Raw genomic sequence first — 72,089 nt, 5'->3', positions numbered from 1 at the left:
GGTTGGCTACACTGTATTTGGGAAAGGGAAAAGGGAATATAAAATAGAGAGAGGGAAAAATGCAGTGATTCTGTGCACGTGTGCCGACAGCACTACGCATTCAAAGCTTTCGCACATGCCAGTAGTTTTCAGAACGCAGAAAAAATGCCTTCACTAACTTCTGGGAAGTACCGTGTGCATAGTGATGAAGGATTTACATCTAGTGAATCAAGAATGCGAGCCCCACTTCTCACTTCTCTCAATATGTTGGAGGCTTATAATCTAAGCCGTGTGCCTGTCTTTATTCGATTCATCAGTCAAGCTTGTTCTAAGCCCGTTACAAAGCTCAATGCTTCGAAGTGCAAGCGTCTGTAACTAGAGGCGGCGAAACACACTTCTGCTTACTGTTCGATTTTATCGGGCGAGGATGTCTGAACATGCTTTAGTAGTCGCTCTATTCCAGCTCTACTGCTGCATTCTATTGAGTGAGACGCATTTCTTTTTACTTGCTTGCCTAAACAGCGCATTTCATGAAAAATTAAGATGACGTGGCCCATAAGTTATTCAGTGGCAAGATTCAAACCCAAGAAGGGCATTGCGCGTAAGTTCTCTCCTTGTGAAACACAGGCCGTGAGTTTTCAGGGGTTTGAATGTTTAATGACGATTCTTTCGTATGTATTTTTCTGCGATGCATGTGCAATCGTTCCTACCGATTTTACATGCACGCGACATTTTCCCGTGGCACGGAAAATATTGCACAAGCGATATAGTGCAGCTGAAAACTTGGAAGCCTCACACGCGAGGGAACTAAAGCTTTTGCTTGCATATGCGCGATGATTTAACGCCAGCAACGCGGTAATGTTTGGGGACAAAACGGGAAATACCGACTACAAGCGTCGGCACTGCTTGCATCAACCTCTTCTGTAGTCGCAGATTTGAACAAAAAGTACGCGTAAGTTAGTCTTACTAACCTTCGCAATTGGAAACTTACGAATTTCGTGCTTGCTCCCCCCCCCCCCCCAATCCTCTTCTCCTTTTTAGGTCTCTGTTCATATTTAGTGCCTCAATCATGAAGATGAGGTGCATTTCATTTCGCTCTGCATTTCGTTATGTAATTGCCGCCAAGCAGAATATTTCGCATTGCGCACCTATGCATATGAAAAGTGCTGAGCAAGTTCAACTCGAAGTTGGGCTGTGTGTTTTTCGCACTGAATTGATTAAAAAAAATTGGATGTAGTAAAGCCATCTTACAAAGCGCCTTCACTATGTCCCGTCCTATGCGCTGTTCGATTTCCTTGTAAACATGCGCCAACTAGCCCAGTTCAGCACACTCTTCCATCGACATCGTACGTTTTTTATGTGTTTTCTAAAATTCACTGTCCGCACTGACGCTACGCAGATATGTGCACGTGCAACAAAATCATGTCAAGGAGGGAAGAATTTTAGCCTAACATGTTTAGTATCAAGTAGTCAAAAGTAGCTTATAATTGCGATAGCTCCTGCAGATAACATGCGTGTAACCCTTGGTCACTGTACAACTTCACATCACAAAAAAAAGTGAATAAAAGAGAGAAGACTCTCTAATGTCTGGGGATAAAGATTTTCCTCGGTAATTGTTGAATCCCTGAAAGAACGTTCGGGATAAAAGCGCATGATTCCCATTATAAGGAATGGTGCTTGCTGCACTCAACAATAGGTTCACTGATGTCTTGATCGCAAACAAAGCAAAACGCGCCTCCCGGCTTTTTTAGGCAAATTTAGGTTATTATTTAACTTATTAGTAGAGGCCGAATCTTAGGCATTAAAAAAGCGCGTTTTAGGCGCCAAAAATAGGCAGGCAAAACAACGTTTTAGGCCTCCAACGTCGTAAATATAGGCACAATAAGTTTTTACATAAATGCATACGAAGACGTGCGCGACCTGTATCTACCACAGGAAAACAAGAAATGTTATTGTTTATGATGGCACAAATGCGCCAACAGTTGAACATAGCCGTGCAATTGTCCCATAAAACTGTGGTACTAATGACGATCAATTGGCTCAATTCAACAAGCACACTGCTCATATTCATGTTCAATGGCCACTGTACTCGAGTGTCTCATATAATGAAACAGGCATGAAAAAGAATACTTGAAAGCTGGGACTACTGGTTAAAAAGAAAGCGCTACTTTAGGTCTGCCTTATGCAATTAAAATAGGATACAGCTAAAACAGACAAATAATAAATGCAATAGAGACTACGGTTTATTAAGAAATTAACATGTTCTTACATTATTACTCTTAGGTACAACTCTGGCAATTTTCTCATATACAATGACATTATCCGAATTGTACAAGCAACACGTCCCAACACTGCCAAATACAATTGCGCCCATTTGAAGTGCACACGTTTGAAGAAATCTGTTTGGAGAGCACGTGGAATGTAGTCACTGTGAATATTGTGGAAACAATAACAAACTATACCACCATCTCCAGATTTTTGGATTCAAAATTGTGCCTCTTGTCACTTGGCCTCTTGTACGCTGAGAAGGAACGCTCGATGGCAGTGAACACCTTACAAAGTAAATTCCAAACAAAACAAAAGCCGCGTGCATATCAGATTTTTCTTTCTTCGTTTGCTCTTCACTCTCCTTTCCCCTGACGGCCCTCCGAGGTTTCGCATTCGCCAACCGCTCGCGCCATGCCAGCGTGGCGGCGTATACTGGCCGGCGCGTGCCATTTCACTGCTGCTAGCGGTTGTTTTCCGGGAGTTGGTTGAACTAGAGGACTAGGTTGAACCCCATAGAGTTCCCAACAATGTTGCCCGGCAATATGAATAACGATCTCTAACTGCACTCGAAGCCGAAACTTGAGGCTAAATCATGTTCATATAGGCACCGATAATTAAAATAGGCATTTATAGGCGTTTAGGCACAAACGCCAAAATAGGCATTTATAGGCACTATAAAAGCACTACAAAGGCCCTCCTTAACCTCTAATTCATGCTCATATATCAAAGTGGGGTGATAGGAGTGCAAGGAACAAAAAAGGCATTTGCCTAAAATTCGGTCTCTACTTATTAGGTTAACGCATTTAGGTTATTATTTAAGATTGGTGCATATTACCAGCCTTCTTTAGCTATCTATGACATTAGTTATATGCTTAGATACTGCTGAGGGTTCCGAGTGTGCACCCTACACTAATTTACTGAACATGGGAAAGTATGCCGATTTTCACCTTCCCAGTAGTACGCTCATTGCTCTAAAGAGCAGCAAAAACTGTAGGAGTAACGCACTGAGTGTTGTCAAACTAACGACAAATCTGAAAATAAACAAAACACCTAGACAACGCCAAATGAGCAGACAAATCAGGTCCCATAAGCATGTTTTTTGCCTCGGTCGGTCGCTCTCGAAACTGGCGGTACAACCAACCACGCCATCACAACGCCGAAAAAATTCTAGTGCTGTGATTGTGAATGTTTTACAAGGGTACGTTTGCTCTGTGCGCCGCATTGCGCGCTACCGACTTAATCACGTGCATATGGACAAAATGTTCAGTGAACTCGAAGGCACGGAGTAAAAGGCACACTAGTATATGCTCATTGTGCTATAAAAAAAGCTATTTTTTTTCTCTCTTTTCAATGAATAAACAGTTAAAAGCCCGAGACTCTGTTGTCCGTGTCCTAGCGTCCGTCGGGTGCACTTCCTGCAGTACTGCCGTCTTGACGCCGCAGCGGTCGTGTGGTATTGTTGTCCTCGTCACGGCACCTCATTATCCCCAGCTTCACCATTACCATAGACATGGTAAATAAAAAAGTGCAGTTGTGATGTAGCGGTAAATGCGCGGGAAAACCGCCAGCATGCACTGAGTCGCACCTCTTTGAGATCATGAATCTATTACTGCATATATATATATATATATATATATATATATATATATATATACTTTTTACCACTTTATGGGACCAAACACCTTATAGTAATGAATTACAACAGAACTGCGCCCACCATGGCCAATGCGGATGTAACACGTACACCTGCAGGAATGTGCAGTCTCGAGCTTCACGCGATAGCCATTGCGCTGTTGCACGACATTTGCGCATGGTAATATGTGCGGTGTGATGTGAGCCACGAAGACTCTGATGGCATAGATTTGTGAATTTATTTCAAAGGGTACAGCAACACCAGAGCGGATGAAGACGGCGGGAAAAAAGAGAAGCTGTTCCTGAAAAGAAAATGATGGATTTTCTGAGGTCCTGCTCCTGTCCCAGCAAACAATTTCAGCGTCAAAAAAAAATTGCTCAAGTCTGCAGATGTTTCGGTATTGCATTCGTGCACACAACTAATTCGCGATGACGCGCATTCAAGATCATTCTCACACGCCGGTTCAGACAGACTCACGAAAATAGAAAGGAGGGCATCACAGCAGAGAGAAGTCACATAGGAATGACATCCCTGAAAAAAAAAGTTGCGATTCACAGGAGTTCGATTTGGACTGTGTGTCACTTGAAGGAAAAGCGAGAGTTGCGAGAAAACAAAGTTTGCGAACAATGGTGCGACATCGACTTTGTTTTGTCACGATCCAGCATTGCAAGCGGGTCATACATGAATGCGCCTCTGTTTGGAATACAAAAGAAATTGCGTTTTCTCCCCTGCGAAAAAAACGGAATCGTCCTCCCACCTCCAAAATGCCTACCACACCCCCCTCACTCCTGCCACCCGAGCAACACGACCGTTGCTCCTATAACTGCACACACGACGCCCTGTTCTCGTAGATGCCTTCCTATCCATTCTATTTCCACTGCGACGCTCCGAAATTGGTCTCGGAGGCAGTCGGAAATCTAATTGTAAACCGAGTTGAATTCCAAGTACTTCTGATAAGATTCCGGGAGTTGCAGCTCGCTAGTGTGTTCATATAGGAAAGCGACGGCGATCGATATATCTGGCCGTATCTTTTGTCCATTTATGCTATCGCTGCTTTTCTTTAGTAGTTATTTTTGACCTGGCCTGAATTCCTTCCACTCTCGAAACCATCCCGCAGCATGGAGCTAGAAGAACATTTCCGCATAGCATTGGCACAATTCTGCACGATGACATCCCGTCATTCGCAAACAAAAGATGAAACAAGGTGCTTAGTAGGCGAGATCAGGTGGGCGTGACATACCAAAGAGTAGCGCTGATACCTTTCGGTAGGAGCTCAGATAACGATGACTGTACATTCATGTCTAGATGCCACCTGAGGCTTTCTTGGTTTCTTTGGTTTTTCTTTTACTGCGAAGTTATTCAGGAGAGTTGCGGAACGGTTGTTGTGTGGTGAAGGCCGGCGTGATTGATGCCAAATGTAAATTCGCTTTGAATTCGCAGAATTCACTTTGAACGTGATAATCAATGATCTCAATGTAAAATTAAAGAAAAAAAAATCGCAGAAGCTGCGTTCAAGAAAGGCCGTAAGCCAGCAAACAGACCCTTAGTACTTCCGTAGGGTGTGAGAACTTGATGATACAGTTTCGCTGTTTCTGGTGTATCAGCGCTAAGATTGGTTTATATCTGTGATGAATTGGTTGTTATTTGTTTCATCTAACAATGACATAGATACCGAATGCTGTGTGTCTTCCCTTCTGTTCTCGCAGAAGTAATTCTTCATTCCTGTCATTTAGCACATATAGCGTGAGTACACAAAAAAATTATAAAATGATGGGGAAATCATTATGTGTATTTATTTTACATGTGAATGCACCGGTTCAAGAATTCAATATTTGCTTTCGCCTGATGTAGAAGGAGTCCCGTAAACTGGCATTTTTTATGCAATCAGGGCAGGAATAAAGCAAAAAAAAAAGGAAAGGAAAGCTCTGAAAAGGGAAGCGGAAGTTGAAGCAGTATAGCCATCTTCGGCTATCCAACTACCTCGTTTTCTCGAACCGATATTCGTGAACCAGCAACCTATGAACTTATACTAGGAAGACGAGAATACCATTAGGGAAGATATAGGATGGGGAACTGAGCGGTCGCCATTACGACAGTACTTTCGATGACATGATTGAAACTGGTCGATTCCTAATGGAGCCCTGACAGATTCGCTGTTTCTGGTGTATCAGCGGTAATATTGGTATATATCTGTGAAATATTTGTTGTTATTTGTTTCATCTAACAATGACATAGATACCGGATGACATAGATACCGGTGCAATGCTCAAGTGAGGCGAGTATCTGAAATCGATGCTCCCTAGAAGCTGATCGACACCGATACAAACATAAGCAAAAAGAGAAGTGTATAGAAAATGGAAAATAAAGATAGAATTAGAGCGTGAAACAAGCAGTAATTGCCGCACGGTGGATGCGCTACGCACTACGAAAAACACTCGTCATCGTTTCCCGGCGGCACATCGGCTTCGGCGGTCGATGTAGTGCCAGTAGCAGAATTTGGCAGGAGAGAGCAATAAACGTTTTAGCTGAGAGTGAACGGGAGCACGAACAATATTTTCCTAGAAGAAGAAAAACGTCGAGTGTGTTTGAAGAACTGAGCCAGCTGGTCATGTAAAAGACCGCGGAAAGTGGCGTACACATAAAAAAATGAAGATTTGCTTCTTTTCTTCTTCTTAATAGAAATTTTGGCACTAGACGAAAAGCAAAACACGGGGAGATGAATTAAAACAACAACCGTTCCATTTCAGTGCCTTTAAGTGCCTATCATCGGGTTCCATTCAGCTGTCGCCGCCACAACGGTGGCTAAAGCGTCCCGTTGCCGACTGCAAGGGCTCTGGTTTGATCCACGGCCAGAGAAACAGCATTACGATGGGCGGTGGTATACAATGCCGCTCAAGTACTTTAATTTCGTGCATGGCAAAGCACCCACGGTTGTCGTAATTAATACGGAGACCTCTACTACACTAGTTCTCTTTGAGCCACTGCTTATCTTTGAGACCCATAACTTCATCAGTTATCATCTTCACCTTCTGTTCAATGGTCCAGTGTCCTTCTGTAGAAAAGACACAAAAGCATAAAGTATTGTTCCTTGGCATGCGTAGGTGTAGAATGATCACAATATGATCAACCTAATGTACACTAGATCAACATTTTTTCAACGTCGAGTGGCCTTGCGTTTTATTAGCGTATAAATTGTAATCGCAGGGGATTGCCTCAGAGGATGATGTGCTTTCACCTTTATAAATGCACAATCTATAACTAGCATTTCACATGCTAATATATGTATACTTTAGCTAGCGTTTAACACTTTCCTACAGTACAGATTTCATATAACGAATGAAATGAAATATGGGTCCATTCCAGAATTCTCGTGCGGCTGTGATTCTGAGGATGCGGGCAGTCCTATTTCCTAGTGCCCTAAGGCGAAAGCGCAGACGGAGACTGCGTTTTGAATAAAAGCTTAGACTTGCAGTTGATCAAAGTCTACCTTTCTCACTTTTCGCCTCCAAGGCGGTTATCAAACGCTCGGCATTAGAAAGAGGTGACGTGCTTGAACGGCTGTTCGGGAACAGTTCATTAACACGAGTTGCAACAGACAATCCAGGACTGTTACTTGCCTATACTGAGGGTTGCATTGACCGAACAACTTGCTTTTGTTGCATGCAAAAAAAATATTACTTCTGAGCGACGAAGCTAATTTTTTTTGCTCAATTTGCTTTGAGCTATGTGACTGATTGGTGGAACTACTGGCTAATGAAATTAAAAAGTGATAAATGGACACTTCTTCATGCCCCACAGCACGAGTAATATACCCTTCCTACTTGCCTTAAAATTCTTCCGGAACCTGTTAACTCATACAAGTTTTTAGCTGTACATGTTACTGAAGATCAAACCTGAACCCTTCCCGTTGAATACCTCATCAATAAAGCTAACAGCATTGTTCCTTACTCACGTCGCAGTGTTTCCAAAGCACCACCATCTTTAACTTTAGTACTGCATGAATCGTCAGAGCATCCCAAACTAGAATACGCTGCAGCCGTGTTAGACCCATAGCTTGAAAACCTTATTGTGTCGCTTGAGCTCCTTCAAAACAATATGGTATCATTTATATTTTTAAGCTCTAGCAGTACAGCTAGCTTAGCTTCAATGAAAGGTAATTTAGCCCTTTCCATCACATAGAACAATAGGCACGTTTGCCCCTGCTTCACAAATTTTAACACCATTATTCCTTTACCTCATTACAAATCGCATGTCCTCGACCATCACCATATAGTCGGAACTAAATCAAGCAATCCTAAGTCATTCTTTCTTCCCAGAACATCGCAGGAAGGGAAACACATTGCCGGAAACATTGCCACCATTATCGATAACAAGCTCTTCCGCAAGGCAGAGGCGTACATTTGCTTAACTAGGAATTAATAATATGTTATCCTGTTTACCTTATTTGTCGTATTTCATGTTCTGCTTTCCATATCCTCACTCCCCTCGTGCAGTTCCAGGAATGTTATACTTGAAGGCAATGGTTTTATTTGTCATTTTGTTTCACCTAGAAAAGTCCGCAATGGGACTGCCAAAAAAAAAGAACCTCATAAGAATAAAAATAAAAAATACTCTTCGAGTATTTCTTACTTCACTCTGTCTATATGCAATATCAGCGTAGGTTGTGTCGTGCCACCGGACAATAACGCCGAGGGAAGATTAGAATGTCATTAATTGTAAAATACCGTGAACAGCTGAATGGCAAAATTCAGCAAAAAGACTATCACACAAAAGCAATATGAAGGCTTTTGTGTGATAAATACATTGTGATAAATACTTTTAAAAACGGTTAATTACCAACCAACTAGACACTTACCAGCGTGTTGAGTCAGTCATGTTACTAATATTTGCATCGACGGCAAATATGGCGGAGGCACTCGGCTTTTCGTGCCGCTTGGACGCAAGCACCCCGGTCAGGCGCTGTAGCCGTCTGACGCCATTAGAATAAATATTAATGCCCGTGTATGCCATGGCATCGGAGTATCGAGAGGCTCGCAAGGCTGCGGGGACATGTAGCCTTGCGTCTTCCAACAACTCTGAGAGGAGTACTAGAAAGGCCGACCCTCGTCCCGACGCTGCTTAGCTTAAAGTACTGGCGTTCGTTGCAAAGAAGAAGGCGAGCTATCGCATCGTTCACCGCCTCTGTTCAGCGTTGCAGACGCCATGCTGCTCGGGACGCTGATGTTCGTTGCCAATCAATGACGAAAACTCTGGCGCAGACGACGTAGATGCCATCGACACCATATATAGGCGTTCGCACCCGCATAAGTCAGCGTGCTCTATGAGGGCAACTTGGTCCGCTACCATAAATTGGGCATGCTAGAGATATTGGGCAAAAAGAAGAGAAGGTTTTACGTGAAAATTGGACACATTCCCTGCCCTAATTGGCGCTTGCCATGCATGCGTCGCTTTTTTTTTCCGACTTTGAACAAAGGCTCTTCAGCCGAACACTGGAGACAAATCGCCGTCTATATCCGAGGAATTCTTTGCCCGCCAACGTCGAAGCGAGAATTTATTACAGCGGCAGTGGGAACGGAACAATCTGAGCAGGACGCAATAAGCATCCACTTGAAATGAATTCCCAGTATGACATTTATACATGGGCGTTCCAGTTACTTTTGTACTTCAATGTATAATAAAAGCATTTTGGTAAAAAGTAAGTGGGACAACAGTGCATTTTTACGCCGAGTTTGATAACCCGTAAAGAACTGTGAAAACACACTCGAGAGGACCGCACAAGCTTGTCAGTGCATTTATTATACTCAGAAAAGCGGAGACGAAAATGCTAACGCAAGCTGAAGGTAAAAAAGGAACGTTGCTCTAAACAAGTTGCAGTGCTGGCAGACAAACAAAATGCATGCTAAAAATGAATGCAGGAAAGTCTGTGCCCTCCTCGGAAACAAAAAAGTAAATGATAAAAACCGCGTCCTCTCTTCCCAATGTTTCTTTTTTTAACAAAATGTACATTAAATTTTTTTCTTTGCGTACGGACCGCTACTCGTACGGAATTTGGTGGTTGCATCCATTCCGAAAAATGCTAGCCCCGAAGCTACCCTCTTGTTTTCGTATGCTACGTTTTCCACAATGTTCAACGTTCAGTCGCAGAAAAGAGACGGATGAAAATGTCTCGCCATCTCGAACGGCATTTCAGTGCAGGCCAGCCTACGACAACCATCGACGTTTCGCTCGCCGCATCTGTAACCATGCACCCCCAATTTCCGTGCAAGTGCCTCTACCGTTGTTCATCTCTACTGCGGCAACCGCCACCGCTCCTTCTTTTCTTTTTCTTCGTCCCTCCATACTCGAATTTTTCAGCGCTGCTGTTACCAGAGCGATTCGCTTTTTATCTCTGAAACGTTCTGTCACCAGCAGCGGACAGCGCTTCTTGGTTCAATATTTTTCCTACAAATATCCTCAAAACTGCGTTTTTTTTTTCTCTCGCTTTGTTCTTTGTTAGGTGTTTTTGCTGTCCTGTTTGCTACTTTTTCTGTTTCGTCTTTCGCATTTGTCGTGACAATACCGTGAGATCGTCCAAATGCAAAAGAAAACAGCGTGCAACAATTCAAAGAGACAAGCAGAAAATCGGCAGGAAGCGAGAGATACTTCAGTAATGGCGTTCTTTTGCTGCTCAAGAGGACGGCGCATAGTAACCCAAAATAAGCAAAGACGCATAGGAGGGAGCGACGTTCAAATGTAGTGCGATTCGCGCGGATAGCGATTCTTCGCTCATGGCGACCGATCTGAAGAGAGGCTCCAAAGAACCATCTTCAGATGCATCTGGCCTGATATCTAAAATCACCTGCTTTTTCTTATAGTTTTGCTGCACCACGTTTTCTGTGCCCCTCTAGGTCGTTGTATGTGCGCTTCGCTCACGTCATGTGTGCGCTTCGCTTTTCTTCTGAAACAGCGCGCTCTGGGGCGGCTTCGTGGCAACATGGTTAGCTTTTTTTCACAATAAGAGAAAGTACATTTTCGCACATAAGTATCTCCTTGATAGCAAGCGTGAAATGAGGTGTGTGCTTCTCATGTTTTTTTTTTTTTTTTTTTAATGCTCTCTGTGTTGGGTTTTTATAAAGTGTAGAGCTTGATGGCATTTAGTCCGGTCTTGGATGTGATTTCGCACTAAGTCTATAGTGACGATCCTTGTATTCAGACCAGCTGTGCCATGTACAAAGCAACTTCAATGATAACTAGTGCTGCACACACATCACGTTATGTCAAACAGGTCCTTCCCCCCCTCCCCCTCCCCTCTAAATAAGAGAGAAAGACTAATGGCTACAATAACAAGAGGCGGATGACAATGGTACCCTCATGCCTCCGATTTTAACAGCGGAGCTGTTTAAGTGGGCAGTTAGTCCGTTAGTCGTCCACAAAAAATATGAGCCGATCCAGGCGGTAGTGCAGAAAGGGTCCAAGCGCAATGACACATACACCTGTGAACTACCGAAACTGAGCCTGCTAAGTCTAGCAAGCATGATCGGGACTACCTAAGCATAGTCAGTCATCAATAGCCAATCGATAGCCATTCAAAAACTAATCGATAATCAATCAATTTTCAATAAATTCCAGAACATTCTGGGGATGACTTGGTAGTGCCTAGCCTAGCCCAAATATATGGCCAATATCTTGCGATAGTCAATTGATAGCCAATCAATAGCTAATCAATAATCTATCAATAATCAATAAATTCCACAAAATGCTGGGGATGACTTGGTAGGGCTTCGCTTAACCAAAATACGTGGCCAATACCTTGCGATAGCCAATCAATAGCCAATCAAGAGCTAATCAATAATCGATTGATAATCAATAAATTCGGGAAAATGCTGGGGATGACTTGGTAGTGCTTAGCCTATAGCCTAAAAGCCAGGACTAGCTATGTGCCTATCAAGTCCGCTGTCTCTTAATAATTGCGCCTCCAGTACAAGCTATGCAAATTTATCACATCATTTTAGAGCTCTTTTGCGTGTCAGTCTTAGTTCCCTTTATTTTAAGACATGTGTTGTACTTTCTTCTAAAATCAAAGTTAGGAACGGCGATAGGAAGGCCGACAGTGTATGGCCATCGCCACAGTGCTTTTTCTTGGACTGGTGTTACTATTTCTTTTATTTTACATTCTTTAGTAGCTTGACCTGCAGGGACGGGCCCTACTGTATGTTTTACTTTATTCTTTGAGATTTGTCATCTCGCTCTTCCTTTCCTCCCCTCCTTCCTATCTTTCCTTCTATGTTTCTCTCGTCCTTTCCGTAGAGTAGGCAGGCGTTGTGCCCCTTCTGGTGGCAGTTGCCAGCCTTGCTTCTCGCTTTCTCTTTCCTGTGTATATGTTTACAAATCAAATAAATAAATAATTACCGAGCAAGCAGTCTTGCTTTATTGTGCTTGCCCCACAAAGCCCGCGTGGATTTCACTGATTGAAAAGTAGAAATACTTGACTTGGGAATAAAAAACAAAAAGGTTGGCGGAATATGTGCCAGAAAGAAAAGAGAGGGCATGCCTCTCTTAAACAAGTACATCAAAAATTAGTTTAATTGTAAAAGTGTGTGCGTTTTTTATAAGGACAATATCTTGCAATCATCAGTTGACATGCAAATTAGTTTCGCTATAGTACAACACGGGAAGAAGTTTGTCTCTTTTTTTTTCCTATATTTGTGTAGGCGCTCAATAGCCACAAAAAATTTAGAGTCTCTCTAGTTGCTTTGTTAACTCATGTTATCTATATCACATTCTTAAGGAACACATATGAGGCTTAGCTACAGCTTGTTTCTTTCCGTGTAATGTTTTCCTCCTAAAAAACAAAAAACCTAATTTATTTTAATAATGTTCCAGCCATCTGGGCTGGGCAGTGCGTCAAAAAGCGTAAAAAGTGCAGTTTATGATGATGAAGTTCGTCAGTGCTGTTTCTATAGGACGTGCTGTATGGTGAAGCTTGTTTGTTTTCCGGTGAGAAAACTAGGTGGGGTTCATTCTACGATTCAAGTTTATTCTTCTGCTTACCACTTCCAATTTCTTACTCGAGTGCTTCCCCTCGCAACGCTCCGGTGGTTTCTGCCGGAGCGGAAGATAAGAGTCGGTTGTGTCCACGACGTTCCGACAGCTATGCCACTCGACTTTCGGATACTCCGTCCCACATCACCGCAGCCGGTTTCTATCCATCTTTTTTTTTCCCGCTTTATGGCGATGAACGATGCATCCGACACAGGCGACGCCACCGATGTGCGCTGCCTTTTCTCTCTTGTGTAAACCTGCCATTGTCGGCCCCTCGACGTGCTGCCAACTAATGGTGCTGATAACGGTCCAGAATGTTGTGTTTACCCGCAAGCAAAGGGACATTGCGACGAAATAATGTGTCGTAGTTAGCCGTGGCAATTTTTTTTAGCTCCGCTCGCTGCAGTGCCAGCTGTTTTCTGGTACTATGCTATCAACGTTGGATAAAAAAAGAAAGACGTGTGGCTTCGAAAGTGCCTTGAATCTTTCCCAATAGGCAGCTCCAGATCGTAGCAGAAAAACGGGTATTGTAAAGCGCTGTCTGGAAATCCCTAAAACTGTGATGAGCGACACATGCCAGTGCACATATTATCGCTACTTATTGAGCTTCAGGTAACAGAGCTTTAGTTGTACTTCGGTGGAACATTTCTTGAAATTATTAGTGCGTCAACTCCTAGTGCTTACAGGAAGAAGGGCTGAGCTAGTGATGGGCCTCCTGACGTGAGCGCGACTGTTTTTTTTTAGGCACATCGGCATTCTCACCAGCTATCCTGACTCTTCAGTGACCTCCCGGAAACACCGTGTTGTTCAAATGATCATATGGGGAGCTTCGACGCTGGAGTGCTTCAACCAAATATTTGCACTCTGTAACGAGCCCAGCATATTCAACAAATAGTGTTTGTACTGTCCTGTACGTACTGTCCTGTAATAGCCTGTACGTTCACAGAGCGTTAATAAACACAAATTTTCGGGATGCAGTGTTAACGTGTAAGCTTATATCAGGTACTAGAAGCATGCCTACAAACCTCATCGCGTTCTTAAAATCTAGATGTGGCCGATTTCGGCAGCCTATTGTCACATAGCACGCGCCCTCGTGGAGTAAATTACGTTTCTTTGGATAAGCTACTTCCTTACGTTCAAGCGTACGTATTTAATAACTTGATCATTAGGAAGTGTAGGATTGCCAGTGAAATCATGAAACAATTGCACATAATGACCCGCAATTTATTTTTGATGTGCTTCAGCCCCCACTCTGCATAACTGCAATGAATCCATTTATAGACATCAGATGAAGTCGTTCGTGGTCCTGTGACCGGTTCTGCGCATAGGGTCATTCTTTCAGGTTACGTCAATCAGTTGTCAACGCCGGAATAATATTACTTTTGGCTGGCCTAGAAAATCGCCATGCCACTCGGCTTCTTGCATGTAGCTTGCGGAAAAGAGATACTTCGCAGTTCTGCGTCTTTTGCGGCCAAGCTGTATACTGCAGGGTTACGTGTAGTTTTTGTGTCTGTGCGCCAACAGTAAATAAAGTGAGCGTGGGTCAACCCCGGAGATAGTGAAATACGAGGCCGACCCGCGGCGCAGGTGAAGCAGGCTTCGAGCGTCCATCCCTAATCATGATAATAAATAATATAATAATAATAATGTAATTAATAAATCAATATGCATTGTTTCAAGCTGATGGGTATATTGGAATCGTTTGTGAACAGTACTTGTACTCACGAGCAGGAGGAGTTGCAACATACGCAAAGGACAAAACGTATGTACAACCATATACGCTTGACTCTCAACAGGATAATGTTACCGACTGTGGGGATGTCTGTGCTGTAACGGAAGACGGAATTATGATGTCCACTGTATATACAGAGTGTTCCAGTGAACACTTACAAAAATATTGAAGGATTACCTGTGGCAGATAGCACAATTCTAGTTTATGAGCTACTCGAAGAGGCGGACATTACTTGTACAAAAAATTGAAATGCATAATCAACTAATTAACAAGAAATAGAAATATACTAATTAAGTTTTAAACTAATTACCTTATTGCCCATATTGCAATTTACAAATGCTAGCCATTTAATTCCTTAAAAACGGCGTTTTATGCACTGAAGCACAAAAGTAATTGGAACGCCAATGTATTTCTCCCCAAGGTTCAGGAATTATCTCGAAACTGGTGTCAGCCTGAAAATTTGTTCCAAATGAATCCGCCTTGTGAACTCCATTGCTATAATTTGTAAACTGCTATGTGGGCCACAAGGTAATTACTTAAAAACCTAAATATTATTTTTGGTAATTAGCTGATTACGCATTTCAATTTTTTGTACAAGTAATGTCCTCATCTTTGTGTAGACCAGCTCAGGAACTAGGATTTTGCTATCTGCCAAAGGTGACCTATGAAAATTTTTGAAAATTTTCGCTGAAACACCCGGTATGTATCCAGGCACACTTAAGCGTGATATCGTGAAGTTAATGGCCATGCACTTTGCAAGGGTTAGCCGTGATGACACTACCCCTGTGATCATCGTAGGAGACCTTACTGTGGACATATCGAAACCAGACAAGAAATGGTTCACTCAGTTCATGATAGAAGAGTTTGGTTTTATGTGCCCCACCAATGCAAGTAACTCAACAACGGTCGTGTATAAATTTAACTTTGGCCAACATTTCGTACAAGATTGTAACCGAACCAATCAGTGCATATTACAGTAATCACAAAGCTATCGTCACTACCATTACCAAATTATGAAAATAAATACAAGTACCCTTGTCTATCCCTGTCTCCAACCCCATTGCCTAACAGCATTCCACTCTGTGAAAGTGGATGACAAGCTTCGCTGGTCATGCACCTTCACAGAGTGGAATTGCTCCTCCATTTTTGAGCTTATATTTCGCTGAACGTGTAAGCACAAAGAGAAGTTCGAAGAAATTCTGCTTTATTTTGCGTCACACAAAACGGTGAGAACTATTTTCGATACTGCCAGTATATTTATCTTTTTTTTTTTTTTTTCAAAGAAAGGCTTTGTTCGCGCCAAGCTAGAGACCTGGCCTGCGTTGCTCAAATTGTATCAAAGCAAGTCGCAAGCGGTAATTTTCATTCTTCTTACCTTTCCTAATCTTTTGATCGTTCCGCAATGAAAGGAAGAACTGGCACAATCAGGAAGAAGACAGTGGCTGAGATGGAAGCCTTTGTGACGACTACAATGAGGACTTAAAATAGGATGTTCCTCGCGAACAGAGGACATTGAAGCTGGAATCGCTGCAGTAAAGAACGAAATACGCAAAAGAGAAACAGTAACTACACTCAGGAATAAGAAGTAATCCCAAGTGGTGGCCACTTACTGCGTGCTCTCCTATGCCGACTCTTAAAGCGGGGAACATTAAAGAAATATGGCAGCCGCTACATCTGACCACTTTTTACCTTCACAACTTCGTTGTGTCTCCATTCATTGTCAATCCAGGGAGTGGAATTTTCCTTCCGCGGTGTAGCTATTTGTTTTTTTTTTGTTTTTTTAATATCGTTTGGTATTTTGCCCTTGTCTTCACTTTCCGGTACTCAAATGTACGCATTCCCCAGAAAAAGCCTCTCGCTCTACCAATATATCCGAGTTCGCCTTCGTGTTAAAAACAAAGAAAATTATAATAGAAAAGGAGATGAAAGGGCATGCAGAAACACTCTTTTTGTCATGATGGTTAACAGCTGGTGTTGATATTGCGTGTTGTTAGGAACACCGTAATGGAATGTCAGGCACGCCCGTTCATTGGATTTGTTGCTCGCTCATCCTACTGAATAATTGTTTCGAGTGACTTTCATTTTGCGCATGTTTCCATGCGTGTGTGGAATTCCGGTGCTTTGGACAGTACGACAGTAATAATTGTGTAATTACAGCCACCTTCTGTCCGTTAGACTGGGCCAACCATATTTACGACCTACGACTTGCAGGCACACGAAGTCTCGTCTCGTGATTGCGGGGCTAGCAATCCAGATATAGTCACCGATAAATGAAATTAAATAAGTAAGTTTTAGGCTACGTTACAACTCATTACACATATAAGTGGCTGGGGGAAGCGTAGAGGAAACATAATTATTCCCATGTCTTCAAAACGCCTCCCTCTACACCTTGTGCACCGCACAAGCGAATGAAAGTTACCGTGCCGCTTACAATATTGATTACTTCATAGGTAGGCAAAAATATGTCAATCACAGAATTTCCAAGCTGGTGTTGATGCGTTGCTATCTAAATACTGCAACTGATCGTACAGTAAGCGTCAAATGTTTACGGACCATGGGATATGAGAAAACTTGTTTCCGAAAATATGTTACCGTAGCCAGCAAGAGGGATACAGGGCTAAATTGCCCACATGCCATAGTACAAGCAATACAGGTTTGCGAAATTATTGACCTCTTTTTAGATACCGTGGTCTGCAAACGTTTAACTCCAACTGTACGCTTATTGAGGAAAATGGGCATGCAAGTGCAGTGCAATGGTATGCATAAATGCGCATTCGTAAAGTGGCGCAATTGCAATATGTCTAATTTATTTCGTGAACGACATAGATGCGTCCCATTCGCACACTTATCCGTCACGTTACTTCATCGTCGTGCGTGTCGTAACGTTTATATCTTTCACTCTGCAATAATAATGCTCTGCGCTAGGGAAAGGCAGCCATTCCTGGTGTGTTTCAAATAAACCGAAATAAAACAGAACATTACCGACAAGGAGCTATTAAAACTTGAAGTGCAGCACGTCGGCACACGCCGCCAATACTGTCGATGCAAACCACTCCTTAATCAAATGACAATTATACTCGGTCCACAGATGGTACGTCAACAGAAGCCGTCTTTGGGAAGAAAACTGTGAACCAGTTTGTCAGTCAAGCATATCCAGTGTTTCTATGCATCAAAATCGCACTTTTGGAACGCCAGTGAGAGGTATTGCGCGTGAAGAAATCTTGTGAAGTGGTCCGGTGCACCTGGCCTCTGCTTATAAATTTACTGTTTCCTAAAAGCATTTGCGATTGATCCTCATTGCTCTCTTTGTCGCTTTACTGCGATGAGTCATTATGCTAACTGAAGGGCCAATGGTTTATGTGCTTTCCTTCGTTGCTCATACCAGGGTCTTTCAATACTTTCTTAAAGTATTGAAGGACCCTGCTCATACTATAGTTCAGCCACGGCACTTCGCAACGTCACACCGCCCGACTGGAGCTGTGTACACTCGTTCCTTGTCTTCGCTTTTCTTGCACAATGTGCTGTGGCTTTGTGTTCAGAGCTTTCACGTTTATACCTCGTCAGCAAGACTGCCCAGCCGGTTCAGCTCATTCGCAAGTGCCGCTCGGTAGCTGGTTAAAGCGCTGCCTCCAACAAGGGGTGGCCTGTCTCTACTGTGCTTCGAAATCATGGATGCGTCTCGGTGATCGTACTATAGAAATGATCATATGAAGCCCGATCTTTACTGTTGCTGAACAGGTATGCGGAAATTCAATCTCGTGCCACGGTGGCCACAGTTCCATGTGAAAGGAATGTAAAACGCTGGTGTATTTAGACAGGTCACTGAAATAATAAATGACACCAGGTGCATGGTTAGTATTAAGCCTGATGGCACCTCCACTGTCTGACAGCCTAGATGTTGCTTTTGGGACTCACTCACTCACTGCCCCATAATCTGATCGTGGTTTTGATGGGTAAAACACCACAATTTAATTGGTTTTTGTTTTTAAATCAATCAATCAATCGATCGATCGATCAGTCAATCAATCAATCAATTTATCCATAAATAAATTTTAAAAATATTGGTATCAGCACCAGTGTAGTTGCTGTGCTTTGAGGAGCTACCGATGAAGTCGTGTACAGCGTTTGAGTGTGAATAGAATCGATTGATTACTGTTGGATGTGTGTAAACGCATTCTGAATTTCATGTCGCTTCCTGCGGAAGCTCCCCTCTTGTTTTGTGACAGGCATGCAGTGGCACCCGAGATCATAAAACAGTTTCGAAACAGTTTGGTCAAAGCACGCTCCCACCGGAAGTACTCGAAAAGCAGCACAATAACTGCTCGGTAGGCTATGAGTGTGGTAGGTTGTTATCAGCTCGGGTGCGCTGCAGAAGGCACGCTAGGTGAACAACTCTAATGGAAACACCACCACTGTGCCCAACAGCCATGCTGAGCTAGCGACATGAACTCCTTCGCATGCGCGCACCCACTTAGTTGTAAGTGCGGCCTAGTGCGCTCGTAACACGAAGGCGTGATCCGCTTTTTTTACAGCCCCGTAAAAACCAGCGCTGCGTGACCACCCGTTCCTGTTTTCTGTGTCCGGGCAGCTGCTTTGGGAAGACTACTTGAGCTATTTGGCTCTGTACAGGGTGGTGCTTTCAGAGTGAAAGAACATAGATTTACTAACGCCTGCGTGACCTACTCCCTTGTTGTTGTATATAGCGCGGGAAGTAAATATATATAAAAAAGAACACGCTAAGTTTAAGGTTTCGCAACAGAGTGACGGCTTATGATAAGCAACAAGTCGCTAAAATTAGTCGAAGTGAATACAACAGGTCTATTGGCAATGTTCATTAGAGTCTACGAAATAATCTTTTAGCATGAAAGTGTTTCATGCCGGGTTCCACAGAAAATCTCTCTCACGCAATCATCATCGCGCAAGTCTGCGAGACGGTGATACTTTGCCGTTTAGTGCCTGCGTTCGTTACTTGTTCGTCAGGAACGTCGGCACAGAAAAGTTAGAAAGGTGTGCTTCATTAAAGAAATTGTGCTTTTGGTGACGTATGTATGTTGCAAGGAGGATATTTATGCATGATTTTCTTTATCACTGAGGAATATCGTAAGCAGCATGACCGGCAATGTAGGGCCCTATAAGGGTAGTAAATGTTGTAGTGCTTGGAAGTGTCTTGCGGTACAACTCAGTCGGTCTCTGTAGTGGCACTTTTTTTCCTTAATTTTTTTCCTTACACTTTTGCTAAGGTAATCCCCGACAACCGTCACCGTCAGGTGGCGGCATGCACCGTTGCTGATATGGATGATAAAGAAGTACATACCGGAGGAGCCACACAATGAGTGGAGATCATACAGGCGCTTAAAGGATAATATTTCAACGGGATAACTTTAAGGTCCCTGTGGCGCAGAAAATACAGGGTCGGCGCCGGCGTCGGCGGTGTTTCTGAGAGCGAAAATACGCGTATATATTTAGATATATGTATATGCCGCGCCTCGCTATAAGACACACGGTATATGCGGGTTCATTTTATTTTATGATTAATTTCTGGTTCAATTCTTTTTATTAAGAATAGTTTTGTAGCAGTATTATACTTGGGAAATGCGAATGCGGAGATACCATGTAGCCCATTCACATATAGGTGAATTTATGCACACTGATATGCCTATGTATAGTGTACACAGATCGGCGCTTCACTTCGCGCAGATCGATGGGTCAAATGGAAAACATAATACAGAACTCGCTACCACAGTATCGTCCTCTTTCATTGTGTGAAGTGATCAATATTTTGGGGTCACGGTAGAAGGCCTCAGACAGACGAAGGGAGTTTAATTTAGCGAAGAGTTGCTGCGAATGTAATGTGGATTTGGGCGACGAATTTCGCGTGATCAATGTAGAGCGCTTTCTATCGTCATGATGTGGCTGGTTAAAAGAAAGGAAAAGACAGAAATCCGGTAGGCAGAAAAGTAGTTGCAGTTATTATTTGGCTAATGTGCAATAAGAGAGTATTTACAAGTGATTCTCTTTGAAATTATTAGCCTATTAATAGCCTTGATTTTCTGTAAAGACCACTTTTATGACGTCGACGTTTAATTTACCTAATAGCCTCATATATGCACTCGTTCGCAAGAGAGCACGAGCCGAAGGTACTCATTATCCGCCATTTGCGATACTTCGATCAGCAGAATGAATTTGATAAGATATTGACAGACATAACTGCTACAGCTACTAAGATATTGGTCTCTTTCAGTGATGATAGGCAGGCCCTATCACGTATCCACGAAAGAAGATGTCATACACGGATATCTTAAACGACTGTGACAGAATGTTTTATTAATTTTTTATGATGTCGCAGGCTCTTGAATAGAGCTATACGGAAAATGCGTACTCTTCCAATGAGCCTGCTTAGACAATTTCGCTTCGTTAATCAAGAAAATGAACGTGATTGTGCCACTTGTTCTCGCTCAAGCATTTTTACCACAGTGAAACAGCAGTTCGACAACTGACCTGTCTATTTCAGTGAGCGTGCCGCCTATAACAATGACACTGGGCGGTGAAGATAAGTATGCATATGGGAAATAAATTACGGCAGAACTCATCTCACGATGACTGTCCACGCTAATGCTAATAGCAATAGAGCAATGCAGCGGTAGATGATATTCCTGAAGTCAGGTATATTTATCACGTGTAGTGGCAATTCTGAGCATTTCGTTGCTTCGACTACACGCCACATACACCGATATCCTCCCACTTTGCTGTGGAACTCGTTTGCCAATGTCGCCCATGAGCATGGAGTCATGACGACGACTGTATGACGCCGACGCAGTGACGATGGAATGAAGAAGGAATGGTATCGATGGAACAGCAAAGACGTGTAACGCCGGTCGCGTGACGACAGTGAGATGTCGATAAATTATGACGATGGTATAACGACCAGAACGTTGCAACAACGACATGAGAACAATGAGATGGCGACGACTGTACGACGACGACGGTATGACGACAACCGCATGAAGAAGCGGGAATGACAACGATGGCACATATCTTTTTCGAGTCTTCTTCACACGCCTCGTTTTGCGTCTTCCACTTCGCCTTCGTCGTTCGCATTCTCAAACCGACCAAGTAGGGGATTAGACTGAAACAAAAGCCGAGAAAGTACTCCGAAAAAGAAAGAGAAAACAGACGAGAAAAGCGGAGGGACGAAATATGGCGAAGTAACAAGAGTAAAAAATAGAAAAGGTGCTACATTCGTCGTGCGCTAGAGCAGTTTAGAAGTGGAATGGTTTGAGACGAAGCACCTTAAGTCCCAAGCGCAAGGAACAAGTATATGGCGGATTTTCACCGTCGGTGCTGGTCGGCGTCAGGCGGCGTCGGCCGGCGTCATCAAGACCAATACGACGCTGTGGGCGACGCTCGGTCGAGGCAAATCTGTGCATACCAAATCGCAGTGCCGACGGCCGAAGTGGCTAGCAAAGCATGAAAGCCGGATGACGTCGTCTGACAGTGGAAATTCGTCGGAATATTGTTTCTTCTGGTTGGGCCTTTAGTCCGGTGGCGCGATCTCTCTGCTATCTAACGGGCCCGGCCCCCAACCTTTCCAACCAAATGCCCGGCTCCCGCCGCACTGCGTGAATAATTGATCACATATTAGCAGCACTCTGGTGTTGCTTTCGATTGGCGATTATCTTCCTCCAATTCTACAACTTTCACATTTGCCTGCTTCATCAACTTTATCGAAGTTTATCATTTTTCTCTTTTACCTACGCTTCAGCAGCATGCAAGCCGTGTCATTACGAGCGGCTAGTTTTTTAGCATACTGCAAACGTGCTGCATCGCTGTTGCATAGACAAGGGTGTCGCACTGAGCGCATAAATTTTATAACCTTGTTCGTATACTTGTACCAAAGTTTCGTATAGTTGTTTCTACTGGCACACCTAAAGCTGGTCGCAATATTTTGCTCACGAGATGAGGTCACAGATCATTTGGCCAAGCTGCCTCCTGAAAACTAGTATGCTGACCTCCCTTTATGTAATTTAACCATCGAAAACAGTAAATTTCGTTACCAGATTTCAGATAAGCCCATACTTTATAAAAACATGAGCCACGAAAAAAATTGGGTGATTTTTACAGAACGCTTATCTGCTTTGACATGTCGTTAAAATATTGATGACAACCAACCACACGAACGGATAACCTATACTCAGTACTAAACATTCTAACTCAGGCTACTGAAAGAAAGGAAACTACTGATATTGCAGTGGATCATTGGACATACTGGCATAGCAGGCAATAAATTAATGGGCTCGTTTACAAAATCGGCTCAGAAAAGATGCAGAATTTCAACTCATGCCTGTATCACCAGTGGGTACGTGACCCATATTAAAAAATACTAGAGAAGTAATTGTGTGTGTCCAACTGGTTTAATGAAAATAAAAAGGAATCGATCCTTCACGAAGCGGACCCTAACTTGAATACCAGCTTGATTTGGAACTTTCGAAAAGTACGAAGAGATTAATTCATTGACTACGCCTTGGAACAGCATACCGAATGCATTTTCGATATCGCGTAAAACGGGCTTGATCCCCGGCTTTTTCCTGTGGCATTGACAATAAAGATGTTCGCCATCTGTGTTCGCATAGAACAAGAGCTACGTTCCATTGATCCTCACCGACCTTTCGTACTCGAAAAATTGTTGGGCCCTTGGCCATCACAAATAACACAGCCAAAAGCATTAGCGCACTTTAACATTTCCTCGAAGACACAGGCATCCTTAACGAGTATTGGATGCCGCACTGAATACTAACACAATGTAACAACTTGCTGCCATTATGTATATTTATGAGCGCATACATACGAAGTGTTAAACTCTTGTATTCTTTGCTGAAGCTCAGTTTTGACTGCCATATCTCTGTGTGTGCTATATTTATCTCACCGTCAGTATTCCTCATCTATTCATCTGTTTAACCTATTCGTCGCAGACTGCATCGCGGTCTCGTGTGTTTGTGAATGTTTACGAACCCAGTGCGGTGCGACTTGCCTTCGTCTTTTATGTCTAATATGTTCGTGTGTGTACAGGACGATGTGCTGTAGATTTTTGGCCCTAGAACGTTGTTTCTTTGCTTACTAAATATATAATTTCTTTTCTATTGTTGTTGTATCTGGTATGCGAAAAGAAGCAGCTATCACCATAATGGGGTGACTACATCTCTTTTTATTTTTATTTCAACAATTACAAAAGTACGCGAAAGACGGACGTCTTCGTCAAAAAAAGTCACAGGCCTGCGTGGCACACGCCGCACAGTCACAGCGTAAGCTGGTGACTGTGCTGCGTCACCAAGAGGCTCAAGAGTAGCTCCAATTTAGGCACCACGCACACCAGGGTCTTCGCGACAAACTCTCTTCGCCTCGTTTTAACGAGAACAATCTGAACGGTCCGGCCGGCGTCGACGGCGAGCTGCGGCTTGTAATGCTCTCTGCACAGCAGTGTGCTGAGCCCGATGATGCCTGGTTGCAGCCACGCACGTAGCTCTACGATTTGCTTCTTCAGCAGCGGTTCGTACCTTGCGAGGAGACACCATAACGTGTATCGAAGATGCACGGCCGCTGGAAGAGGTACCAAGAATACGTGGCGCACATCTCACATCGGAATCGCGTTGATTGCGCGCCTCGTCTGAATCACATCTCGTCGTCTGCGCCTGCGCACGCTGCGTTTGCAGGCACCTTAACTAGATGGCGCCACGATACTGGCGGAGGCTTGGGTCGTCCAACGGCGGCGGCGGCGGCCCATAACAGCTTACGCTGTAAAAGAAATGGGTGCCTGGTTGCCTTCAAGTATAAACATGAATATTGACATAAAACCTCTGGGGGTTGAAGACTTCTGACGGGTAACGTAATGCTCCAGTTTCATCAAGAGACGTGTGTCCTGGGCAGTTTGTTAGTTTTCCTTTGTTCTCTCTTCCAACTCTTCCTTTTTTTTTTGAACTACCCCAACGAAATCTGCGTGTTAAAATCTTTTCTTCCGGTGCGATGCATTACAACGTTTCTCAAAACAAAAAATGCTGTTGGAGGTGCAGAAATATTAAAGCAGCAATACTTTCATATCACGGAAACTTTGTAGACGTGTGGGCAGTCACACATTGTGATCTAGCCCCGATGCTCGTAAACTGTAAACGTAACCTATATCGCTGCCCACCACTCTACTTCGTCTTGACAGCGTGACTTCCTGTGCAGCCAGGACAACACGGTCGAGTTTTCAGCTCCTGAAAATTTGAGAAACCTTTCAGAAACTACATCCGCCGGAAGCATGTCGGAACCCCACACCCCAAGAGAATGATACAGTCGCGAAACTTACCCGAACGCATGCTCCAGCTTATCAGAAGAGCTTGCTTGTTCCTTTGTCTGTCATTTTTTTTTCATCATTTTCTTTTTCTTTAGATTTCCGCACCCAAGCAGCAAGCCTGGTTTCATCGCAAGTTATTTTGGGCTTGTTCCACTCGCGACACGCTTAACCGGAGGCTTCCGTTCGAGCTTCGGCCTCTTCGATGGCTCTATGAGGCTTTACTGCTTTCTAGAGCACCTTCGTTTCAATAAGGCGGTGCGGAAGTGGCTGGCGCCTACACCCTACTAGTTTCTTCTCCCCTTGGGTGTTGTAAATGAAGTTATTGAATATTTGGTGTCCTAACGGCTCTGCGCGATGTACTGCGCTTACATACAAATATGTTCGCTAGCTTCTGAGTGTACATAATAAATTGTGGTAATATAATACTAATATAATATTAATGCTGGAAGCCCTGGCACTTCGCCTCAAAGTGCGCACACCAGAGCTTTTGTTTGGAACCGAATGCTCGTATAGCACTTAAAGAACAACAGACGTGTGGGTGACAACTCGTAATGAATAAAACACTCACCGTCCTGTTCTCTTGTCGCAAGTGTTTCCTTCGTTAATTTTTCGAAGGCACTTGGTATGGGATGCAAAAGCACACTCACTTGCCCATCAACGTTTTAATTCTGGGGCATTTTGTCACACCACACTGCCCTGCCTCATTTAGTTGTTGCTGTCGTAGTTGTCTCTTCAGATCGTCTTATGTGTTTTCGTGCACAATCCGTACCATGTACTTCTTACACGTGAATGCGCCCTTCGTGAAGCACGTGTTTAGAATTTTTGTGGGTTCACTTCATTGGGTCTCTGACTTCATTGCAGTACCTCGTACTTCATGACAATCTGCATGCGGAGCTCCTCAAATTAAGAGGTACACTTTTCGAATTTGACTCCTAAATCTATCAGGTGTCAAACAAATGTTTCAGTGAGAGTTTTGTACAATGCAATGGTTACAAGCATACTATAAACATGTGTACTTTATACAAGCACATACTAATGCCTTGCGTAATGTAATCTGGACACAGTGTGCACAAACGCCAAAAGTTTAAAAAGCGAGAGTAATGTGATCGACAAGTAATCGTTCGCAGAAGCAGCGTTGCATATGTTCTAAGGGTACTCCAACCAACCACCTCGGTTCCGCACGGAGACATGTTGAATGGGGTGCTATGTAACGATGTAGAAGATGGAAAAAGAAAATTAACAGATTTAGTTTGGAAATTATGCTGATTAAACAAAGGGCCTCGTAGATAAAGGCCCTGAAAACAAGTAGCAACACTGAGTTTTCTTTTCGTTGGAAGTAAAGCAAGAATGTAAGAAAATATGGGAAGAAAGTACTGCGGGGTTGATTATATACACGGCATCATGCTTTTTTGGCTTCTTTAAATATGGCCACCACCGTAGTTCGAAAGTACCGTATAGAAAAAAAAGAAGACAAGATGGAGCAGTTATACAATAGCAGGAAGGACAGCCTGATGGAATAATGACAAGAAAAGCTTACAGTGGCGAGGTAGATGTATATATAAAAAAAATTGTCGCAGTTTCACCCGAAAGGCGAAGCATCAATTGCGATAGCAAATTAGTAGAGAGCTATACGGAGTAAGAATAGTAGTTTTATCAACTGTATAAACTTGGACATGCAGCAGCACCAGCAACGCGCAGAACTGTTGTCGACGCCGTCGGCGTTTTGCCCGCGTTCGCACCGAACGTGCGCGGCGTTGGTGACTGTTGCCGGTGCCTCTGGGAACGGCTCCGAGGTATTAGACGAGATCATAATGGGACCTCGTCGAGCTGCGTCGGAAATCTTAACCATCTTCTCGCCTCTTGACTTTTAGATGCGAAACAGCTTATGGTCGGGGCTATGTCACTCCCTCCCTCCGCGGTGCGGCGTCCACACCCCTACTGCGCATGCGCATCCTCCTCCCCCTCCTCTCCTCTCCTTGTCTCATCTCCTCTCCTCTCGGTTGGCGCTGAGCCGTGCTCCCTCAAGGGCTGCAGAAGATAGCGCCAACCTTTCCCTTTCCCTCAAGAACCACTTACCTCTCCTCTCGGCATTCCTCCTCTCCTCTACGACAATCCTCTCCTCTCCGGATTGCGCAACGAATGACAACACCTGCGGCTCCGCGCGCGATAATGCGAAGCAGCTTAGGTTAGAGGTGCGACGGTAGGCGCTTCAGTAGGGAGCCTACATGCAACGCAGTTTTAGGGTGGTGACAGCCTTTGTAAGGGTACTTGCCGCCACCAGCTAAATTGGCGGGTTTAATCTGGGGCACAAAATGGCCAAAGACCAGCCGACAGACCACATTTCCCGCAACCCTTGGGGACGTGAAATCAATTAATTTCTTTTAATAAACTTTGACCTCCGCAGCCAGAGACAAATAGCGCGTCTGAGTGCCGTAGCCGGCACGTCTACGTTTTAGTTAAACAGACTAGTAAGGACACTCTTTATTACAGCGCACTTCGAAAAGCACCCTTTATATATCATGTACAACTGGAAGGCAACGACAGTGCTTAATGCAGTTCACATTCTTGGCTTGAGATAATCCTACCACGAGCACGCCACCATGCCTTATAACTTGTTGCTTTACATGTGTCGCACGACATACAATAGAACAGCAAGTTTGATGTGTTAAAATAAAAGGAAAATGCAAGTACTATATTAAAGATGTATGCAGGTTTCTTGTGCGCATTGGCGCAAAACTAAAGAAATTTAGTAGATCGCGTGCCAACATGAGTACTATCAGAGCGTGACAAAAAACGCAGAAAAACTGGGGACCAAAACGGCTACCCTCCAAATTTGGCGGTAAATAGCGGTCAAAATGTTGGTGTTGTCACCACCATAAAACAGCGCTTGAATGTAGGCTCCCTACGCTCCAGAGGCACCGGCAACAGTCACCAACGCCGCGCGCATTCGGTGCGAACACGGGCAAAACGCCGACGGCGTCGACAACAGTTCTGCGCGTTGCTGGTGCTGCTGCATGTCCAAATTTATACAGCTGATAAAACTACCTTGAGTCGACCCCATGGCTGCTTCTCATACTACTCAGAGTTCCCCTACGGGAAGATGGTGCAATTTTTTTTATATAAATACGCATTTGGTGCCGAAGCTAAACGTCGCCTCTCCTCCCTCCCGTGCCCCCACGGCCTTTCGCGCGACAGAAAAAGTCGCGTTTGCTCTCTCTCTCTCTATATATATATATATATATATATGGTGATTGTAAAGCAAGAAAGAGACGCTTAATTCTGCAGCCCTTCAGGGAGCACGGCGCAGAACGCGCGTTTGCTCTACAACGTGCGTTCGCTCCCCGTGAAAGCGCGCGTCCCTCCCGCCCTTTCACTCGCACATACAGCGTCCGGAGCGCGGCGACGATTTCATCGCCGTTGACGTCATACGGAACCTCACGGCGACGACGGCGACGCCGACGGCAGAAATCCGCTTTGGAGTGTCCATATAATTGCTATCGCAATAAAATCACTCTGAAAATGCCGAGTCAACATATGGCGCTCTAACAGCGTTTAAAATAACGGTACTGCTGTGGTGGTTGCGCGTGCACACCGATAGAAAGAATAAGTGCTGAATTGTGATCCCGCTTAAATAGGCAATAGTGCCATCAAACTAAACTTTTAGAATTGCACTCGAATGCGCAACGCTTGAAACAGCGAAGGTGGATGATCATAGCCCAACATGTTCCGGAAATGCGCGCGAACTTTTCATCTTATTACTCATGATGATCATGAGTAATAAGACGAATAAGTAGTTCTGTTTGTGAATAAGGGCCTAGAGGTGCCAAGTGTGAAGAAACAGCGGAGCTGGGCGACGTTCATTAGCAACTAGTTGATGTAGGCTTAACGTGGCTTTTTCTAGGCAAGGTTGGGCTATCAGGGCAAGGCTGGGCGTTGACGCTTGGCTTGATTATCGCGTTCTCGGTATTCCGGATTGGCTCAGCAACGTCGCATATCGGCGCCTTTGTTGGCGAGGTAGGCAGGATCGGCACGAAGATGGTGATTCCTTTCCCGCGTGGCTTGTACGAGCTTCTCTCATCGGGCAGCCTCTTTCCGGCGTCAAGGTGCGCTTAGGTGGTAGTAGTAGTAGAAGTTGTGGTAAGGAAAAGATGCATGTTTCTGCAGCCCTTATCGGGAGCACGGCTCAGCATCTGAGGCGTGGGAATGATGGGAGAGAAAGTAGGAAGAGGGGTAGAAGGGGTGGGGGGTAGTCGTCCGCGTCTTTGTCGCAGGCAGGATACCTTTCCAGCCGGTTAAACCAGCATCGAGTCAGCAAGGTAGTTGAGCACTACCCTGAACAACCGGCTGGGACTGCGGAAAAAGGGAATCCTTCCTGGAGGCTGCGTGCAGGCCCATGCAGCCTAGTTGAGCCACCATGGTGGTGTGGTGTGGGTTGAGTGCGGGACAGCAACACAGGAGACGCTCTAGTGTTTCGTCTGCCCCGCACTGTGTGCTTCCGTTTTGCACAAACGGAAGCTCCTGGCGGCTGTCCAACAGTAGCCTATTCGTAGGCGTAGCAAATGGGATCGCTCCCTTCTTGTCAGCCCCCGGTCATGCAGCAAAGACGGGGGACTCCGCCTAGCCACGAGTGCATCGGGGTGGCAGCTCAGGAGCAGTCGCTGTAGGGTGCTCCTGGAGTAGTCGGAGGCGACGACTGCCAGGCTGAGTGACGTGTCCATGTTGTGTACCCCCTTTGCTAGGGCATCGGCCTCTTCATTACCCAGGATTCCGACGTGCGTGGGGATCCAGTGCAAAGAGACATCGGTGCGGCTTAGGTCGAGCCATATCTCGGTAGAGCCGAGGAATGCCCGGGCGCCGGCGCGCGCACGATTTCATTATCGCGGTCACATGACTCTGCTGAACAAGTGCTCGGTGCAGCTATGACGTCAATGTCAGGCTCCTCTCTCGTGAGCATAGCCCGCTTCGCACGCTATGCACGCGCAGTGCTTCTGCAGTGCTCCTGCTAATGAATACAATTACTCGCAACAATTGACGCAGGAGATTGCGGTGCGCGTGTGTCATTCCATGCTGTGTATGCATGACTACTGCAATGGCTATTACGAAGGCGTCATTACCGCCTGAAATTGAGCTGAAGCGGGCGATTTTCGAAATTCGGCAAGAAAGTTCCCAGAAATACAGTTAATTTGTTATTTATGGCTGTAAAGTTTGCTTTCTTGTAAATATGTATAGTTTTTCTGAGTTTACTTCCTTTAGGTGTAGAAACGTTAATTGAAAATGCAAGTAGGCAAACATTGCTTATACCAGGTAAGTGCGTAATCTCCGAAATTGTGTCGGGGTGGGATGTCATCATAACTATGTCGAGGGTATTTGCGGCGTTAGAAGATAGGCGTGTAGGTTGAGTTACTAGCTGTGAGAATGAAAAAAACTGAGCACAAGTCTAGAAATTCCTTAGCTTGTGCTGAAAATGGAGCGAGTGAAGACGATTGATCATTCCAGGTTATGTTTGGTGGAATAAAGTCACCCAGGAGTAGGATGGGAGATGAGGGAAAACGCGTGCGAACAAGATTAATACTATCGTGCAGTTCATGGAAAAATGTAGGTGGTGAAGACGGTGTGCGATAGCACATGCCTATGATGAATTTTTTGTGACCAAGAGCTACGGAAGTCCAGACAGCTTCTAGATCGTCACTCGTACAAACCACAGAAGACGGAATATCATTTGAAATTGCCAAAAGGACGCCACCTCTACTACGCACAGTACGGTCGCAGCGATAAACATGGTGTTGCACAGCACCGTGGAACACTTCCGTGTCGGTGACATGCGCAGGCAACCATGTTTCAGTAAGTGCAATGATTTTTGAAGAACATCTGTCGATTGCAGACGATAAAGAATCGTATTTATTGGACGCACTTCTGACGTTAGAATATAAAACGGAAATTTGAGGAAATGAAGAAAATGAACCACTGCCCCTCGCGCTTTCCTAGATCGGAGGACGGGATGGAACAGGGCATGTACGTTCTACATTATTACTGCATTGCTTAAGTTCTTTAATTTCATCAGAACTGGCGTACACGTAAATCGTTGTACACGTACGATTTTCCGTTCGGGATCAACTTATCATAGCGCAATTTGAAAGGTTCAGAAGAGGCTTGGCTCTTGCCGAATGCTATCAGCGTTCTTCGCGCGGTTCGTGTAGCAACTGAGAAATCCTCACTTATACTTATGTTTTTATGCTTTAATTGGCTGCGCAGAGACAGTAGTTTTTCTTTGGTTTTGAAGCTTGCAAACTTCACAATAACAGGACGGGATTTATTAGGCATAAACGAACCAAGGCGGTGCGCACGTTGGATTTCGTCTGCAGGAAATGTGTCGGTAATACTACTGATTACTGTGGTTATATTTGATTCTGTTTCTTGCCAAGTTTCAATATTATGAGGGAGACCATGGAAAATTAGATTGTCGCGGCGCGACCGATCTTACAATTCGTTTAAATGGGACTCAAAAAGGTTATTCCGAGCGCTAACTTCTCCAATTGTTTTTGTCATGCTAGAAACTTCCAAGGTGACATTATCAACGTTTTGCGACTTTTCCTCTAGTGCGTCTAGTCGTTTCACAATACCAGAAACTTTTGATGCAAGCGATTTTTGTCCACTTCTTATGGCCTTAACATCAGCAGTAATCTCCGTCTGGAACTTTTACGTTTGTAAAGAACGCGTATACACGTCTTTTATGAGCTTAAAGATTAGGTTCACCTGCTCAGAGGGGTCCCCTGGTAAGGACTCAATTTTCAAACAGAGATCCAGAGCGGGTGTTAGGGTCAGGGTTTGATTCAACGTCCCCGGAGCACAACAAAAGAAACACCATAGAAAAACTCTCACAAACTGTTTCACAGAACACCCTTGGGCACGGGAGCAGAAGCAAACATGGGTAATCGCTTTTCTTAGCGTACAAAGGAAAGGAAGCACAAACCTGCGAAGTGAAAAGATACTGATTGAGAGCCATGCCAACAGTACTGCTCTCGTGCCCACTGAAGGCGGACGGGACGGGCGGGCTTCTTATACAGTTGACAACAGGCGATGTCACCGACGAGCGTACGGGGGAGCCAGGGGTGACTTGCGCAGATCCATTCATGACGAAGAAGGGCGCAGCATCCAAGGTGCAGTCGCGTTGCACCAGCTGAAAACGCTGAACATCGGAGGCAATGTTGCCGTTCATTATGGTTGATAAGCAAGCAAGCCAGGAAACGAGTAGCGCCTGCGAAGTGAAAAGATAGTGGTTGAGAGCCATGCCAACGGTACTTCTGTCGTACCCACTCAACCTAATAAGATGAAAAGTTCGCGCGCACTTCCGGAAAATGCTGGGCTACGATCGCCCAGCTTCACTGTTTCTAGCGCTGCGCAAGGTTAAGCTTACGGTCTCAAAAGAAAAAAAAAACGTCCAGAAAGAATAGCGTAATTTAGCCAACTTCAATCACACAAACGTCGCCTAAATGAGCTCTTAATATTTTACTTCAGTCGTAAGACGCCTGGTCTAATAAAATTTGTTTGGAGCACCATGAAAAGTCTCTAATGGGGCTATCGTTGGAAGACTTGTCTAGTAAAAGGACAACGAACGAAAAAAAACTCCTAAATTTTGACAACGGTGAACAAAAATACAAGTGAAACGTAAGGTTGCGTAATCTGGTTCCCGTCTTGAAGTGTTTCGCGGTGCCTGTTGCCGAACTGACCCTCTCTAGTGCTTTTCGCTTTGTTGGATATCACAGTATTGCATGGGCTCGTCGGGCCCAGACAGTGCAACCGGTGCGCGTTGGCAACAAGTCAACCCGCCGCGGTGGCTCAGTTAGCTAAGGCGTTGCGCTGCTGAGCACGAGATCGCGGGACCGAATCCCGGCCGCGGCGGCCGCATTTCGATGGAGGCGAAATGCAAAAACGCCCGTGTGCTTGCGTTGCAGTGCACGTTAAAGAACCCCAGGTGGTCAAAATCAATCCGGAGCCCTCCACTACGGCGTGCCTCATAACCAAACTGCCAGAACTGGTTTTGGCACGTAAAACTCCAGAAAGAAGAAGAATGGCAACAAGTCAATAATTGTTCGTGAAAGACGCGTTGCTTGCTAAAGGTAGAGGGCGTACAGAAGAAATATTTGTGGCGTCTTTTTCAAGCGACGCTTGTACTGCCTCACAAGTGACGGTGCCGTCAGATGTTCTAGGTGTGACCGCCAAAACCCGTCTCGCGCAAGTGAAGGGAAAGGCTAAGAATATGCTGCTGGTGAAACACGTGAGGCGCGCGCCTGTAACACGTGACCTGAGCACCCAATCAGGAGCGGGCGCGCGCCGGGTGAAGGGTAAGGGAAGGAAAAGAGCCTCGTGCGCGTTGCGTTGGTTTTCCTTTTCAGTGCACGCTCGGGAAACGAATGGGAACGCTTACGCGTTGTTCGGTCGGCGGCGGAACAGGCCGCTTTCGATGAGAAACTCCGTCAATGTCGCCGGGAGAAGGCTCCCGCTCGCCGTGCGGATCCTGCGTTCAGGGCAGCCCAATCGCAGGCTCGGTTACGGCGGCAGGCAGCGGATCCCACGTTAAAAGCCCATCTTATGAAAGCCCAGCGTCAACGAAGGGCAGCGAAAACCAACGCCAGGGAACGGGACACCCAATTTTGAGGGTATAACAAGCTCCGCGTGCCCCCCTCTTGCCAGTAGAGGAAGGGCAGACGACCTTTTTTGCGCCGAAAAAAGCTGTAAACAAAACGCCAATGTTAATGCTGTATAGGCAATAGGAACCAGACGAAGTTAAATCTTTTCAGCCTCACAATCAAGCCAGATCATTTCACAACTGTCTGTACAAATTGCGACAAGAGGAACCAGTCGCTGTGAAGCAAAATGAAAACATCCCTTTTTGTTGTTTTTTTTCTATTTTTTTCGTTCTTTATGTTTCTTCAAGTTTTTATTAAGTGTTGTTAGCATTCACCGCTTTGGTGCGTATAAAAAACTGCGCCAATTTCGTTAGCGTGCTGTGGGCGGGATCGGCTGTGGAAGTGGAAAAAAGTGTCATTCCGAAAATTTGTTCGTGTGATTTGGTGGCGTTTTATAGTGCATGGTTGCACTTCGATATCTAGATGTGTAGTTATCTTAGAAGGCAGTATTATTACTGCACCCGCACCAACGACTGGGCAATTCAATAAGAACACTTATAACCAGTCGAAAATCGCCGTTTTCCACTTAGGTTTAATTCGGAGCCTGTTTCCTGGTGATAGTTCAGGTAGAAATAACGTATCTGGCAGCATCTCAACTATAGATGCAAAGGAAACAAGTGCGGCCAACGCCTCCTTCCTCTTTTCCCCATCTCGTCTATGCCTTGAGGCTATGCCTAGTGGAAGCCACAATGTGCATTTTTTTTATTGATAGCATGTAATAAGCAGAGACTACTGGATATTATGCTTAAACTATATGTTTATTCGGTTGCTCTGACGAACTCGGATTATCATCTTAGCCCGGCGAATATTACTTCAACGCTGGTGTCTCCGGATTATCCGCTGATTATTCTATAGGCTGGTTTTAAATACGTATGCATTTCTATACCTAACCAACGCACAACTGTCCGTCTGTCCCGTAAGACAAATCGCTATAAATAAATTGTATAAAAAGAACAGAATAAATTCGAAAGGAAAAGCGTTGGCGGGGGTTAGTTTCGAACCTACGACCATACGCTCAGAGCCGATAGTCTTACTGCTGGATTAACGCCCCCCCCCCCCTTTTTTTTTAATTGCGAACGCAATTATATGGACACTCCAGGCGCATTCTTGCCATCGGCGTCCTCGTCGCCGTTATGTTCCGTTTAAAGCCCCAGGGCGATAACACCACCGTCCTTGTGCGACCTCGCAAAAGTACAACCCCATCATTATCAAGGTTATCTTTTTTATTTGTAGCAGTTGCAATATGAGTTTGAGCTGCCTGTAATAAAGCCGCATACTTTAAAACGTTGACCATATATAACTCGCCCGTTTCAAACCTTGCCTGCCTAAAGTGTTTTTGAGCATCCACTAATAAATTTTTTACAAGGACAATAATAATTCCTCAGACATTTTGCTTCGCGAGAAAATTGACCACATTGTGTCTCCCATTTTCACTTAATTTTGATGGTGGCAATTACACTTCCCTCATGGAATTCTGCGAAACCCTGCGCCGTTCATGAAGCCCATATATAAGGCCCAGAGTGCATGTGTACGTAATTTGCTGCAAAACCCACAATAAACCCACAATACACCCACACACTTAGAACTTCGCTTGCATATCATCCATAACTTGCCGCTAGATTTAAGGAAATGTAAACAAGGTACCTTGCTCAATTAATCGAAAACATCGGGGAACCATACCACGAACCTCGTATATATATTTCATGAAAGTACTAGAACGAGGACATAGCAATTTTTCACAAATCTCCTCAATAAGCGATAAAGTTTCTCCTCGCATTCCACGTACGATACCGCCAATTCTTGCTTAATTGCCTACACGTGTGTTGTACTTGGTCGGTTGAACGAGGCGCGCGGGCGCCAACACTCGAGCAAAGAGGGGAAGAACGAACTGGGCTCGCGCTGTGAATCCAACCGGTCAGCGCTGCAACCGCTGCAGCTGCTGTAAATATAATCTGTAAATAATTTCTGGTTTAATTGACTCGTCCTTCGCGTAAAATTGTGGTGGAGATGGAGTGTTCCCCGTCCTCGCCACGGAGCTCCGAAGCGGCCATGGCTTCCGATGGAAACACCCCGTCGTCACCTACACCTGCGGCGCCAACTACAACGTACATTATGGTTCCCAGTCTCCGTGATCCTGGGAAATTCTCCACCAAAAATGGCGTTGACGTAGACGACTGGCTCAGCGTGTATGAGCGTGTTAGCCAAAGCCGCCACTGGGACCCTACCATCATGCTTGCCAATCTGATCTTTTATCTGGACGGCACACCGCGTGTCTGGTTTCACACTCATGAGGCCGAGCTCTCCAGCTGGGACATTTTCAAAGAGAGGCTTCGCTTCCTATTTGGCAACCCATCAGGTCGACAACAGGCTGGGCGAAAAGAGCTTGCCACCCGTGTACAGTCCTCGACCGAAACCTATGTCTCCTACATGCAGGAAGTGCTCGCGCTTTGCCGGAAAGTCGACGAGCACGTGTTGATAAGATGTGCCATATACTAAAAGGAATCGTGGACGACACCTTCAATTTGCTCGTCTATAACGACGTTTCTACTGTCGAATCCATAGTAAAAAAATGCCGCCGCTTCAAGGTAGCCAAAATCCGCCCCGTCATCCCAGTTTTCCCGGCTCCTAAACACACCTGCCATGTCCTCTTGCTCCGATCTTACCACCACACGACCGTTTCAAGAGAACGTTATGCGTATCGTTCGCCGAGAGCTTGAAGCGGTGAATCCGGCCCCACTTTACCCATGACCTCTTGACGCTACCTTTGATCAATCACCTCCATTCATTTCCGTTATTCAAGCAGTTGTGCGACAAGAAATTGCAAACCTTGGCATCCCTACCGCTTGCTCTGTCTGCCACCTTGATTCGGGACCCATTCCCATGGCCACAACCCGCAATGACCAGTATTTCGCTCCCAGACCGCGCAATCTTGCTCATTGGCAAAACCCCGACGACAAACCGATATGCTTCCGCTGCCACTGAGTTGGTCATGTACCGCACCCCCTGGATGTCGCCATACTACAGCTCATTCCAAGCTCCTTGCCCATACGCCGACGCTCGCCGTTATTCACCTCGCTGTCTGCACCCTACTTCTGATGCCCCTGACAGCCGCTCCTCCGTGCGATCGTCGTCGCCTCAACGCCGTCGCTCCCCGTCACCCCAACCACGCCACTTCTCCTCGCCAAGCACCGGACGAAAAATTAGGCCATGCAGCTGTTGGAAGTAGTGCTGCTACACGTTCGTCCTGTCCAAATCCTCCATTGACGCTTCTCACGAACACGAACTTAATTGAAGTAGACGTAGATGGTGCACCATTGACGGCATTGCTTGATACTGGAGCCCAAGTGTCCATAATGAGCGCTAACCTATGTCGTCGCCTCAAAAAAGTTCTCACACCTGCCACCACTGAAGCCGTACGCGTCGTCGATGGCGCCACTGTTGCCGTCAGTGGTATGTGCGCTGCTCGCATAGGAATTGCTGGCCGCCAAGTTCCAGTTATGTTCCCCGTGCTGTCCAGTTGCCCTAATGACCTAATCTTCGGGCTCGACTTTCTGAAGACGCCTTTTGCCCTCATCGACTGTTCCGCCGGTACGCTGTGCCTACGAGCTTCCTCTTGTTTCAGACATTCACCTCAAACAACAAACACCCTCTGCTAGAGCACTGCACGGGCCCATTTTTTCAGCCCGGGCTCAGCCCGGGCCCGTTCTAACTTTGGGCTGCCCGTCCGAGCCCGACCAAAAGTTTTATGGCGAGACCCGGGCCCGGCCCGGGCCCGAAAATAATCTACGTTACCCGCCCGGCCCGGCCCGCCACCCCTTTGCCTTAGGCCCGAGCCCGAGACCGAAAAAGATCACCGAGCGGCATTAAAAAAAATAAATAAAGAAGAGAATGAAAGGAATGTATTCTTACCCTATTGCAAAAAGCAGCGTCTTCCAGTACCTTCCAGTGTGAAACCAGAGCGTTTTTTGACACTGGATGGCACTGGGGACGCTGGCGCACGCTGGGAGTCACTGCGACACTGGCGAGATCGCTGGATAAGAGCTGGGTCACACTGGACGAGACGCTGGTTTCACTACTATGACGCTGGGGCGCACTGGTGTGCGCTGTACACGCGCTGGTTGCCGTTGGAGTTCGCTCGCTCGTATACTGGAAACGGCGCTGGTTTCGTTTGTGCCGCACTGCCTAAGTATAGGCGCTTCTGAATATTAAATGCTTGATACAATTTCATGGGCTTCTCCCGTCCAACAAACCGACTCCTGTCCTAAATAGCGCTATAATTTGGGATCATAAATGTCTGTTTCGTGTCGGCGGTGTTGCAGCTAGGAATAAAGGTGCGTGAGCTGGCCCTTGCATATGCGACACTTCAGATCACTTTCGCCTTGTAGATTTCCCTTTTGACTTTGCGGATAGCCAGCTGTATTCGTGAACGAAATTACACAAACGCAGATAACGCCTCGTTTTCTACTAGTTAGTACGCAATCGATGACAGCGAGTTGTCTCAGTGTTGTACGGTCGACACGAAACCCAGCAGCCGTTCAGACGCGTTCGAACGGACGTCAGGAAGCCTGCCGCTAATTGATATTATCGCACCGACAAAAAACTGCAGCGATTCGTGCGCTTCCACTTTCCCTGGTGTACTAAAATAATAGTTACAATACAAACATTTTCGCATTCGCCAGGTACCCACACCGAGATCGCTCGCTTCCAACGAAGATTAGGCCTATCGTACCCGCCGAGTCCGTCTACACTATCGTCTGGGCTGAGGAACCAACATGTCTAACAAGGATAAATCACTCTAGTTCAGTTTTCCCATCGGTGGTTTTATACAGACCATTCTTTCGCGCCTATATTGCCAGCACAACAAGCAATTGACGACGATCCGATACGACGCGTTATAAACATACCTATATGTGCTGTCACCGAAGGCTGCCAGCCGCATTAACCGACCGCTTCTCTGAAGGAAATATGTGACTAAACATACCTGTCGATTGAAAACCATTATCGAGCTATGCGAATGTTGCATTACATTTGCGCGAAGAATTAGAAACGGCCGTCAAAATCGGCAGTATGAGCCCGTATAATATCCCGGGTCGGCGGTTCATTTAAGGCTTTTTTCGTAGTTAATATACCAATCGCAAAAGCAAATCTGTGTTGCAGCACTTCCAGGCATACTATGCAATACGGACAGCAACTTTTCGTCCTGATAGAGGTCTACGTTTTTGTTGAAGGCGACATCGCATCTATACCATGTCCGTGCAAGACTTCTGCGCAAAGCTGCAACGGCGTCTCCGCGTCGACATGGCAAAATATGAGTCGGTAATCACGAATCGGCGTGGCCTAGTGGTAAGATACTGGGATTGGGATTTGTAGGTCGGAGGTTTGAATCCTCGCGGGATTTTTTTGGTGTTACTTTTTTTTCCTTTTTTATTGCATTACAACGCTCTCAGTTTCTTTCTGTATTCGAAAAAATATATAAGGTAGCCAGGTACTGCGTATTTATCGCTCTACAGCTGCATTTAGCAGCTGTACGCCAAGCCTAGCGCCTCCCAGTATGCCGCGCCATGCCAGCGTCCCAGCATCCTGCGCGCGACACTGGGCCCATAATCAGGCATGACACTGGGCACTGGATACTGGGTTTTGCAATAGGGTAAGGCATAAATACATGTAATATGCAAATATTAACACCATTTGAGCGGTCTGAACGCAAATACCAGCGCGCGAAGTAGTACGAATGACCCTGCCGAGCAGTATCGCCAGCAGTTTCCAACGGCCCGAGCTTGATGCGGCCGAATTTACTTCTGTCGCAGCGCCGGTCAGCAGTTTTCCACGTCGGGCGCCTCACTGCAAAGCATGCGCCACCCCAGCCGCTCGTCCCACTCAAGCATATTCTAGTACACAATAGCCGAAGCGCAGCGACGACCGGTCCTGAGCGCAGTGCATGGATGGAGCAACTGGAGAAAGAAAGCTTCTCATTCCTCTACGGTGTAGCGTAATGCGCAGCTGCTAGGCGGCCGGTTTAGAACATGCGTGCAATCATTGATGGACGCAGTGCCATATTTCAGCCGCATGGTGAATTATCCCATTTTACCAGTCATCGTTTTACCAATTCGCGTTTGAAGAATCAGCAAGTCGCGAACGCGCTTGCACCGCGCTGAAAGCATTAATTACATTGATTTAGGTAAGGAATACAATGGCATCCTTTGGTTTGAGGTGACTTCGGTCTTTCTGGATTTTATTGCGATAGCAATTATATGGACACTTCAACCGGATTTTTGCCGTCAGCGTCGCCGCCGTCGCCGTCGCCGTGAGGTTCCCTATAGATAAAATCTTCGCCGCGTGCCGTATGCCCGAGTGGAAGCGTGCGGGGACGCGCGCTATCACGGAGTGCGAACGCACTCAATCTCCCACGCGCAAGCAAGGAAGCGGGAAGCCAGCGCCGGAGGGAGCGGGGGGGGGGGGGGGGGGGGCGCACTTCCACTATGCCAACAACCGCGCTCGTCGCTCGCTCGCACCGTCTCTTATCTCCACACGGCTCTGACCTTTCTGCGCCGTGCATTCGCCGCTCAGTTTCCGTTGAAGCGATAGACCGCACGTACCTTCGCCGCTGCGGCGTATCCGCTTGCTGCCAGAGTTTTGACGGTCGTTGTCTGCAGTCATTCAGTGTGATCTATTCATCTTTGTTTGTGCGCGCTAGCACCACGCTTGTTCATTCAGTTAGTAATAGTCGGGCCACATTTTCCAACGCACGCTACACATGCAATGCTGCCCGGATCGGCAGTGCAGCGCTACAGGTGTGTCCCTTCGCACGCGCTGCCCACGGGAAGCGCTTCTCATCAACACCACCGTTTCACACGCGCCTTCTCGTGGTCATCGAGTCTCTCTTCATGTCGGTCTACTTACGCCGCAACACACCTGCTTACTTAATCAGCTCATGTTTACTACAATTCATATTGCTACCAAAGCCGCTCACCTTACTTCGTATGACATTGCTGTGTTGCTATCGCATTCATTGCTTCGCCCTTAGGGCGAAACTGTGACATTTTTTTACATTCTGTTCAAACAGCGCAAAATACGACGGAAGAAGAAAAGGGAAGTACGCAGGAGTAGGTCTGCTAGCTTCCAGCTGCGCCGGGGCAACAGGTTTTTCAGAGTCGAGACGAGCGAGGATACCTCGCTGCACGTTACATGCACACCGCCAGAAAGTCCGAGCCCGGCCCGGGCCCGCGTCAAAATTCCCAAGGGCCCGCCCGGGCCCGGCCCGGGCCCCGGGTAAAAAACCACATGCCGTGCCCGAGCCCGGCCCGAGCCCGTGAAGAAACTGCTCTACCCGACCCGGCCCGGTCCACGGGCCGGGCCGGGCACGGGCTTTCGAGTAAGCCCGAGCCCGTGCAGTGCTCTACCCTCTGAACTACAGCGTTTGTTCGCTTACCTCCAAAAGCCTTAAGCTTCGCCGAATTCGCCCCAACGGCAACCGTGCCTGATGGTGACTATGTCGTAGCACCTATATTCTTGATGTCCTCCTGGCACGCGACATCTCTGTGCCACATTCCATCGTAACCCTTGCCGCTAATCGGATGGGCCTCCCCGTTATCAATTTTGGCTTGACGAAGCAAGTGTTGTTGCCGACTTTGTGTTGTAACCTCCTTTTTGTGTTGTAGTTTGCTTTTTGTTTTGCAGCTTGCTTCAGTTTATAGCTTGCTAACTTGCTTTATTTCCTAGTACTTGTCACTGACTGCCGGGTACAGCCCAACAAGCCTTCATGGCTTGGGCTGACCGGTTATTGAATTTGTAATATTTTCATGAAATAAAGGATATTATTATTATTATTATTATTATTATTATATTATTATTATTATTATTATTATTATATCATCATCATCATTATTATTATTATATTATCATCATTATTATATTATCATTATCATTATCATTATTATTATCATTATTATTCTCATTATTATTATTATAAGTGTTACCTGAGTGCATAGCGGTGACCACGCTCCGGTCTGTGACAGACGACCACGTCACTGCTTTTGCAACCGACGCGGCTCCAGTTTCTCCAGATTACCCGCAGGATGCCATGAACCTCGACAGCACATTATGTCCCATGGTCGCTCCGGACCTCACACCTACCCAAGCAGCCGCCCTATATCGCCTCTTGCTTTCCTGCCGCGATATATTTGACACTGACAATTAACCACTGGGTCAGACGTCCCTTGTATAAGCATCGGATAAATGCTGGTGATGCTGTTTCCATTCACCGCAGACCGTATCGTGTGTCCACAATAGAGCGGCAAGTTATTCAGCAGGAAGTAAACAGGATGCTCGCCAAAGACATTGTTGAGCCCTCGTTGAGCCCTTGGGCGTCGCCGGTCAGGGTCGTTAAAGAGAACGATGACACGTGGCATTTATGCGTTGGTTACCGTCCTTCGCGTAACAATATGAACTCGATGCGACGTGAGTTATCTGAGAATGCTGGGGAACGTAGCGAATAACGTCCGTGTTATGCTTTTGAGCCCCTGTTTATGAAATTTTTCACGAAGGCTGTAATTAAATCACAAACGTTTACCTTCTTATGCTGATTTTCGATAAAATACTCCCAATATTCGTGAATTTAGGTGACACTTATACTTCTCCCGGGCAGAGTGCTATGTTCGGCGTCACTCGTAAGATACACCTATTGTTCTCCGGAGCGTTTGCATGCGTAATTTATAGCAAAGACCGTATTTACCGCACAACATTTCCAACTTTGCCTGCAAGTCAACCATACGTTGTCCCTTACTTTAAAATAATATGACTAATGCGACTTGTTCCGACACCGACGTAATGCGAAACGTTCGTTATGGCTATCAATCCTTCGCCTTTAGAGCGAAAAATGCCACATTCTTTTCCTGTTATGCGCATGTCTTGAATCTCTTGTGTCCAGTGAAGTGCAGGAAAATACAATCAGTCGCATGTGCGTGCTTGTATAAGTCAATTCATAGCCCGTGTCTTATTTTGCGCCTGGAACCGTTTCTAGTAAGGCACACCTCGCACGATTTGCACGAAAAATATGAGGGAGGAGAAGGCTTTATTATTATTTTGAGAGCCCATAATTCAGATAGGAACGTCAAATTTTCTCCATAGATTGAACTAAACTTCGTCTCCAAGTCGACTGAGTGTGGATTGGCTGTCATTTATGCACATTTCTTTTAGAACTTTGGGAAACCTGGCGGATAACGGCCTTATGAAACTTCAAAATGCTTGAATAAGTCATTTTACACAAAGGCTAGAATTAACCTATGCAGATTAAACAACTATCGCAGGTTACCGAAAACATACTCCCTATTTAAAGGAAATATAATGAACGTTCCTCACATATATTTTACCGAGGAGAATGGAAAAACCAGGTAAACGCCTCCTTTAACGCACGACGATAGGGAGATAACGCGTATTTAGCAATTATTTTCAATTCACATTCATCTGCACACTTCTAACTTTCCGTACACATACGCTATATCATGGCCCGCATTTTTACTTGACATCAAATTCCTGCCGTGTTTGGTCCTCGCAGGTGAGCGGGGAAAATTTGTAAGCTAAATATATAATATAAGCCCATAACTAACCTGCGTTGTGCAAATTTGCCTCCAAATGATCGCTATTATTTTCAACGTTTTCTGAAAATGCAAACGACGTGAGCAATCTACTTGGCTAAAAAAAAATCCGTGTAAACGTGCATGTACCAATTATCAACAACAGGATATTGCCAATGGAGCCAAAATTTGATGTCGCTTCCGAGATTTCCGATCTTGAAAAGCATCCAAGCTTGCACTGGTTAGCCTAACGATTTCGTTATCATATCTGATTAGTATTGTAAGCGACCATAACTTAAAGACCTATAGAAAAGGCTATTCAGGCTTCTTTCACATCCTTTAAGCTAACGACTCTGATTGCAAGGTAAATTTGCATGCACCTGAAACGCTGTGGCTGAAATGTTTGGTACTGATGAATGCCGAATTAACGTTTGTAATAACAAGGTCGGCATGCAATCTTCTGGCGGGGGAAGGGGGGGGGGGGGGATTAGGCGAGAATTGAGCACAAAATGCGACCACATGCGTAAATTGTCACATTTAGACAGCTGCGCGTGCGTGCGTTCGACATGGGTGACCGTGCAGAAAGGACCTATAAATGACGTTGATCGCACCATACACCACACAAAAAATATACAAGTAGCTTTGAACTTAAAAAAGTGGCAACGACAAGCAATTTATCAATTGGTCGTACCAATCCGGTTGAAACTCGGTTAAGTCGTACATGCCCTTCAAGTAATCAATCATTTGAGCATATTGAAATTTCGACGAAACAACGGGTTCAGCGTTTCGGCCCAACATGCGTGTCTTCTATAAGCTATGTAGTCCAGTTAAGAAAAACATATCTTCTGCGTGGGGTGCAATCAAGTATGGGACAGTATGCTGATCCAAAATGAAGTCTTTCTTAATAGTTATTTGAAGCACATGCCAAAATAATATTGCAGCTTTACAACCTAGAACGTAATATGCTCTATAGTCCCGGGCACATCGCAAAGGCCACAATTCGCAGTGGATACAAAAACGCCTTTTCTGTGCAAGCATGTTTTTCCAGGGAAAGTTTCATTGTGTAATTTAAAGAAAAATGTGTTTCTACATGGGGATAACGGCATTTTCGGACTCGCTGAAGTACGTCATGCTCTGGCAAAAGGGGACGTGGGAAAATCATTGATATCAAATATTTATACTGTTGTTTTCTGGACGCTGTGTAGATATGCTCAGTAGAAAACCGAACCAAGAAGGATTGTACAGCAGAATTACACTATGTAACTGGTGTATTTCACTGGGATAAACAGCCACGCTTGCAGACGGTGAGTATATCTGAACCATAAGAATGTTTTTTACCGGCAGTACAAAACAAATTTCAAAGGTGAACAGTTTACATGGAGGTTTTCTTGAAAGATTTCGTGTTGATGGATTAAAATCACCTCTAGGACCATATGTAGCCCAGAAGTGAAGCATTGTAGACATTAGGAAAATTCACATTTTGCGAAAATTTAATGCCAAACACGCCACCTCTCCTATGCGTTTCAGTAGTGACGTGATGCCCCTTCCGTTGGGGCGTTCTTTCATGGACCGAAATGCCACCGGTGTCTGAGGGCTCATGCGCTTCGTGTCATGCAACACAGATAACTATTCAATGAGGTCATAAGGATGATAAGGAGTGATGAGGCGTTATATGGGTCTCTTCACTGTTGATAATTGCTTGACGCGGATAGATAAGGTGCGAAAGAGCGATAAGGGCTTATAGTGGTCGGAGCAAATCTGACAAGGTTGATAAGGACCGATAAGTATTGATAATTCAGGGTCGGGTCAACTTCAGTAAGGTTAATAAGAACCGATATGAGTTGATAAGGGCTGGATCATGCCCGATAAGGTTTACAAGAACATATCAGACTTGATAAGAATCGGATCAATTGCGATAAGCTTGCTAACAACCGATAAGTTTTGATAGGTGTTTATACTGCTTGCATCGAGTTTGATACGACTGATAATGACTCCAGGCGGCGTGGAGCTAAGCAAGTGGCCCAGTGCTTACGCATACTTCGACAATTCGAGTGGAGTTTCTGCGTGATACTTTTTATTTATATTTTGCCTCAAATTAGTCTTATTTTCTCCATTTTTGCACCTATTTCGGAGCATCGCTAACACGTATTCACATCGCTTTCGTTTTCAATCGAAAGCGAAAAAATTGAAAGAAGTGACTCATCCTTTTTTTACTTGTAAACGTATTTTGAAAGGTCCTGCTGAACACACTCTGGTGTCCATTTCAATAGTGCCATTTTTAAATACTACATAACAAAATTCATAGAGTGCATGTTCACCCTTTTATCCTTATCGTTACAATCTCTTTCGGGCACACGTGGCACCTTCGCATTCTCCTCTCGCAATAGTAAATCTTCGTCCTCTGTAATATGCCGACTTGGCAGCGGCTGCGACGCACAGAAGCTTCATCCAAGAGGCAGCCTCGTTGCTTCAAAAGCAACTCGTGTGCGTAAGCAACTCTTCGATGCACTGAATCATCTCTAGGAAGAAAGCTCTGCCGAACCGTGAGAGCTTCGATGGCTTTTGCTTTGTACGTTCTTGTTTTCTCATATACTTTCTATAATCTAGCCTTTCAAAACAAGTATTAAATCGACTATGCATTCATGAGCAAATTGTATACTGCAACGTTGCAGTGCACCCATTGTGTGTAGGAATATTTAGATACGGAAGAGTAACATTGAATGCGGGGAGAAGTAAAACAAAGACATGTGCAGCCCGACGCGAAAGGGGCTGAAGAAAAAAAAAAAAAAAAGATCACAACATACTTTGTCTCGATATTCTACTTATAGTTAGACGAATACATCGGCTGCGTTTTCTATATTTTTAACTTTTCCTAATTCTCTTTTTCACCGCCTGTGCGCTTCACTTTGTTTATCCATTTATTATTCTTTTTTAGGAGATTAGAAGCGTGCAATACTTTGATTTTGTTAAGCATTCTCGTCACCCGATGAATGCGGTTGTCTCTCGGAATTAGTTTTTTTTTTCATTTCTGTATTGAATAAAATGTGTTCCTGGGTAAAATTTTATTAACGGCGAAGCTGTTTACGCTAGCCGTAATGTGTGGTTCGTGTTTCGTATCAAGAAACTGCCGCGCCGCAGCCATGGCAACCAGGAGGGCGGCGACACCCAGGAGGGCGGCGCGGTGCATACGCACGTGGTCTACTCCTCGCCAGCTCCCTCACTTCCGCCGCCTCTCTTCTCTCCGCGGCGCGCTGAGCCAGGACACACACACACACACACACAAAAAAAGGCGAAAGCTTGCACTAGGCCGCGCAAAGCTATTGTTTTTTCTTCTTCTTTCTGGCGTTTTACGTGCCAGTTCTGATTATGAGGCACGCCGTAGTGGAGGGCTCCGGATTAATTTCGACCCCCTGGGATTTCTTTAACGTGCACTACAACGCAAGCACACGGGCGTTTTTACATTTCGCCTCCATTGAAATGCGGCGGCCGCGGCCGGGATTAGATCCCGCAATCTCGTGCTCAGCAGCGCAGCGCCTTAGCTGACTGATGCAGCCCGCACTGTCGTCCCCATCAGGGACATCACCGATTGGTCCAACCAATTAGAAAGTGATGTCCGATCCGTAACTCGTCCCCTGCGAGAGGACTGCCCAAGCGACACAGTTGACTCCCGCCTCCTGCATTTATGGGACGCTAAAGCAGGCTTCGAACGACGCTGGCAAAGGCAGCGCTGAAAACAAACACTTATACGCCGCCTCGCCTGTCTCAACAAAGAGGTAGAGACGCACGCGGCGACTCATTCACGACAAAACTTGGAATCATTATGCAACAAGCTAGATGACAATATGAGTCTACCTCAGACCTGGAACCTCTTTAGGCACTTGGTAGACTCCACTCAATTTAAGACCACCCAAACACAGAACCTCACCAAACTCATACATACTTCCGATACACCTCCACTGGAATTCCTCCAAGAACTTCGAAATCGGTACTTCCCCACATACCCTCCTGTAACACACTCTGACTATGCAGGCACCCCTAACGACCTCCTTGACCAACCCACTACACAAGCAGTAGTTCAGGCTTAACTCCAGAGACTTAACACGTCTTCAGCCCCCGGCCCAGACGGAGTACATAACAAGGCATTCCGGAATCTCGACGCCCAATCCACTGCCGTCCTTACCGAATACTTTAGTGGGTGCTGGCAAAATGGCACCCTCCCACCACAGTGGAAAGAGGCCAAAGTCGTGTTATTACCCAAACCTGGGAAACCTCTGCTCACCTCTAACCTCAAACTGATCTCCCTCACCTGTTCTGTCGGCAAACTCATGGAGCATGTATTCCAGACCAGGCTTTGCCGGTAGCTAGAAGGCAACGATCTCATGCCTACCTGTATGTTTGGATTTCGTCCTGGGCATTCCACACAGGACGTCTTCCTACAGCTAAAACATCACATTCTAGATCCCAAACCTACGACACCAAAGCTATCCTATGTGTGGATCTCACGAAGGCATTCGGTAACGTTACACACTCAGCTATCCTACAGAACCTTACAACCCTGGCAGCGGGCGCCAGGATGTACAACTACATCCGAGACTTCCTCAGCCCCCGCACAGTCACACTTACCTTCGGTGACCATAACACTAGAAGCACGAGGTACGCCCCAGGGAGCCCCCTATTCTGTTCAACATGGCACTTCTTCACTTACCCCTACAACTAGCTCAAATCTCTGACATCCAATTCAGTCTTTACGCCGATGACATCACTGTCTGGGGAAACCGCGGCAGTGACGCCGAAATATAACAACATCTGCAATTCCAACTAAACACCATCGACACGGATGTACAGGAGCGCGGCCTGACCGGCTCCCCTTCTAAATCAGAGCTCTTTCTCTACCGCCCCAACCAGCACAATTCACTGATTTCTCCCATCTCCCTTACGCTAAGTACCCATCCTATCCCACTAGTGTCCAAAATCCGCGTGCTAGGACTAGTTCTACACTCCCACAGCGCGCACGGAGAAGCCATTAAGACTCTCCAAACACACGCTCAACACAACACCCGACTTATTCGCCGCATAGCGAACCGCCGGGCTGTCCTACGTGAGCGAAACGCACGTCGCCTTACCCAGGCTGACATCATAAGCCGCACCACATATGCCCTTCCATACCTACCCCTCCGACAGATGGAGAGAGACCGGGTAAACGCGCTCCTACGGAGTTGCACCAAAATGGCTCTACGCCTTCCCCCCAGCACATCCAACGACCGACCCCTCAAACTCGGTGCCCACAACACCTTTGATGAACTCACAGAAGCCACCTTTACGGAACAAATATCTCAGACGCTGGACGCGTTCTATTATCCCAATTAAGTCTAACCGCAATTACACACCTTACCTAGGGGGTACCCCTATCTTCTATCCTCTGTTCTAACCTCAACATACCCCCCATACGCAAGAACATGCACCCTGGGCGAGTTGGGAACCGCAGAATAGCAAGGGCTCGGGCCCTCCACAAACTGTACAGCGAGAACCATGAGGTGGTCTACTTGTACGCAGTGGAATTAATATACGTCAGGCTCCCGTATGGCCCTGGCGGTAGCCGACAATCATGCAAAGCTTCTAACCTCCAGCTCAATCATCACCACTTCCACCATAGAGGCAGAAATGGCAGCCATTGCGCTTGCTCTCATCTCTACATCTGCCACCAAAATTATCACTGACTCCAAATCTGCCACTATGAACTATGCCAACGGCTACATATCCCGCATCGCTGCTCGCTTACTATACGCTTCTGGCAGCCCCGGCGCCCCATAACTCTCATCTGGACGCCAGTACATGCCGGCCTCCCTGGCAATGAGGAGACTCATTCTCTAGCCCGAGGTCTCACATTCCGGGCAGGAGTAGTCGAGCCCCCTCTACGGGCCAGGGAGCACCTGCTTTCTTTCAGTGATATCCTTTCGTACTACCGGGACGAACGAAGGGAATACACACCCCCAGCCCCATCCCTCACCATGGCGCAGGCCACACAATGGCGACGACTACCAACTCGGACTGCCCCATACCCCATACTGCTACATGCACGATACCCAGACCAATTCCCTTCCTCATGCAAACTTAGCGGTAAACAAGGAGACTTCCTACCTCACATGCCCCACCTTCTCTCATCCCCCATCACAGACCGTGGCGGAGTCTTACTGGGAGACTCTTTTGACCTGCACTTCCCCTCAAGACCAGTGCCGGATCATATCCAGTGCTATGAGAAGGATTACGCTCCAAGGGCTCTCCTTCGCTTTGTGAGGATGCCTCCTCACAGTAAGGGAGCACCCAAGAGCCATGTAGGAGGCTTCGCCGCCACCATCAATGGCAATAAAAGTTTCTACCACCATTAGCTGACTGAGCCACCGCGGCGGGTCACGCAAATCTCAAAGCCACAGTGTAAGATATACGTATACTCTTTAGGTGTGGAGACTGTACAGACGCGGTAGACCAGTGATGGTCGATCGCGCTGCGGTGACGGCAGCGTACACATATCGGCGGGAAGACACAACTTCAGTTAAAACGAAAGCGAGAGCTTGCGAGGACAAAGAACGCTCTGATACCACAAGCAGCCAGAGAACAGCATCTGCAAGCGGCGTCGCGTTGCCGTATCTGCTTCATCAAGGTGATGCCCTCTCCCCAACGCTGTGCCCTCCTCACAGTGACCTACTTTTGCGTGTCACACAATTATTTCGGATTTCCCACCAAGCACCAGAAGCCGAGCAGTGTCCCCCACCTAAAGGGTATATATCTTGCACCGTGCTCAAGACCCAGCGAAGCTGGCCGATTGATTACGTCTCTTGGTTATAGCTAGATTGAACTTGGCTATGTCGAGGTTTAAACTTGGTTGTAGCTAGGCCTATACTCGTGTACGTCATCTGTGCTAGTAGTGGAAAGGCTCCGGTATTACTGGAAAGGTGCGCAGTGGTAGTGCGACGGTGCGGGGGAGCATGACGTCATACGAGCTGTGGTGGTGGCGATAGCGCAGCGGTGGCTTGATGGCGCAGCGCACATTTCCAATACTACCACAGCCTTTCCAGTACCAGCACAGATGACGTACACAAATGTAGGCCTACATACAACCAAGTTTAAACCTCGGCATAGCCAAGTTCAACCTAGCTACAACCAAGAGACACAATCAATCGGCCAGCTTCGCTGTGTCTTGAGCTTTGCGTGGCCTAGTGCAAGCTTTCACCTTTTGTTATTCAATTCGAGTTTATTTGTCCTGAATTCTTACAGGATCGGTAGCAGAGGCTAAAGGCTATATAGCCTGACATGGGGCCTCTGCTCCTAAATACAGTTTGGCACGCAGGCCGCTGAGCATCTCAATGTGACGCAGATGTCTTCAGAAATAAAACAATATCACAACAAAATTTAGCATGATCTTGTTACACAATTTCAGAGAAAACATTAGAAAAGAACTTCTTCACAAAAGCTTCATCTCAAAAGAAACTTCATCAATACACAATGTCAAATAAAGCATAAGAAAAGAAACTACAACACATAACTCAAATTGATAAAGAGGATGTAACAAATCAAGCACAGACACTTTAATAAGCATACTCAATATTATGGTTCATTAGGATGGACTTGATAATAGTGTTCGAAGGTATGGGATTGAAATCTATGAGACCGTGTAAATGATTTAACATTGTGGGTATTTGATACTGAACATGTTGCTTGCCATAATTTGTCCTTAATGCTGGGATTTTCCGGCGTTGCATGACGCATGGTATAATGAGTATTGTCAGGCGGGTTCTGAAGACACTGTGGCTTGTTTTGTTTAACCCATTGCAGAAGTTGGAAGTGATACAGTTTTGTTACCGTTAGTATTGCGTATTTTTCAAAGAGTGGTTTAGTTTTCAAGTCCCTGATAATACCATGGTACTGCTCGAATGCTCGCAAAACTCTTTTTTGAAGAACTAGTAATTTTTGATAGTTTGTTTGAGTAGTAGTACCCCATACCAAGATACCGTATGTCATTTTAGAGTAGAAAAGGGCATAATATAATTCTATTTGTAACCACTTTGGTAAGACTGGGCTGAGCTTATATAAACATCCAATGGCTTTACTGAGTTCTACCGTTAGTTTTCCTATATGTGTGTTCCATGTCAAGCCTTCAGAAAACCATACACCTAGAAACTTCTGGCTGGTGACTTGCTCTATCTCTTTGCCCTCAAATAAAACAGTCGGACTATAGTTACGCGGCTTATTAGGTGGGGCAAATACAATGTATTTCGTTTTACTAACATTTAGTTGCAGTTTATTCAGACTAAGATAAGCGGACAACTTTTGTAAATAGTTATTAACCTGGTGTTCAAGCTCTAGAATGGATGTGCCGCTGAAGAATATGTTAGTGTCATCTGCATACATTATTAACTTGGGAGAACATGGAATATCACACAGGTCGTTTATATAAATTATGAACAATAGAGGGCCAAGAATTGACCCTTGTGGTACTCGCCTTGTTATGTTTAAGTAAGTGGATGCACTGTTGTTTACGCAAACATATTGATGGCGGTTTGTTAGATAATCTTTCATTAACTCAAGAACCACACCACGTACTCCATATTTGCTAAGTTTAGCCGTTAGTACTTCATGACATACCGAATCAAATGCCTTCCTAAAGTCTATGAACAAACCGAGTGAGTATAGTCTATGTTCGATGTTTGTGATTAGTTCATGTTTAATATTAAGCAGAGCTGCTTCACAAGATTTATTTTTTTGAAAACCATACTGAGCCTCACTGATCACCTTATACTTGTCCAAGAAGTTGTACAAGCGTACGTTTATTGCACTCTCAAATACCTTAGATAAAACAGGAAGAACGGATATTGGCCTGTAGTTTGTGAATTGCCTTTTATCACCACCATTGAAGACAGGGCATACTCTCGCTATTTTTAGGTGGTCTGGGAAAATGCCAGTTTCGAACATATAGAAATTCTTTATATAGAAATTCGTTATATAGAAATTCTTTACAAAGTGAGCGTTCTGTTGTTTCAAAGGGCGCCAATATTCTTGGCTGTATACACGGACGCTCACATTGAACTTCCGATATTTCCTTCATTTTAAATCTGCAAGAAACTCGAACATGCCTAGTAGACGTAAATTTGCAAAGTCCAATCCCCGTGCTTAGGCATGAGTCAGAATAATATGTTTTAATAAATGCTGTGGAGGTTGCTTCTTGGTTGATCTCTCTTTAGTTGCCTCTTTGTTGATTTTAGTTCTGTTCATGTGCGACAACAGTTCTCAACTTCCGCAATAACACAACTAACGCCTCCATTGGGCAAATATTTGAACTTTGCGGAAATAATTTAAAGTTAGCAGCTTGGACAGAAAAATTGATAAAAGTAATATGCCTAATAGCAAGAGTTGCGTTCCGAGAGTTTATGCGGACTTTCTGAGGCAATGCACTCATTGCAAACAAATATACCTCAATATTTCGGCTTTTTTCCGTTTCCACTGAACAGCTACATCGTGCCCTGAAGATCCTAGAAAAGGCACTTTAGTTTCAGTGAAAGGCGACCGTGTGAACTATAGTTACCCGAGCTCTCGTTAGACTTCACGCTTAGTTAGAATGACGCTTTCAATAACTCTGGTTTTATCTTCATAAGCGTAACCAGTAAAGCTCGTTTGCAGAGCATTCCTAATATTTTCTATTCCGATGCTTCTCAGGCATGTCGACGCCTAACTGCCATGCGGGTATGAGTTTACAACTGAGCTTGTATTTAAAAGTAAACATTTCTTAGGTAAGTGCAGTTCGCTATCATCTACCACAACGTCGATACGATCACTCCGAATAGCTGTCGTGTATGGCGAACGGCCGAACACCAGCCAGTGAGCGAAACCTCTTGCGTAAGAAACATTTCTGAATACGAGCCGCGAATTTCATATGCGGGAAGTGTAGAATGTCTATTACAGCTGACCTATCTGTTTTGACCGTTACCCTAAGTTTGAGTAATGTGAAAATTATAAAATTTCACTCTCGACGATCATGTTTTCCTGCTGTAATTCGTTATGCAAAGCTCTTTTTACGTGCAGGACAAATTATTTCTTGGGAAATTGAGAATTTATGGCAGTCATACGTTCACTATTGCGAACTTCATTGGTCCTTTTGTTGCCAACGTGAGAACTAGAACAAAATAGGCCGAAGAACACGTCTCAATTTAGCTTCGTTTAGAATTTTTTCACTACCTTTACAGTTGAAGTTGGGGCCAACACTTTGTATTTATCATCTTGCAAAAAGCCGATCTTTTACGGTGCAAGGAAACGTATATGATCTCGGCGCGCGCCACAAAATCAACACGATGTAAACTCTCTATTGCCGCAGAGGTTTCCTAAAATAAGAGATTCCTAGGGGAAATCCCTGGAAGGAGATTCCTAGAGAGTTTCTATTAAAATTAAAGAAGTGTCGTAACGTATACAGTTTGATCCAGCTGCAACCCTTTTGCACCTGCCACTGCTTCTTCAATAGCATGCACGAAGAGGGCTGTGCGAATGGCACATACCAAATCGAGGCCTCAAAACACTCCGCCCTTAACGATCTCGCTACTCCGAAAGGCATAATTTTCGTAATTATTTCTTACCAGATGGTACGAGTTTTCTTTTTCACTTCGCCAATTTTCTCATTGTATAATGTTCCCTGTGGTTTCTTTGGCTTCTTTGTTCCTTTTTTGGGGTGTGGTTGTACCTAACAATACATTTAGCTCCTCGGATCATTTTTTTTTCATCTCGCTCATTGCATAGCGATGGTCTCGACTTCGGCAGTCTTGGTGCCATGAGGTAGCACATACGAGGGCTCAGTGACCAGTTCCCTGCTCCCACTCTTTTCTAAACGTTGAGAACGCTACTGCGTGGCATAGACGTCACCGAGGCTATTCGAGCAGCGTAAGAAATGGCAGGGTCTCTTCTTCAACTGACGCCGAGGCATCGTCACTGTTATGATGTTCATCCAAACGATCATGGATCATGAGGAGACAGCACGGATGGCGGACACACGCAAGCAGGAGAAAGAGGGCGCACAGATGAGGGTGACGGGGTGTTTCTACATCGACGTAAATCATCGACCCTATGGAGTCGCCATATGGCCAGAAGTTTTGTTTTATGTGTTTAAACAATGCTCTTTGCACACCGTGTTCTTTGCTACTATGTTTCTTTTTGATCGTTGCGTGCCTACAGTTAGCTTATTAGCCCAATTTTATTATCCACTTCTTTGCCGTGGGAGCGACCGGGCGAGCCATCGATGCTCTGTTCTTGCTAAACGGCGTCACTCACAAGATTGACTTCCGAATCTCCGAGACGCTTGCCAACTTGGCTTACGGGTCCGTATTTGTTGCGATGAAGACAATGGTTGTGCACGCGCACAAACACACATCCGTGCGCACACATGCACACACAAACACAAGCACAGATGCACGGACAGACAGACACACACATATACGCATACACAGGCACGCACAAACACGCCAAACACACCAGGGGTTTTTCAGCACATCTTTCTCTCTTTCTTTTGAGTTTGATTAGCTTCTTAGCAGGATCTTTATAAAGGGTAGCCGGCTCTTAGGCAGTTGATGTTCTATAATATTTCGTTTAATACATGGTTGTAACAATGAAATGTGTTCTATGTGTTGTGTGCTAGCTCAACGCCTGTAAAGCAGCTCTAGACAATAGAAACAAACTGAAGCGGTGAAGAATACAAAAATATTGACTCCTTTCTTGCATGAATTATCACTAATCTACAAAATAATGTCTGAAGCTACTCCCTGCTTGAATGATTTTGTACCTTGAGTATTTCGAGCATGGTACCATATGTCTTACGTTTTCTTTCTCTTCTTTTGGCTGACTAAAATGTAATCCCGTTACCTAGGCACAAGCACATTGGTACCCTCATTGGATTGACAAATAGGTTACTCCTTCCGATGAACTTGTGGTCTATGAAAGGCAAGGGTTCACACCTCTCTACCAAACGAGACAAGTACTAAAAAGCAATACTAGAACTAAAATAACTACTAAAGCTTATGTAATTCAAAACCAGAACCTTGATATTCTCGTTACACGAGATCTATATCTTGACTTACGCGCTCGGAGTCATCAATCACTGCAGCTACTGTAGTTGTAAATCCACAAGTTTTCATAACCAATAACCAATGAAAATACACTGCGAGTACACTTGCGAGGGTGAGGTGTTATATGGGGTGTTTTATGTATTACTATATAGTTCATAATTGAACCGTCCGTATAGCACATACGCAAGATACCTTGCAGGCACATTGCTTCACCATGTTGCAAATAAGAGGAAGTATGTGATGCTTAGATGCTCCGATATACTCAAGTGAATAAACGCCATTGGTTATCGTAAAGGCGGAGGCCCATATTTTCATTTTCGAAGGTAGTAGAAAAATTTCTCTTCACTAAACTTTCAAAGCTATCAAAAAGGCTGTTTCATTTGTATCTAAATCCACTTTATGCAAACCTTCTAGAAACCTGCAACAGTTACACACAATGCGGTAATACGTACTTGTCCTGAGGCTACCAAAATTCAGTTCTTTTTTATGTGCATATTCTCTGGGATTATAAAACAGATGAATTGTGGCGACGACTTATTAGGGCTTTAGGTGTTCTATAAAAAATTGTCAATAGTATATTGCAATCAAATAAAAAGTACTGAAACATAACTATATCTTCGATTTTCGGCTACGGACTGTCATTTTATAGGGTAGTACTGCGCAAAGAGCACTAAGAAATTAGTTTTACTGGAGAATTGACATTGCGAGTTGTTCAAGTTTAGAGTACAATGTTCATACTGCTAGTTTATTCCTTTGCTATAGCGTTCTGTACGACTACCAACTTGTTGCAACTGTTAAGGAAGAACTCCATAAACGGGGTCCAAACTTGCAAAGCGTCGCAAATTTACGGAAAATAACATTCATTAGCCACACGCAACACAGTAAATACTCTCATGTTCCCAGGATACTTATTAACTACGGCTACCAGCAAATACATTTTTTGCTACACATAATCAACAAATAACATCTAATTGATCAGTTAATACATAATATACAAGAAAACAATCATTTGTTGTGTGTAATATCCTCCGTGTCTAAATGTTCTGTAAGGTTTGTTTTGACCAGCTGATATATTTCCTTGTTGCCTGTGTTACTTTTGAAACATGTTTGTACATATGTGTTTGACTAACGAGCGTGGTCTATTGCTGTTAAGAGATCACTGAATTCTAGCCAGGCAAGCTGCTTATATAGCAGCTTTTACCTTGCATTTTTCATCAAAAATTTGCACACAGTACATTTGATAGAAATAAAGTCGAAGTGGAAGTCGAAAATTGAGTTTTTGAACAAAAGCTGTGAAGGCACAGCGTATGCCTGACACAAACGAACATATGCTTTCCTTGCACAATCATTCGCATAGCGTAGAGAGCATAAGATTTCAATAGAGTCGATGGAGTACATTGAAAGGACAAAGTTATCCACCCGTTCCGAGCCGGTCGCGCAACACAACAATTAAATAATCAATCATGGTGCAAAGGCGCCGTACCTTCAAATGTCATCGCTTTGTGGAACCGAGACTCGAAATGTTTGTCGCATTTTTCGAGTTCTGCTGGCAGACAACGAAGTGAAATCATTGAAAGGTTATTTGGGTGCGTAAAGTTGAGCTTCCATGTGTGTGCACCCAAACAGCCTTTGTTGTCCTTGTAATGAGATTGGAAAGAGCAGGAACAAGATGATACCAGTGACAATGAAAAGAAAAAGAACGAATAAAACAAGATGAATTCGCCAGAACGAAGCCCAAAGTGACATGTCCGAATGTGGCTTGAAAAACTTTCCTAAAGCCAGTCAGTGACAAGCGCCATGGTGAATTACAATACGCACGAGGACAGATAAATCGCAGATCGTTAATGTACGCGCCCTTCTGTTAGGTAAGCAAAAGGGCTTCTTTCCATTCCGTGTAAGCGCGTGTCCACAAATGACGGAAAATGAATTGGAATGGCATAACACTGAGGGGTGAGCGAGTATTCGAATAGAATTTTACGCAACAACTTCTTTCGTATTATAAAAATGAACGCTTCGATATTTTCGAACACTTAAACTTACCAGGTATCGTATATCTCAACAACCGACTGTTAAGGTCTTGTTCCTGTTCTCCGTTTGCTAAACAAAGCATCTCAAATTATCAGAAGTGAAACAACGGCAAAAGTTTTCGAAGAATGCAGAAAGAAAATGGGTCATGCAAGCATTGTTTTCGGTTTTACGGCGGAAGCCTGCAGGATATCCCGTGACTTTTGATTGTAGTCTGTCGTTTAATGTGTTTGGCAGTCTAATCATGTAGCACTTTTACAACGAGCGAGTTTTTCCTTGCAACAGATCATTTTACATGCGTTTGGGGCACACAAATCCTCCTAGCAGGTTTTTTTTTCGCAATTGCTGATTTTTTTCCTCAACCATTTATTGAACATTTTTGGAAAGCCAGTCATACAGCAGAGATACAATATTTAGAACGCTTGTTTGTAACCAGGCTTTAAATATGTTGACAGCCTATTTGTGCAGCTGTTCAAATGACAATTAGTGATCTTTTGTTTAACACTGATCGTAGTTATCCCTAACATTTAGCTGCCTTCTTCTTCATTAGTCAGTAAAAAGCCTGGTACCTAGTTTACAACAAAATAAATAGTCCAGCTGTAAATACAAGCATCTGCGTATGACTATGATAACCAATTCGATATTGCACACTTGCTAACAGTGTTCAATTCGCATTCGAAAAATTTATATTTGCCAATCTACACATAATACTCATGTTTATTGCAGAGCAGCTAGATCCAGAGAAAAAGTTGAATGTTTGATTGCTTCGAAGAAGTAAAAAAGTAGGGTATATTGCCAGGCTTCCGTTCTTGCTCTTTTTTATTTCTTTCCTGTCATCTATCATGCACGGCTAACCAATCTTCGTGATAACATTGGTGGAGTATCCCCCCGGTTCATGTATAAAGATAGCATAATTTAAATAAAATCATTAGATTATGGTGGCACAGCATGTCATCGTTTGAACGAAAGGAACTGTTGAAGCAAAAAAGCGGCAATGAACGATAACACTTATCTAGAAAAACATTGAGTAACTTGATGGGAGACAAGAAAAAAAAATTGCCCGTGAGTTTCGGAAAGAAAAGAACAGCTAGGGACCAATTGGTCTAACAAAACATAAAATTTTGTTGGTATTTGAATGTTTCTCAAGGTGACGAGTGGCGTGGCCCTTCTGTCTTCACGAGAAAACCGAGAAGAAGAAATAAACTTTATTTAAAGTGCCGGCACGTTTGCTTTTAGTAGCCTCAGGTGTCGGCTCGAAGTCCTTGGACTCGGGCGGCATCTTCGGCTTGCCGGACGGCCCAGAGCTGATCTTCCCGCACCGAACTTTTCAGGGCCGCCTCGCACCGGCGGCGACGCCGACGGAGAAGGTCCCCGGCGGCCCCAGCAGCCGGGGAACGGCGGGAATGAGCGAGCTCGAGGCTTCCTTTAATCTATTAAAGACGATAGTCTTTCTTGGGGAACTTAAACGCTGAAAATTTGGTCTGTCTGTCTGTTTGTCTGTCTGTCACCCGATTCAGCCACCCGGCCAAAGTTGGACCACTTGCTTACCGCCCTTACTACTTAAACTGGTACGGCTGTTCATACTTGTGAACGTTATCGATCACAAAGTAAATATTACGCATATTTGAGGCGCAACATCACTAGGTAAGTATTAGGAGGTGTGTTCCTTTAATAGAAAATACATAGATACGTAACTCTAAAGAACCTAGTTTCTTAAGCTGCGCTGAAAATGCCATGCTATGCGCGCCGACGAACGACGTTCCCCGACTGCGCGCCGACGAGCGCCCTCTGCCATGGAGGAAGGAAACCCTCTGCACAAGCTCATGTTTCCCGATGTATTGCCAGATGGCGTCCATGTCTCACGCAGCGCCTCCTCAATTTTATCAATGCCAGCCAGATGCGGCCGATTCAACATAAAGGAAAGCGCTGTCTGAGGCAGGGCAAAACATAAATGGCCACTTGATGAAATAATGCGGTAAAATGAAATCTGTTCAAACAAACCTCCATTGCATTTATCATGCCAGGACGGAAATGGTACGAGAACAGCATCACGGGTGGCCGCGGATCAGACCAGCATTCATGTAGTACGGTCGGCAGAAGATCGTCTTTCGACGACATTTGCAGCGAAGCACGCAGATACGCGGCAATTTTTAACGCCTGCCCTTATGGGCGCGTCGCGAACGGCGGCGGTTTCAGTACCGTTGTTGCCGGCGCATTCCCAGAGCATGCGTCGCAGCGTTGCTCCGAGTCCGACAAAAGCGAGAACATTTATTCTGTACTCGCGGTGCGTCCGAGCAACGCGTGAAACAGGCTTGTTTTCGTCGTTGAGGATTTAGACGTCCTACATTTACGCGTCGAACGCACATGGGAGACGAGGACAAATTAGGCAGCCAGAACCGTGTGACGACAACTAGGCTCTGGTTGGGTAGAAGGACTCATATATAACCTAGTCTTTCCGGGCACCCTGTCCAGGCAGACAGGAATAACAGCGTCAATCCAAACGTCCTTGGAGATGAAGCGAGAACAGCACCGTGTTTGTGGGGGTACAAGCAAATACTCGTCGAAGGCGTTTCTGCTTTTTCGACCCGGTGAGACTATCGGAGCGGACACAGATGCGCACATGCAGGGCGCACAAAGGCGACCACATATTGGTGAAGGTTAGATAGCGTCATATAAATCGTGTGGGCAATCTGGAGATGACTCACACGGTACAAAAGTGTTACAAGAGTACCGATGAGAGCTGATAGAAGCCGTAGAACAGAAAGTGCGTCTGTGTCTGGATGATTGAAAAGGTTGTGGCATCTGTGGTTGCCTGATGTATCACTGTCTCTCATGGAAACTGCCAACTTACCACACGGGGATCTCTTCCCGCGCTCTGTAGTATCCAGGGAAGTGCGACATTTGTAATACGTCACTTCAAAGCATGAATGCAAAAAACAAATATACGTTTACTACCGATGCTACTCAATGGGGCAGCTGCAAAGCACAAATATGTCTCGCTAGCGACACCGTTCACATGAAAGCAGGTTCCATACCATAGTTCCACTAGTTTCTTGCTAGTCTCAGGCAATTCCTTCAAAATCGCAAAATAAATTTTAATAGTAATTCTAAATATCGAGTATCAGCGGTATTTCACGCATAAAAAATCATCATGGTCTATTCTACGTCCACAATTTCTTTAATTTCTGAAAAGTAACTTGAACTGGTCGGTACTGCATATCAGGGTCGATAAAATGTAAGGACTCCATTCACTCGATCCTATTCCTTTGTTATCGGCCATCGCTAACGACCGGCCACTCTCGATGAAAAAGTGAGTGGAATGGCATCGGAATAGAATCGTGGCATTATCACAAACCCGTTTCGATTGATGTAATCCTAAGAAAGGTGAAACTATTGGTGATCAGTGTTGTTCCAAAGCCCGAATTTCAAATCCATAACTTCAATATACATACACCAATTTGAGCAGTTTGAATATTTTATTACTCTATTAATTATTGTAGAACAAGATTAGAAACTGTTTGTCCTTAATATGTACCTGTGGTTAGCGGTTTAAGCCTAAAACCTTCTGTGCACTTTCATTATTCGTGAATAGACTGAAATGCTTGCATTTTATACAATGATTACCACACGAGCTAGAAGAATTAGGGGTTCCAAGGGACTATATATTTCGCAAGTCAGAACCATACCAATTTGCCAAGTAACAGGCATTAAAGCCATAGAAAGCATAGGGGAAGTTAATCGTTATGTTTCCCTAAAACATAGAAATAAAAAGTAAGCAAGTGTTACACGTTTGTAAAACGTGAAGGCGAAAGCCTGCCAGCTGTGGAGGAATACGGCGACGAACGCGCGAGCAGTGGCATGAGCGCGAGGGGCAGTATGGGATGGCTGGAATGATCTGCAGCATCGGAGCCAGCTGTAGCCGAAGACGACGAACGCGCGAGCAGTGGCACGAGCGCGCCTTTGTGAGCACGTGATGTGTGCAATAGGGCACGCACTAGGCACACTTTTATTGCAATAGACATTATATGGACACTACAAGCGAATTTCTGCCATCGGCGTCGCCGCCACCGTAAGGTTCCGTATGACGTCCAACGGCGATGAAATCGTCGCGGCGCGCCGTATGCTGTATGTGCGAGCGAAAGCGCGTGAGGGACGCGCGCTTTTACGGGGAGCGAACGCACGGCAGAGAGCAAACGCGACCTCCTCCGTCGCGTGAAAGGCCGTGGGTGGAGGGGAGGTAGGGATGGAGGGCAGGCGACGTCTAGCTGCGGCGCCAAATGCCTATTTATATGAAAAAAAAACGCTTAACAATCGCATAACTTTTCATCTTAATACTCATGATGATGATAATTTCTTTTCGCGCGTTTCGCACTTACGGCCGTTACTGCGCGTTGCATAGCGCAGCTTGCAACACTGACACCGGGTTCCACCGCATTGCAGTGACGACAACGCGTTCCAGCAGACCCGCTCCGTGAATGCGTCTCTCTCTGTCGCTCTCATTTTCTTTATCTCTCTCCCGTGCAAAGCGCGCAAAACCTCTTCTTCACATAGCAGAGCACGAGCTTGCGAACGGGCTAGCTGTGGACGAAGACGACGACGCTCGAACGCAATGGTTCGCATATGTTTCCTTGTTTTAAAATATGAAGTTTCTTTAGCATTCCCACTGCCGCCCGATTCTTGGCCTATCCCCCTAAGTGGGTGCGAGCCATAACAGAGGTGCATCATCATCATCAAATGCCTGCTGTGCAGCTCTGCAGGCGTGGCTGTATAGCCTAGTGGTTACGACGCTCGGTTCGGGATCGGGGGCACGCGGGCTCGAATCCCGCCTCGGCAAGAAAGTTTATTTGCTTTTATTTCTTCATAGTTTCTTAGACACCAACATACACACCTAAGGCTTTCACCTTAATATCGTAAGGGGAAATGAAAGTAGTCTAGTGTCGATTTCTTCTGTTGAGCCTACTCTGACCAGCGTGCACGCAGTTTTTGCACGGCGTACTTCAATTTATGTGTGCAAATTGCCGAGAGGAAGTAGCGTTAATAACTCGATGTGTCGCTCGTTGGTTATTCTTTTAGCTCATAAAGCTTAACAAATGCTGAATTATTTGAACAAGTAACTTAGCGCAATAAATAACACAGACACAAGAAACGGCGACAAAACGAGCGCTTCCAAGCACTTGTCTTCGTCTCCCCCCTTTTTTTTTATTGCGCCAAGTTACTTGTTCAGTTATGGAAAACCAACTAGCCCAACAATTAGTTTTGTCATACGGAGACAATAAACAAACGCGGACTTTCTCAATACAGCCTTCTGTTCGACAGAAATATATATTGTAATAAAGAAAGAGGCAAGCAACCATGCACTTTGCACTTTCTCCTCCACCTCGTACTACCCAGCGCTTTTCACCTTTAAATTGTGAATTTCTTTTTCTGGTATCACGTGGAGGCACCAGTGACCAGCTTCGTTACGTACCTACAATCCTTCGTATGCTTCACACGTCTATTCCTTGCACGAGTGACTTTACTATTCCAGACAGGAGTCAAAATATGGAGGGTAAAGCCGATCCAGTGGAGCTTGACCAAACGACAAGTTCATCAACAGCAGCAGTTCAGCAACGGCACTAAGAGGCTCAGAGGCAATGCCTAGGCGGCCCCGTCTATTGCATGCTAGCGAATGCTCGGACGATACCTGCGCAAAGGGGTACCTCAATCTCCAACGCCGAACGATAGCAGCAAAGCAGCGTGCAACTTGAGAACGTTCATTGATTGACCTCAGCCGCCTCGTTTCTGCAAGGGGGATAGCTCTCGACGAGACCGAAGAAAAGCAAAAAGCCTGGACCGTCGGTTCCGAGGAATACGGAGACGGCGAAGTGTCTTTCACGGCAAGAAGCTCTCGGTTGCCGATTGCAGCTGTAATATCGACCAACGTATTTCGCTATTTGTGGGATTTTATGAGACATTGTACGACTTCACGATGGAATCACGAAACCATTGAAAAGAGTAGGAATCGGAAGCGAAGAACCAGACATGGCACGGGCTTAGAGGGAACCCAATCTCTTTGATAGCGTATACGATATACGCAACGGGAAACTGTCGCTCACTCATGTCTCCGCGCTACACAAAGCAGATGGAGAGGTGGAAACAATAAAATGAGAAAAGACAACCCTGCAGAATACATATCCTGCTCTAGTAAGTTGCTGGAATAGCTAAATGTAAGTTTTGCTTCTTCGAGGCATTCACGAAGCCCGACGTTATATTTGGCGGGAATTTCGCATGCAGCGCTCCTCTCCGAATTTTCCACCTCACATTTCCCCCGCCTCTTTCCACAAACAGCACTCACTCGCTCATGAAGACAGAAAAAAGTCCGGTGACAAACGGAAGCTCTATCGTTATTATTATTATTATTATTATTATTATTATTATTGCATTCGCGGAATCTGAACAATAAAATAAAACAAATACGAGCAAATAAAATTAGTATTTGGGCCTTTATGTAACTGGATCCAATTAAATATTACCGCTGTGGACCTGCTGCTAGCACAACAAAGTACAGAATTCCTGTTCTTTTTGCTTTCTCTACGCTAACTCTAACCTTGTTCGTTAACCAAGAAATGTTTGTCGCACTCTGAGCACAAGACTGACTTCAGCGGCCAGGAAAGTCAGAGTATACGATGAAACTAAATGGAACAAAGAAAATAGCTTTTTTTAAGCGGACATGCTCCGACAGTTCCTTCAGTAATGGCACCGCTTTTCCGCGAATGAGTCGCGCCAGGAGCAGGAATAACTTGAAACACTCGGGCTTCTAAATAATGCACGCCCAGCAACGCACGTGACGAACTGGAGAATGTTCTGGCCCAGCCTCCCACCATAAAGAGTGTTTCTTCTTAGCGCAGGTAAATTAATGCACAGCGATGTACTTTACGGCGCCTTTCTAAAGGTATGCCGGCCATTAACAGACGCGGGCGAATACTTTTCCCTGATGTAGAGAAACTTAACGATACTAATAATAAAAAAAAGCAAGGAACATGCTGTCGACAGAAAACTAGATATAAAGAGATCCCATCAGCCCTCAGGCAGTACAATTTCTGCATATTGTGTGTTTTTAAAAAACCCTTAAATGAAATTATTTCACTGCGCGTGCATACGCGCTCAACAGCACACCATGCGGCGAGAACGTGATGCTGCAATAAAAGTAAATGTAAGCACAGAACATTGACGCTGATGGAAACACATGCAGCGAAGCGACCGAGGCGGATGAGACGCTGAGAGAACGAGTAAGCGAGGAAACCTTGCTCTACGTCTTAATGCTAAAAAATAACCAAAAGAAAGACCTCGTAAAATTACGGGAGACTTAGGGAGCTACGACTATACCTCCTTAACGAGTGTTTTCAACTTTACCTTTAGTTCTCATTCTGTTTTTCTTTTAGGCTTCCATTACCATCGGCCATTTCCACGACGGGGTGTGCGTAGCTTTTAGTTTCGAATAAATAAAGCCATATTCTTATATTCTATTCTATTGTCGAGTCGAATAGCCTCTATTCGAAAATGCGAATATTTTGACTTACTAAAACATTTTTTGGTGTAGTTGCTTTATAACTGAAAAGGAAAAACAGTAGAGTGAAAGAAGCAAGGATGCGACAAGTACACAGGACTGGTGCTTGCCCAATGTAGGGCAAGCGCCAGTCATATTTACTAAGTCATATTTACTATACTAAGCCATATTTCTCCTACATTGGGCAAGCGCCAGTCCTGCGTACTCATCTCATTTTTAGTTTTCGAACACCTTGCATTGTGAATTGCACACAACCAAACATGACACTGATGCATAAAATGCCAGAACATTAATGCCAGCCGTAGAGAGTGTGACGTCTTACGGTACGCTACATGTGTCGCCCAGGGAGCCAGGCATATTACACTCCATAACAGGCAGTGTAAAGGCAGACATTTGCTAATGCTTTGAACGCTAAGTTGTGAACATTGCTTAATATTATTAGTGAAGTGGATTGTTCCTTATTCGAAAGCTATTAGTGAAGTACGCGATGTGATTCGATTCGCTTCTGCAACTAGTCAATTCATATTCGATTCTGTCTCAACACTTACCATTCTCGCACTCTTACCTTTGGTGTAATGGCAATATCATCTTGAGCTTCGCTGATTTGGTGTATTGGATGCGCGACGAAAATAAGACTGATGCACTTTAACGACAAAAGAAGTGGTTGAGACTACTTTACGAAAGTGTAAAGGCTTGTCAATTATCAACCTATATATATATATATTTACGAGAACTTAAGTTTCTTGAAATGTGAACGTTGTGAGGGACAAGCGGAATAAAGTTACTCAATTGAGGAGTAGGAGGGCTCTCGAACAAATTCCATTCGACATGATTCGAACCAATAATTCTTCTTGTTCTTTCTGGGGTTTTACTTGCCAAAACCAGTTCTGATTATGAGGCACACCGTAACGGAGGCCACCGGATTATTTTGACCACTTGGTGTTCTGTAACGTGCACTACAACGCAAGCACACGGACGTTTTTGCATTCTCGCCTCCATCGAAATGCGACCGCCACGGCCGGGATTCGATGCCATGACCTCGTGCTCAGCAGCGCAACGACATAGCCAGTGAGCCACCATGGCGGGTAAACCATTTATTCCGCTTAAAGGATCGTGTGCAGGGATGTACTCGTCTTATATTATTGCGATAGCAAAAATATGGACACTCCAAGCGCATTTCTGCCGTCACCGTCGTCGTCGTCGTCGCCGTGAGGTTCCGTATAAAGTCCAACGACGATAAAATCGTCGCCACGCAACATATGCTCTATGTGCGAGTGAAAGTGCTCGATGGACTCGCGCTTTCACGGAGAGCGAACGCGACGTCTTCTGTCATGCGAAAGGCCGCGGGGGGATGGAAGGGAGGGAAGGGAGGCGACGTTCAGCTGCGACACCAAATGCATAGCATGCGACCGGGCGCAAGGGGAACTGGCGACTCAATCTCCCATGCGAAAGGACGAAAGTGGGAAAGTAGCGCGGGAGGGAGGGGCGCGGCTTCTACTCTGCCAGTAACTGCATACTTGCACTTTTCGCGGCTGGGGGCTGTCGCGCGCAACGTATCTTGAAAGCCATCTCCACACCGCCCTTACCTTTGTAAGCGCTGTGCTTTCGCCGCTCAGTTACCTTTGAAGCGATAGACCGCACGAACCTTAGGTCGCTGTTGCTACCTGCGCTTGCTCACCCCAGCGTTTTGACAGTGCTTGTCTGCGGTCATCGAGCGCGATCTATACATGTTTGCTGGTGTACGCTGACACCATGCTTGTTATATCAGTTAGTAAGCGAATGTGTCCAAGTTAATGCAGCCGATAAAACTACTATCCTTACTCCGTATAGATTTCTACTAGTAAATTTGCTATCGCCATTGATGCTTCGCCTTTCGGATGAAACTGCGAGTTTTTGTACTAGTGGTTAGTTAGGTAATAGGCATGCTGCATTAATTGATGAATCATGCGCATACTAGCAGATGTCCTTGGAAGCGCAGGAAAGCATATCAGACGAGATCCCAAAAACAAAAGAATACAAAAAAAAACATTGCACCCGGTCGCGCAGCGCTTGAAATAGCGAAGCTGGGCGATCGTAAGCCAGCATTTTCCGGAAGTGCGCGGAGAACTTTTCATTTTATTACTCATGATGATGATAACTTCTTCTCGCGCATCTCGGACTTGCAGCCGTCACTGCGCGTTGCATAGTGCAGCTTGCAACACCGGAATGGGCATATTTCTTTCAAGCAATATTCTTCTTTTTGCAAGACTTTGCTGTCTCACCTCTCTAAAGAATGTCCATGCTTATTTAAAGCAAGTTGGAATTAGGTATCATTTGCACGTCATCGCGCATACGTTTATGTGAATTGTGGTAATTGCTTGTCATTTATGTAGGCATTGGATTTTGTTTTTGCATTGTATTTGCACCATGCCAGCATTCTGATAAACGTAAAAGAAATCAGTAACTCTTCTATGGTCTAGGATGCTTTGTAGTATTCGACAATAGGAGAGGCAAACCCTTTAGTTATGCCGTGTGACGTTAGCACTGCTTGGAATGCAATTCTTTGGTTGTTGGTTTCTATGCATATCGTGTGGTAGGTGCATGTAGCTTGTCATGGCAGGTGCATTTGGTCCCTAATGTCATTAGTTGCCTCAGTGTATCTGCATTGTGCACGCACATCTGCAATGATGGGGAGTGAAATACTACTGATTAGTACTTCAATGGTGGCATTTTTTAGGCCAGATGCAGTCAGCAATTCTTTTTGTTGTTTATTTTATGCTTATATTTTTTAAGCTCTGTGTGTGCATGAGCGATGGAGCACGTTGTTCCACATCCACTATATATTTCGTGGCCAAGCTGGTCATTTGACGTGAACTGCATTGTACTTGCACATTTATCACCATGCTTATGAATGCAAAACGCATGCTCTGATAGGTGCAAACAGGAGTGGCTGTATGATTGCTTGCTTAAGGTAAAGTAAATAGATGTTTACACTTTCAAACAAGAAAACGGCTTTCTTCCCCTTCCGAACCCTCGCAATCTGTATTGCTACCTGAAAAGCCTCAAGGCCGACTTTGGCTTCGATGCAACCTTAGTTGCTGTCTTGCCAGAAAAACTTCAAGGAGTTCCTGAAAGGTAATGCCGAGGTTAGACACCATATGGAATCAACTTACAATTGTTCTGTTCTTGAATAAGCAGCGCAACTAAACAAAACATTTTTTGCAGGTGTACTCATGTTTGACGAAATGAGTGCGTGGAAGGGTGTTCAGGTCACAGAATCTGACATGTCCCTTTTGGGGAAGGTGGATTTTTCTGAGCACACGTGACCAGCTGACCGTGAAAAGGATGGCGACCATGTGCTCGTGTTTTTGTTCCGGCGCTTTCTTGGTGGCTCGTCCCAGACAGTTGACAGTTGACAAGAACTTTATTAAAAGGTCCTGAGGAAAAAGATTGGGGGAGCCGAAGGCACCCCCATCAAGTTGGTGGCTCCGCCCATGACGGAACCGGGAGCTGGTGACTCTCGGCGACGTCGCGGGCCCTCTGGACGGCCTGTCGTTGATGCGTAAAGTCCGCGCTTTGCAGTAGGGCGTCCCACTTGGACTTGTCGTGAAGATCAGAGCCCGCGTTGGACGGGCACAGCAAGAGCATATGATCGAAAGAGCAGAAGTCGTGCCCACATTTGGAGCACGATTGCGGGAAGTTAGAATCTATCCGATTGAGCGCTCTGGGGGTGAGGTACGATCTCGTCTGTAAGAGCCTGAACGTGACACACTGAGCCCTGTTTAATTTTGGGTGAGGGGGAGGGAATTTCCTTCTGCTCAGTCTGTAGTGGGATGTGATCTCGTTAAAGGTGATAAGAGGGTCTTTAGGGGAGCAATCCTGTGAGAGAGCTGGACCGCTAGCCCGGGCGCGGTTCGTGAATTCACGCGCTAGGCAGTGGGCCTGCTCGTTGGGGTTGCATCCCGCTTGATTAACTACGCCTTTAACGTGGGCCGGGAACCAGACGATGTGGTGACCTCCTGTCTCGTTATCCGCAGTGTTTTCAAGAGATTTGTTGACTAGGCTAGCCGTGTGCTTAGAATTTGGCCACTATTGAGCCCGGTGTAGCACCAGATGCACAGAAACTGCCCACTCGTCCCAGACAGTGGGCAGTTTCTGTGCATCTGGTGCTACACCTGGCTCAATAGTGGCCAAATTGCTGCTTCAGTGCATTGTGCACCTCTCTAATGCTGATGTTGTGGTGAATGCCTTCACATGTGACCATTCTACATCAAATCAATCAGCTCTGAGGTCACTGGGTAAATATATGAGTCTTATAGTTGCAATTTTTTGTTGTATAATGAAAAATTTAGGCTAGCAAGAATTTTTCGCTTCAGGTATCAGCGGCGACATAAACAATACCTACAACACCTTTCAACACCCGTGTGATCCATCAAGATTTGTTTACGTGGTGATAGAGCTATCTACACGAATTCAAGTGCATTGGGAACAATTTAGTCAACGTTGGGAAATTAATGGTAAGTATTAAAGTGCTCCGCATCTGCACTTCTTGTGCTGTAGAATAATTATTTTTTCTCATAAAATTTCTTTTTGTTTTTGTTACAGCTGCCCCAAAGCCAAGAGGTCTTTCATTACCACTATTCTACCCTACTAGAGAATGAAGGGGAGCAGGCTGGGCTTCGCGCAGTGCCGACGCTGACTAAAGCGCAGATTTTCCTTAATGAATTTCAAAAAATGAGTGTGCGGCTTGCTGTCCAGGTAAGAAATCATCTCAGCTAATGTTAATGTCGTAAACAAAACACATTCCCACAACCTTTGTTTGTTTCTGTCACTGAAACCAGAGAAGCATTGTGGCCTAAAAATTATTCTGTGCATTTTACAGTTGTTTAGTGAAAGCACTGCTGCAGCCATGAAGTTCTAGAGCAAGCAAGAGGCATGCAAGAACCTACATCACTCAACAGCAACGTCAGACTTCACAAGACGCATGAGCAAGCTGTTTGATAGCCTTAATTCTCGAAGGCCAAAGCATGTAAAATACAATGAGGTCGAACACATCACTGTAAGTAACTGATATTATTGCTGGATTTATAGCAGTCTTTTTGCTTATGCTGCAAATATTGAATTTCAGACACTGAAAGAGAATATAGCTTGGCTGGACGATTGGCAGAGGTACGTACATCGAGTCGTTGCCTGTGCAGAGGCGAGCGTGTTTACTGAGCTAACCAACGTGTGCGGCGCTTAGAATAACGCTGCGCAGCACAATAGCACTGGTCGAGAGCGTCCTGAGCTCTGGTTTCAGCTACGTGCTCGTAGGAAACTTTGGACAAGATCCCTTGGAGGTAAACGTATTTACATTTCAAGCTAAGCTGTCTACTATAAATTGGTTTCATTTTGCAGCGCTTCTTTGGGATAGTGAGACACGTTGCTGGCGATAGAGGGCATCCTACCATCCAACACTTCCTATTCATCTACCGTACGATGTCTGTAAATAACTTGGTCCGACCACCCAAATGTGCTTCTGTTGATGGTCATGGGACACAACTTCTCCTGAAGCTTCAGGGTCTCTTCGAAAAAAAAAAAGCCTTCTAATAGTCAGATAGAACACCATCTTCTTTTACCATTTTGGGACAAAAGAGAACAAGGAGGTGGCAAACACTTGGCGTTCCGTGTGTTCTAGTTTTTCCAGTATTTTGCTTTCAAAGTATCAGTCATAAACAAGCAATTCGCTCAGACCTTTAACGTGTTAACCATGCACGCCTCCAGTGTATACACGCTCTCGTGCTCTCGAAAAAATAGTGAAGCATGACAATGTGAAATTTGTTTTAGGTTGATGCCCTGGCAGTCCCCTTCGATGACGTTTTATTGGAGCCACCAGACAGCATTCAGGGTGCCTTCTGCTTCCAGCCAAGTGCTGTCTCCCAAAGAGTGCATCCTGGACTACTTGGCAGGATATGTGATCAAAAAATTCCGACTATGAGCGGCCTTATCTGTGTGGAAATTCTGAAGGGCTCGTCTCGGCAAGTAAGCGACTTAATACTTTCCAAGTAAGAGGTTTCCTTCAGGTGCCGTCATGCCGACTGGTCAATCTCCTGAAGATTGTGGAGAGCTATGTTGAAGGACTCACAGTTAATAGAGTGGCTTGTGCGGACGTGTACATGAACATTGTGGAGAGAGTACTGCTGGATAACCTGACTTCAGCAGCTGCTGTAGGTTGTGGCTCCCATTATGTAAGCACCACGGCAGAAGTTGTGCATTTCTTCCTCAGGTGCCGTCTGCACTTCTTTACGAGGGAGAAGAGCCAACTTGCACGGGCTTACTTGCCCGTGCAAGACATGCTCAGCCGGTGGAGGCAAGAAAGTGATGTGCTGAATTTCTTCCTCAACAGCTTCAGCCATACCGCCTTACAAACAAGCTGCAGTTTTCTTTTCACTGCTGTTTTCTCTATGTGATACATAATTGTAAAAAAATGCATTCCTTCTCTTCATTTATTAATATGTCAACCGTGTTGATTTTTGTATCTTTAAATTGTACTTCAATAAAGCTTGCATTATTGCTTCGTCTGCTTTCATGTTCTGGTCTGGCAGTTTTCCCAAGTTAGTAAATGTTTTGTTTGGATTATAGTGACATGAAACACGGCTTCGTATCAATTAAGTGCTGTCTTCCAAAGAGTGCATACTGAACTGCCTCGCAGGATATGTGACCAAAAAGTTCATTTTTACAGTCTTCATTACGCAATTTGTTGCATCACGCCGCGCAAGCGTAGTCCATCCTAGCAACACATGCTGTCAATATGAAGCATGAATTCGAGCGGAGGTGGTGGTGGGACCCGTCACAGAAGGTGAGGCATTTGTGAAAGCGCAACCAACTCGAAAATTGGAGCAGCACGGGTGCCCTTGCGTAGCTGCGTAATTTAAAGTGAGGCTAAATTTCGCTCCTGCAATGTCTGCGTAACATGAACTTGTCGGCTACACGTTGGAAATGAACAGAAGGTAGCTGCAAACTAGGAGTTATAGCTACGCTGGATCCTAGAGATTAGCGTGTATTCGCGTGACACACAGACGTGTTACGTTGTGAAAGCCTCGTCGTTCCCGCTTTGAAACATAAAAAATTGTAGTTTTACGTGCGAGAACCACGACCTCATTTTGAGGCACGCCATAGTGGGGGACTCCGGAATAATTTGGACCACCTGGGGTTCTTTAACGTGAACCTAAATCTAAGT

This window comes from Dermacentor silvarum, chromosome 2 (assembly GCF_013339745.2).
Source record: "Dermacentor silvarum isolate Dsil-2018 chromosome 2, BIME_Dsil_1.4, whole genome shotgun sequence".
Classification (NCBI taxonomy): Eukaryota; Metazoa; Arthropoda; class Arachnida; order Ixodida; family Ixodidae; genus Dermacentor; species Dermacentor silvarum.
This window is presented reverse-complemented; position numbering follows the sequence as displayed.